Source organism: Rissa tridactyla, chromosome 1 (assembly GCF_028500815.1).
Source record: "Rissa tridactyla isolate bRisTri1 chromosome 1, bRisTri1.patW.cur.20221130, whole genome shotgun sequence".
Taxonomy (NCBI): Eukaryota; Metazoa; Chordata; class Aves; order Charadriiformes; family Laridae; genus Rissa; species Rissa tridactyla.
The window spans coordinates 143,954,084-144,025,659 of NC_071466.1; the positions used below are offsets into that span (position 1 = coordinate 143,954,084).

A 71,576-nucleotide genomic window follows, 5' to 3' on the forward strand; every position below is an offset into this window, starting at 1 on the left:
GAGCCACAGCAGCCGGGGCTTTTGCAGCATTACAAGCTAGAACATAGGAAGTTCCGTTCAAATACACGGAAAAACTTCTTTACAGTGAGGGTGACAGAGCACTGGAACAGGCTGCCCAGGGAGGTTGTAGAGTCCCCTTCTCTGGAGATTTTCAAGACCCGCCTGGATGCAGTCCTGAGGGATGTGCTTTAGGCAATCCTGCTCTAGCAGGGGAGTTGGACTAGATGATCTCTAGAGGTCCCTTCCAACTCTGAAGATTCCGTGATTCCGTGATTACAACCCACGGGAGGGGGATCGAACAGGCCAGGTCCGAAGGTCTGGGACGATCCCCTGCTGATCCCCTCTGCTCCACCTGAGGCCGATGGAGGAGGCAGAATGTCAGCAGAGAAGGACAGAGCCGGAGCTGTTTGCTCCTGCCATTGCCCGCCTCGCCCCCTCCCCTCCCCAGTTGTCTCCCTGAGATAGAAGTCCTGTTTTTGTATGTCTGCTGTGTAAGTGTGTGTGGGCACCAGCTTATACCTGCTGATCAGCATGTGTGCTACTGTTTGGTTTTTGTTGTGTGCAGTGTTGTTAGGTGACTCCACTTGAGCAGGTGTTCTGCCCGGTGTGGTACTGTTCTCGTATGCAACTAGGGCTGACACTCTGTCAAGTGAAGAAGTTTGTATATACACAATGTTTAGACATACGGCGAGCACGCCTCAGGTAGATATACCAGGATGGGCTGTAGAACCGATGGAAGTCCTGAAATATTGGGGGATTTTTCACCAGCTGACACGTTTACGCTCTCGGAAACGGCTCGCCTGTGCAGGGCGTATCGCTGGTTGTTTGTTGTTTGTCTATAAGGTCATGGTTGATTGGGAAAAGGAGTTGAGCCAAAATCTATAGGATGCTCTGTAGGAAAATGAGAAACTTAAGGAAAAATGAGAAACTGAGCTCTTGTTGCAAAGGCAGAATTTTATGTCAGTTGTAAGTGATGGAAAAAAAAAAGAAAAAAGAAAAAAAAAGAAAAAAAAAAAGAAACCAAACAGGAACAGTTAGATGGGAAATGTGCCACATTGTGGAATTTGGACAATGAGGTGAAGTCTCTGTGCTCAAAGAGCAATTAAGACTGGCTTTGCTATCTCTTGTGCAACCCAGGGGAGTGAAGGCTTGTCTGGCTATCACAGGATACATAAATGACGGGGTAGTCTTGGGGAGCCAGGACAACCCTGCTTTTCATCAGCAGAGACAGTAAAATCAAGATAACAGAGACTTTGTGTATCTCTTTGTTTCCTTGAGAGGCTGCCATGTCTGGTAATTGACCTTTGCCTCGTTACCTGTGAAATGCATATTAAAGTTGACACCTCTGTATATGCTAATGAAGATTTCAGAGATCATGCTAAACATATATGACTATAGCACTCGTCTCTCCACCCAAATCATACTACACATCACCTAGGGGAGGGAAGCCTCATAATTTTGGGGATAAAAGGATGGAGAAAATGACAGTTAAATTGGGAGAGAAGAAACTTGATACCTGACGGACCAGTCGACAGGCTGCATTCTCTTCCTCCACCCCAGGCAGGGACGCCTTTCTGGGTAAGCGCTGCGCCTTTCACCCTCTGGTGAATGTTACCCCGGGTTGCTGTACTATCGTTATTTTTGCTAGCAATATTAACCTTAAGTAATTAGCGCTATTGTAGTCAGTGAGTTTATCAACAGCAATCTCGAATCTGCAACTGTCACTCTCAATAAAGTAACTAATTTCGATTATTTGTGAATCTGACTCAGTGAAAGTCCTCTGGTGGGACTCTGATAGTAAATCAGTGAAAGTCCTGGGATTCTGACAGACAAATATCGAAACTACAGTCCTTTGGTCCACTGGCCATGCATGCAGCAACTCTAGCCTGTACTTCTCCACTCAATCCAGTGCAGGATATAGGGGGGCTGTCTCGGGTCAGAGAGGGGGAGAGAGACATGAGCGCACTTTGAAGATACAGGGGATGCCCTGAAGCACTGTGTCTGCCCCCGCCCCCCCCATAAGTTCTATGTTCATTAACCCCAACAGTTCCGAAGGCATTACAGCATGTTGCAAGATAAGATATAGTCTACTACTGCTGCAAGACGCATTGAACACCTTCCTACAAGAATTTCCACTTCATGCCCTGATAAGACAGTGGGATGATGCACTCACAAAGAGCCTGACTGCATTAGAGTGGGTATTTTTGCCGATTGTCAGCAACTGGCTCCTCTGCCATCATTTGCGGGGGTTAACCTGTGAGGGCTTACACCTGATGAACTTCGGCAATCCGATGTTACGCGCATTATGGAATTTGGACATGTTTCAGTTGATTTGTTTACTCAGTTTGTTGTAGCTACTGCTCATACAGGAGAGAAGGCTCGTGATGTTATTCGACATTGGTTGCAATGCATTGCAGTCATGGGAGTACCGAAAACTATAAAAACTGATAATGAACCAGTTTATGTGTCCGCTAAAATACAGGCCTTTTTTTTTTACAGATATGGGGTATTAAACATGTCACCAGTATTCCTCATTCCCCGACTGGGCAAGCAATTGTGGAGCGTATCTATCATACTTTAAAAACCATGCTTGCTAAACAAAAAAGGGGGAATCCCATAGGTATGACACCTCAAGAGTGATTGTATAAAGAAACTCATGTTTTAAATTTTCTAAACATGTCTTCTTTGTCATCCACAGCAGTAGATCGACATTTTGTAAGAACTGTTGAATGGCCTGAACAACCAAAGGTGTATTATAAGCACCTTAAATTGAGGTGCATGCTAACCGCAGATAATACTGCAACAAATAGAAGTTCTGAGCAAGACAATTCTGTAATGATTTGTACTTCTCATCCGTATGTGTGCTTCGGCTCAAAATGCAAGTATACAAGAATGCAATCAATCTTATTGTGTAAATTTAACGTGAGTAAGGTATAAAACAGCAGTAATATGGATAAGGAATCTGCAAAATGCATTAAAAACACATCTTTCTCTGTATTGTGATTGGGAGTTGTCTTCAACAACTCTCGAAGACTTTGTGTTACATCTCTCCCCTGGAATACGTTGCTACATGGCTGAGAAATGGTTAAACACCATCTCCAAGGTGCTTTTGACACGTCGTTGCAAGGAAATATTCGTCCTTTACAGGATCAGCTAAAAGCTCAAATACTAAAGATTCAAGACTTAATGAACCGCAATGTATTTGAAATATTAAAAAAGGATCTCTCGTGGGTAAATCCAAAGAAATTGGCTTTCTGGGCTAAATTTAGGAATCTGGGTATTTATTGCCTTAGCAGGGTTCTTTTTAATTCTGTTTTTAATTGTGTTTAGTATATAACCTGCTAAGAGCGTCACAACGAGTAGAAGCACAAGTCATGGCGACCTTGTTAATAAATGGTCTGGTGTTAAACAAAAAAGGGGGAGATGTGGTAGATCTACAAGCAGAGGCCTGCGTACAGCCAAAGACACAGTGAGCAGGGCACACAGGAAACACAGAGCCAAGAGAACAGTTCATACCTTCACTCCATCCTGTGACGACCATACAACATTTTCAAATCTTGGACAAAGAATAAGGCTAAGTATTCTTCCTTCGCTAGGAAGAGCAACGGCATTAAATATGTTGAATAAGATAGGGTGTTGGGCAAGTAAACAGATAAACCTTACAACTGAAATCATATCTAGCTTGCTTACTGATGTTGATAGCATTTGTTGCAAAATCGAGTGGCTATTGATTTTTTGCTGTTAGCTCAGGGTCATGGATGTGAAGATTTTGAAGGTATGTGTTGTATGAATCTTTCTGACCACTCATCATCCATTCATAAGCAGTTACGGGATCTGAAGGATAACATGTCCAAATTAAAAGTGGTCAAAAATGGTTTCAATGATTGCTTAAGCTCTTGGGGTATACCAGGATGGTTATCAGATTTACTAAAGCAAGGGCTCATGCGATTGTTTGTTATATTATTATTGGTTATGGTAGCCTCGTGTGTTCTCCGCAAAGTGACTGACATGATAGAAAATGCCATACATAAGTTCTGGCTGGCTAAAGAAAAAGGGGGTATGGTAGGAATGTATCTGAGAGAAAATGGCCATGTGAGCCAGCCTCACTACTGTGAGAGATTAGATTAAAAGCAAAACAGGTGGTAGAAGACGGAATTAGTACATGGGAAAAACGGGAACTGAGAAGGTAGAAAACACGTTGTGCTAATGACTAAGCAATTTACTATGCGAATTCTTGTAAACAATCTGATCTGTGAACGACCTGCATGGACAGCGCGTGGACAGTGTAACTAGCTAATCACAAATAAGCGAGCTGCATGTACGACTACAACACAGGCTATAAAAGATGATGATCTGTGCTTAATAAACGGCTTCTGTTGATTCACATTGGATCGTCTGGAGTCCAGTTATCTCTCCTCATAGGACAACCCACAGTTTTCCCTCCCAGCTCTTCGAGCGTGGGAGCAATCTCCAGACATACGGAAATTTTGGAGTCTGGTGCAGTACCAACTGAGAAAGGGTGGTTTTGAGGCTGAAGGCGCCAGGAAAGCCTGGAGCCCCAAGGTCTGTGGGGCCATGCTAGCGGTTCAAAAAGAGCTTTAGAACAAGCCACAATTTTCCCTCCAGGCTCTTTGGGCATGGCAGCAATCTCCAGACATAGAGAAATTTTGAGGCTGGTGCGGCGCAAAGTGGGAAAGGGTGGTTTGGAGGCTGAATGCACCAGGAAAGCCTGGATCCCCAAGGTCTATGGGGCCATGCAAGAGGTTCCCAAAAAGCTTTAGGACAAGCTACAGTTTTCCCTCCTGGCTCTTTGGGCGTGGGAGCAGTCTCCAGACATATGGAAATTTTGAGGGTCGCCCCAGGCACCAAGTGGGAAAGGGTGGTTTTGAGGCTGAAGGCGCCAGGAAAGCCTGCAGCCCCAAGGTGTGTCGGGCCACGCAAGTGGTTCCCAAAGACCTTTAGGACAACTCACAGTTTTCCCTCCTGGCTCTTTGGGCGTGGCAGCAATCTCCACACATAGAGAAGTTTGGGAGGCTGGAGCGGCGCCAAGTGGGAAAGGGTGGTTTTGAGGCTGAAGGCACCAGAACAGCCTCAAACCACAAGGTCTGTGGGGCTAGGCAAACTTTTCACAAAGAGCTTTAGGACAAGCCACAGATTTCCCTACTGGCTCTTTGGCGTGGGAACAATCTCCAGACATAGGCAGATTTTGGAGGCTGGCGCAGCGCAAGGTGGGAAATGGTGGTTTGGAGGCTGAAGGCAGCAGGAAATCCTGGAGCCCCAAGGTCTCTGGAGCCATCCAAGTGGTTGCAAAGAGCTTTAGACCAAGCCACAGCTTTCCCTCGTGGCTGTTTGGGCGTGGCAGCAATCGCCAGACATTGGGAAATTTTGGAAGCTGCTGCAGTACCAACTGAGAAAGAGTGGCTTTGAGGCTGAAGGCACCAGGAAAGCCTGGAGCCCGAAGGTCTGTGGGGCCGGGCAAGGGGTTTCCAAGAAGCTTTAGGACAACACACAGTTTCCCCTACTGGCTTTTTGGGCGTGGCAGCAATCTCCAGACATATATTGAAATTTTGGAGGCTGGTGCAGCACCAAGTGGAAAACAGTGGTTTAAGGCTGAAGGCCCCAGGAAAACCGGGAGCCCCATGGTCTCTGGGGCCATGCAAGCGGTTCCCAAAGAGCCTTAGAACAAGCCACAGTTTTCCCTCCTGGCTCTTTGGGCGTGGCAGCAATCTCCAGACATATGGAAATTTTTGAGGCTGGCACGGCGCCAAGTTGGAAAGGGTGGTTTTGAGGCTGAAGGCGGCAGGAAAGCCTGGAGCCCCAAGGTCTGTGGCGCTAGGCAAGCTTTTCCCAAAGACCTTTAGGACAAGCCACGGTTTTTCCTCCTGGCTCTTTGGGCGTTGGAGAAATCTACAGATATATGGAAATTTTGGAGACCGGCCCTGGCGCCAAGTAGGAAAGGATGGCTTTGAGGCTGAAGGATCCAGGAAAGCCCGCAGCCCCAAGGTCTGTGGGGCATGGAAAGCGGTTCCCAAAGAACTTTAGAACAAGACACAGTCTTCCTTCCTGGCTCTTTGGGCGTGGGAGCAATCTCCAGACATATGGAAAATTTGGAGGCTGGCCCTGGCGCAACTGAGAAAAGTTGGTTTGTAGGCTGAAGGTGCCAGGAAAGCCTGGAGCCCCAAGGTCACTGGGGCCATGCAAGAGGTTCCCAAAGAGCTTTAGAACAAGCCACATTTTTCCCTCCTGGCTCTTTGTCCATGGCAGCAATCTCCAGACATACGGAAATTTTGGAGGCTGGTGCATCGCCAACTGAGAAAAAGTGTTTTTGAGGCTGAAGGAACCAAGAAAGCCTGGAGCCCCAAGGTCTGTGTGGCTAGGCAAACTTTTCCCATAGAGATTTAGGTCAACCCACAGTTTTCCCTCCTGGGTCTTTGGCGTGGGAACAATCTGTAGACATATGGAAATATTGGAGGCTGGTGCGGCGCCAAATGGGAAAGGGTGGTTTGGAGGCTAAAGGCGGCAGGAAAGCCTGGAGCCCCAAGGTCTGTGGGGCTAGGCACGTGATTGCCAAACAGCTTTAGGACAAGTCACAGTTTTCCCTCCTGGCTCTTTGGGCGTGGCAACAATCTCCAGATATAAGGAAATTTTTGAGGCTGCTGCGGCGCCAACTGAGAAAGGTTGGTTCTTGAGGCTGAAGGCACCAGGAAAGCCTGGAGCGCCAAGGTCTCTGGGGCCATGCTAGCGGTTCCCAAAGAGCTTTAGAACAAGCCACAGTTTTCCCTCCTGGCTCCTTGGACGACGAGCAATCTCCAGACATAGGGAAATATTGGAGGCTGGCCCTGGAAGAACTGAGAAACGGTGGTTTTGAGGCTGCAGGCGCCAGGATGGCCTCAAGCCCTAAGGTCTGTTGGCCCATGCTAGCCGTTAACAAACAGCTTTTTGACCAAGCCACAGTCTTCCCTCCTGGCTCTTTCGGCATGGCAGCAATCTCCAGACACATGCAAATATTGGAGTCCGGCCCTGGCAGAACTGAGAAAGGGTGGGTTTGAGGATGAAAGCGCCAGAAAAGCCTGGATCCCCAAGGTCTGTGGGGCCATGCAAGCAGTTCCAAAGATCTTTGGGACAAACCACAGTTTTCCGTCCTGGCTCTTTGGGCGTGGGAGCAATCTCCAGACATAGCGAAATATTGGAGGCTGGCCCTAGCCCAACTGAGAAAGGGTGTTTTTCAGGCTGAAGGTGGCAGGAAAGTCTGCTGCCCCAAGGTCTGTGGGGCCTTGCCAGCAGTTCAAAAAGAGCTTTCGTACAAGGCACAGTTTTCCCTCCTGGCTCTTTGGGCATGGGAGCAATCTCCAGACATCTCGAAATTCTGGAGGCTGGCTCTGGCGCCAAGTGGGAAAGGGTGTTTTTGAGGCTGAAGGCGGCAGGAAAGCCCGCATCCGCAAAGTCTGTGGGGCCATGCAAGCAGTTGCAAAGATCTTTAGACAAGCCACAGTTTTCCCTCCTGGCTCTTTGGGCGTGGCAGTAATCTCCAGACATATGGAAATTTTGGAGGCCGGCCCTGGTGCCAAGTGGGAAAGGGTGGTTTGGAGGCTGAGGGCGGCAGGAAAGACTGGAGCCCCAAGGTCTGTGGGGCCAGGCAAGTGATTGCCAAAGAGCTTTAGGACAAGCCACACTTTTCCCTCCTGGTTCTTTGGGCGTGGCAGAAATCTCCAGGCATAGGGAAATTTTGGAGGGTGCTGCGGCGCCAACTGAGAAAGGGTCGTTTTGAGGCTGAAGGCACCAGGAAAGCCCGCAGCCCCCAGGTCTGAGGGGGCCATGCAAGCAGTTCCCAAAGAGCTTTAGAACAAGCACAGTTTTCCCTTCTGGCTCTTTGGGCGTGGCAGCAATCTGCAGACATATGGAAATTTTGGAGACGGTCCCTGGCGCCAAGTGGGAAAGGGTGTTTTGGGGGCTGAAGGCAGCAGGAAAGCCTGGATCCCCAAGGTCTGTGGGGCCATGCAAGCAGTTGCAAAGATCGTTAGACCAAGCCACAGTTTTCCCTCCTGGCTCTTTGGGCGTGGGAGCAATGTCCAGACATATGGAAATTTTGGAGGCCGGCCCTGTCTCTACTGAGAAAGGGTCGTTTGGAGGCTGAAGGCGGCAGGGAAGCCTGGAGCACCAAGGTCTGTGGGGTCAGGCAAGTGATTGCCAAAGAGCTTTAGAACAAGCCACACTTTTCCATCCTGGCTGTTTGGGCATGGGAGCAATCTCCAGACACTGGGAAATTTTGAAGGCTGCTGCAGCGCCAACTGAGAAATGGTGGTTTTGAGGCTGAAGGCACCAAGAAAGCCCACAGCCCCAAGGTCTGGGGGGCCATCCAAGCGGTTCACAAAGAGCTTTAGGACAACTCACAGTTTTCCCTCCTGGCTCTTTGGGCGTAGGAACAATTTCCAGTCATATGGAAATTTTAGAGGCCAACCCTGGCGCAACCGAGAAAGGGTGGTTTTGAGGCTGACGGTGCCAGGAAATCCTGGAACCCCAAGGTCTGTGGGGCCATGCTAGCATTTGCCAAAGAGCTTTAGACCAAGCCACAGTTTTCCCTCCTGGCTGTTTGGGCGTGGGAGCAATCTCCAGACATAGGGAAATTTTGGAGGCTGGCCCTGGCGCAGCTGAGAAAGGGTGTTTTTGAGGCTGAAGGCGCCAGGAAAGACTGGAGCCCGAAGGTCTGTGGGGCCATGCAAGGAGTTGCAAAGAGCTTTAGACCAAGCCACAGTTTTTCCTCCTGTCTCTTTGGGCTTGGCAGCAATCTCCAGACATAGGGAAATTTTGGAGGTGTGCCCTGGCGCTACTGAGAAAGGGTGGTTTGGAGGCTGAAGGCGGCAGGAAATCCCGCAGCCCCAAGGTCTCTGGGGCCATGCAAGTGATTGCCAAAGAGCTTTAGAAGAAGCCACAGTTTTCCCTCCCGGCTCTTTGGGCTTGGCAGAAATCTCCAGACATATGCAAATTTTGGAGGCTGGTGTGGCGCCAACTGAGAAAGGGTGGATTTGAGGCTGAAGGCGTCAGGAAAGCCTGGACCCCCATGGTCTGTGTGGCCAGGCAAGCAGTTCCCAAAGAGCTTTAGAACAAGCCACAGTTTTCCCTCCTGGCTCTTTCGGCGTGGGAGCAATCTCCAAACATATGGCAATTTTGGAGGCCGGTGTGTTGCGAAATGGGAGAGGTTTGTTTTGGGAGTGAAGGCACTAGGAAAGCCTGGAGCCCCAGGGTCTGTGTGGCCATGCAATCAATTTACAGGGAGCTTTAGAACAAGCCACAGTTTAGAACAAGCTTGTTAGTTTAGAACAAGCCACAGAGCTGCAGAACCGACACACCGCGGCATCGGGTGGTGGAGTCAGGGAGGGACGGGGGGCGGGGCCCGAGGTATATGAACCACAGACTTTGGTCCAGGAGCCTATTGTGCCGCTGGGCTTGTGTCGGGTGAGTGCCCTGCTGGTCCTTCAGTTGACTGCAGCTTTGGGGCTCGCTCAGCTGTTTGGGCTGGTGTGTTTTGGTTTTTAGAGACGCAGATGTAGGAAGTTTGAGGTAAGGCCTTCAGAACCAGGTAAGGTTCAGCAGCCTGTATAGTAGAACATCAACTTGTGTGCTGGGTTTTTTTGTTGTTTTTTTTTTTAGGTCAGTAATGTTTTAATGAGTGTTCAGGGGTGGCAAGGCGGTTTAATAGTATGCTTTTCTTTATTCCAGGAACATTGCATTTTCCTAGAGTCCCCAACTTTATTGAAGATGGAACTGTGGGGTGGTTTTTTCACCAGTATTGCTGTATGCTGTGTAAATTACTGATATAATTTCTCTTAATTGGGCATCTGATGAGATTATCTAGCAGGGGTTAGGGTGAGCATCTTGTATGCATCTGTGTATAGCAATTTAGCATTGCTCAAGAAAGCAGCAGGGATGTAAGGTGTAGTGTCATTCAGGGTATGGGACGGCTCATTGCCTTTCCCCATCACCCACAGAGTACCGCAATGGCCCTAGAGCTTTTGCAGCTTGCGGCAGGCCCCTTGTAGAGTGTGTCAGGGCATCACTTTTTTTTGTGGGTCTGTAGTAGGGCCCAGAGTCTATGGGAAGACAGAGATGGGAGGTGCCTGCAGAATGGAGGGCACAACTTGGAAGAGCAACTCCTGAGGAGCGGCCAATGCAGGGGGTTCAGGGTTGTAGATACAGGGTAGGAGTTGTGGGGAAGAGGTGAGCTTCCTTCCCTGACAGTTGAAGAGAAGAAAAGGGTTTTCTAAAGCTTTGGGACTGAGGGATGGCTAGGAAAGGGAGGCAGGTTCATCTGTCTTTGTCGTATTAGTTTTGCGTTTGGATTTGGGTGTCAATGAGATCTGGTCTGTTCTAGTCCCTTGCATTTGAGGGAAGCCAGGTAGTGTTGAGGAGGAGCATGGGACTGGTGATTTCGCACAAGTGCAATAGTAATTTTGTGTTTGTTGGTATCTTAGGTACCATAAATAATTGTTGCTGCAGCCTCTGACTCTGGAATGGATACGGAGCAGGTGAGTGGCATGTCACGGAGCCTCTAAGGATGAGGGTATTGTGGAAGAGGTTGGCATTTACTGTCATGCTGCTCAGTACTGTAGCTGTGGTTTCTTTTTGTTTTGCAGATGAAGAGGAACCCAGTGATGGCAGGAAGAGCCCATCAGTCCTCCAGAACTTCGTCTCTATGGCATATGACTCCTCCAGGACAGGGGAAGTGCTCCCCAAGTTTTCTGGAAGTTCGTCTCTATTGCATTAGTATCCACCAGGACACTGGAAGTGCCTTTCAGTCCTTCAAATATCAGAAATGCTCATCAGTCTTCTGGACATCTACTTCTCGAGGCTGAGAGATCCCTTGCCTCAACAGATTCTCAGTAAGTGACTAATAGCATGCTAAGCTTTGAAATCTTAGCTAAGTAGTATAAAGGATCTATTGTGCATGTATAAGCCTTTAGACATAATCCGTTGGCCAAGTCTGGGACTAGGATTGGATCCGGCCGCACGTAGACTCCTCTCTGAGAAGGAGTTTGGAAAGCAAGGGGGTCCTTTCTGAGCCTCGTGACTCAACGGGAGGGTCTTCCTGACAGCTTCTCTGACCCTGTCCTCTACGCAGTAAACAACCAAGTGTACCTTTCCATTGAATCTCGTAAACTGCTGTTGCATTCACTGCTAACTTTGTTAAATCACTGGTTTATGTTAATAAACATTTCACTACTTCTCTCTTATGAGTGAAGTTAATTACTCCGCCCGCGACAAAGCAGCAGCCCAAAATCACGGCAGGGCAGGTGGGGAAGCGGCCAAGGTAAAGGAGTGGGAGGCAGGAATCGCTGCAGCAGGCTGAGGCTTCGGCAGTATCTCAGTTTGTGCCTTTTGCTTTGTAGTCTTCAGGTGCAGCACGCAGACTTGGAGGGGCAAGTTGGCATGCCGATGAGTGGGCAGAGAAGGCGGTGGGCTCTGTTGGTGCCTGATAGTGAAGTATTAGATATGGCAACTTGGTTAAGTATTTACGTTCTGGTTTTGCAGGAGCTCTGTGAGCCGCCTTTGGAATTGGATGAGCATTAGAGGTGAGCTGGGGCCATAGCAAGGAGGATGGTGGAGCCACTAACTTCTCACATGTTTTTGAGCCTGGCTCTGGGGAGAGTGAAAAAAGTTCGTTTTGAGGTTGATGTTGCCAGGAAAACGCAGAGCCCTAAGGCTTGTGGTGCAATGAAAGCAGCTCCTAGAGAAAGTGAGAACAAGCAACAGTTTTTCCTCCTGGTACCTTTGGCGTGCAATCTCTGGATGTTTCCTTTTTTTTGAGTGTTGCCCTGGGGAGAGTGAAAAAATGTGGTTTTGAGGATGACGTTGCCATGGAAGTGCAGAGCCCTAAGGTTTGTGGGATGATGAAAGGGGTTCTGAGAGAGAGTGAGAACAAGCAAAGTTTTCCTTCCTGGCATCTTCAGTGTGGGAGTCATCTTTGGGCGTTTGGTATTTTTGAGCCCGGCCTAGGGGAGAGTGAAATAAAGGTGTTTTTTGAGGATGAAGTTGCCAGGAAAACGCAGAGCCCCAAGGCTTGTGTGGCAATGAAAGCAGCTTCTCGAGAGAGTGAGAACAAGCAGTTGTTTTCCTTCCTGGCACCTTTGGTGTGGGAGATATCTCTGGACATTTGGTATTTTTGAGACCGGCCCTGGTAAGCGTAAAAAAAGGTGGTTTTGAGCATGACATCGCCAGGACATACAAATCCAAAAGGTTTGTGGGGTGATGAAAGCAGTTCCTAGAGTGAGGGAGATCAAGCAACAGTTTTCCCTCCTAGCACCTTTTGTGTGAGAACCATCTCTGGATACTTGCTATTTTATATTAAGACTTTTTAAGGGTTTATGAAAGGGAGGTCCTGCCTGACCAACTTGATCTCTTTCTATGACCATGTGACCCGCTTTCTCGATGAGGGGAAGGCTGTGGATGTTGTCTACCTGGACTTTGGTAAGGCCTTCGACACCGTCCCCCACGGCATTCTCCTGGAGAAACTGGAGAATCATGGCATAGACAAGTGTACCCTCCGCTGGATAAAAAACTGGCTGGATGGCCGTGCCCAGAGAGTTGTGATTAATGGAGCAAAATCTGGTTGGCAGCCGGTCACCAGCGGTGTCCCCCAGGGCTCAGTTTTGGGGCCAGTCTTGTTCAATATCTTTATTGATGATCTAGACAAGGGGATTGAATGCACCCTCAGTAAGTTTGCGGATGACACCAAACTAGGTGGGAGTGTTGATCTGCTTGAGGGTCGGAAGGCTTTACAGAGGGATCTAGACAGGTTGGATCAATGGGCCAAGGCCAATGGGATGAGGTTTAATAAGGCCAAGTGCCAGGTCCTGCATTTTGGTCACAACAACCCCGGGCAACGCTACAGGCTTGGGGAAGAGTGGCTCGAAAGCTGCCCGGCAGAAAAGGACCTGGGAGTGTTAGTGGACAGCTGGCTTAACATGAGCCAGCAGTGTGCCCAGGTGGCCAAGAGGGCCAATGGCATCCTGGCTTGTATCAGGAATAGTGTGGCCAGCAGGAGTAGGGAAGTCATCGCGCCTCTGTACTCGGCACTGGTGAGGCCTCACCTCGAGTACTGTGTTCAGTTTTGGGCCCCTCACTACAGGAAAGACATTGAAGTGCTGGAGTGTGTCCAGAGGAGAGCCACCAAGCTGGTGAGGGGTCTGAAGAACAAGTCCTATGAGGAGAGGCTGAGGGAGCTGGGCATGTTTAGTCTGGAGAAGAGGAGGCTGAGGGGAGACCTCATTGCCCTCTACAACTACCTGAAAGGAAACTGTAGAGAGGCAGGGGTTGGCCTCTTCTCCCAAGGGAATAACGACAGGACCAGAGGAAATGGTATGAATCTGCGGCAAGGGAGATTTAGATTAGATACTAGGAAGAATTACTTTACTGAAAGAGTGGTCAGGCACTGGAACAGCCTGTCCAGGGAGGTGGTGGAGTCACCATCCCTGGAAGTATTTAAGAAACGTGTAGACATGGCTCTTCAGGGCATGCTCTAGTGCCCAAGATTATTGTTTGTGGTGGGGTGTTATGTGTGGGGTTATGGGTGTGGAGTTTAGTAGGTGGGGTGTGGTTTTTTGTGGGTTTTGTTTTTTTTTTTTTTTTTGTGGTTGGACTCAATGATCTCAGAGGTCCCTTCCAACCACTAAGATTCTGTGATTCTGTGATTTTTGAGGCCGGCCCCAGGGAGAGTGAAAAAAGGTCACTTTCATTATGAGATCACCAGGAAAGTGCATATCTGCAAGGTTTGTTGGGTGATGAAAGCATTTCCCAGAGAGAGTAAGAACAAGCAACAAGTTTCCCTCCTGGCACCTTCGGTGCATGAGCTGTCTCCAGGCATTTGGTAATTTTGAGCCCAGCCTTGGGAAGAGTGAAAAAATGTGGTTTTGAGGATGACGTCACCAGGAAAGTGCCCAGTGCCAAGGTTTGTGGGGCCATGAAAGGGGTCCCAAGAGAGAGTAAGAACAAGCAACACTTTTCCCTCCCGGCACCTTTGGTGTGGGAGCAATCTTTGGACATCTGGTATTTTTGAGCCCGGCCCTGGGAAGGAGTGAAAAAGCGTGGCTTTGAGTGATGTCGCCAGGAAAGCACAGAGCCCCAAGGTCTGTGTGGTGATGAATATTCGAGCCCTTCCCTGGTGTTGTGGTTTAGCCTCAAACGGCAACAAAGAACCATGTGGCCACTCTCTCAAACTCCGCCCCCCCCTCCCCCCACCAGGGAAGAATCATAAGAAAAAGGCAAAACTCGTGGCTTGAGACAAAGGCAGTTTAACAGAACAGCAAAGGGAACTAGAAAAAAAAAATAATAACATGGATAGAGGAACGTACAAACACGATTACAGTACCACCGCTTACTGACTGGACCGGAATGCTCATGCACGCTCCCAAGCGGCGACATCCTGCCCTCTTACCCCGCAGCTCCTGGCTACAGACTGGGCATGACTCACATGGCATGGAAGACCAGTGTCCCTGTCAGAGCCTTGGGGGAATTAACCCTTATCCCCACTGGAACCAGGACACCTGGGAGAGTGAATATTTCTTATGTTAAGGACAAAGTTGCCAGGAAAGCGTGGAGCCCCAAGGATTGTGGGGTGATGAAAGTGCTTCCCAGAGACAGGGATAACATGCAACGCTTTTCCCTCCAGGTAGGGAATTGTGGGAGCAATTGCTGGATGTTTTATGATTTTTGAGCCTGGCCATGGGGAGAGTGAAAAAAAGGTCTTTTGGAGGATGAAGCCGCCAGGAGAGCATGCTTCCCAAAGGTTTGTGTGTCGATGAAAGTGCTTCCCAGGGACAGTCAAAACAAGCAATAACGTTCCTTCCTGGCACCTTTGGTGTGGAAGCAATTGCTGGTCATTTGCAGTTTTTGAGCCCAGTCATGGGGAGTGTGAAAATAGTCTTTTTGAGGATAAAGTTGCCAGGAAAGAGCGGAGATGCAAGGTTTGTGGGGTGATGAAAATGCTTCCCGGGGACAGTCAGAACGAGCAACACTATTTACTTCTGGCACTTTTGGTGTAGGAGCAATTGGTGGATCTCTGCAATTTTTGAGCCTATCCCTGGGGAGAGTAAAAATTGCTTGTGTTGAGGATGAAGTCGCCAGGAAAGCGTGGAGCCCAAGGTTTGTGGGGCAACGAAAATGCTTCCCAGGGACAGTAAGAAGAAGCAACAGTTTTCCCTCCTGGCACCTTAGTGTGGGACCGATCATTGGTTGTTTCAAATTTTTGAGCCTGGCCCTGGGGAGAGTGCAAAAAAAAGTTGTTTTGAGAATGAAGTCAGTAGGAAAGCATGCAGTTGCAAGGTTTTTTGGGCAATGAAAGTGTTTTCCAGAGACAGTCAGAAGAAGCAAGAGCTTTCCCTTTGGTGTGTGAGCAATAGCTGGTTGTTTACAACTTTTGGAGGACAGCCATGGGGAGACTGGAAAAAAGGCTTTTCTTCTGAGGACAAAGTTGTCAGGAAAGCACAGAGCACCAAGGCTTGTGAGGCAATGAAAGCATTTTCCAGAGACAGTCAGAACAAGCAACAGCTTTTACTTTTCATGTCTGAGCAATCTCTGGTCTTTTGCAGTTTTTAGCCCAGCCCTGGATAGAGTGAAAAAAGGCTTTTTTTTGAGGAGTAAGCTGCCAGGAAAGCGTGCAGACCTAAGGTTTGAGGGGCAATGAAAGCACCCACCAGGGACAGTGAGAAGCAAGAGCTTGCCCTCCTGGCACCTTTGGTGTGGGAGCAATCGCTGGATGTTTGCAAGTTTTTAGCCCAGCCTTTGGGAGGGTGAAAATTGCTTGTGTTGTGGATGAAGGTGCCAGTAAAGCACAGAGCCCCAAGGTTTGTAGGGTGATGAAAGTGCTTCCCAGGGACAGGGATAACATGCAACACTTTTCCCTCCAGGTACCTTTAATGTGGGAGCAATTGCTGGATGTCTGCAATTTTTAAGCCCGGCCACATGCTCAGTGAATAAAAGGTTGTTTTGCCTATGAAGTTGCCAGGAAAGCACAGAAACCCAAAGATTGTGTGGTGATGAAAGCGCTTCCCAGGGACAGTGAGAAGAAGCAATACTTTTTCCTCCTGGCATGTTTAGCATTGAAGCAATTGCTGATCATTTGCAATTTTTGAGCATGGCCCTGGTGAAAATAAGTCTTCTGGAGGTCGAAGACTGTAGGAAAGCACAGAACCCCAAAGGTTTGTGTGTCAATGAAAGTGCTTCACAGGGACAGTGAAAACAAGCAAGAGCTTTTCCTTTGTTGTGGGAACACTTGCTGGATGTTTGCAATTTTTGTGTCAAACCCTGGTGACGGTGAAAATAGTCTTCTTTGAGGATGAAGTCGCCAGGAAAGTGCAATGGGGAAGTACTTCCCAGCGAGAGTGAGAACAAGAAACAATTCTTCCTCCTGGCACGTTTAGTGTGGGAGCAATTGCTAGTCATTTGCAATTTTTGATCCCGGCCTTAGGGAGAGTGAAAATAGGTCTTTTGGAGAATGAAGTCGCCAGGAAATCATAGAGCCCCAAGGTTTGTGGGGTGATGAAACCGCTTCCCAGGGAGAGTCAGAACAAGAAAAACTTTTTTCTTCTGGCATGTTTAGTATGAGAGAAATTGCTGGATCTCTGCAATTTTTGAGCCCAGCAATGGGGACAGTGAATATTGCTTGTTTTGAGGATGAAGTCACCAGGAACACACAAAGCTCCAAGGTTTCTGGGTCAATGAAGGCACTTCCCCAGAATAAGCAATTGCTTTCCCTCTTGGTACCTTTGGTGTAGAAGCACTTGCTGGACGTTTGCAACTTTTGAGTCCAGCCCTGGGGAGACAGAAAAAACGTGGTGTTGAGGATGAAGTTGCCAGGAAAGTGAGTAGCCGAAAGGTTTTGTTGGATGATGAAAGGGTTTCCCAGGGACAGTCAGAACAAGAAACACTTGTTTCCTCCTGGCATCTTTAGTGTGGGAGCAATTGCTGGACATAGTCAGTTTTTGAGCCCGGCTCTGGGAAGAATGAAAAAAGGCTGCTCTTTGAGGATGAAGTCGCCAGGAAAGTGCACACCCAAGGCTTGTGGGGTGATAAAAGCACTTCCCAGTGACAGTGATAACAAGCAATAACTTTCCCTCCTGACACCTTTGGTGTGGGAGCGTCGGGGCGGCTAGCGGAAAAGTACAAGTATGCAAGAAACTCGAGGGCATACCAACCTTGCAGATCTGGGACAAATAACTCTGAGGAGTCAGGGAACAGCTGGCCTTGCAGGTCCGCGATAAATAACCTTGAGGAAGTAGGGAGTAAGCAACAAGTTATAACTGTAGCTTCTAGCACATAGCAAAACCGTAGCTTCTAGCATGTAGCGAAACCGCAAGTAGGAGGGATTATTGTAATGAAATATTTAGAGCTAAGCCAATCAGAAATGATAGAATTTGTGTAATTTGTGTAACTGTTAAGTAGCTGTATAAAAGGCTTTCCGACGTGTCTAATAAACTGACATCTTGCTTGCATCAAGCAGCGTCCCGTCTCTCAATCGCGGCATGGGAGCTCTTGCTGGTCATTTGATATTTTGGAGCCTGGCCCTAGGGAGGTTAAAGAAAGGTTATTTTGAGAATGAAGTCACCAGGAAATCGCATAGCTCCAAGGTTTGTGGCATGATGAAACTGCTTCCCAGAGAAAGTGAGAAGAAGCAACTGCTTTCCCTCCTGGCACCTTCAGTGTGGGAGTAATCGCCAGACATCTGACATTTTTAGGGCCTAGCCTGGGATGATTAAAAAAATGTTGTTTTGAAGATGAAGTCGCCAACCCCAAGCTTTGTGGGGTGATGAAAGGCCTTCCCAGAGACACTGAGAAGACGCAACAGCTTTCCCTCCTGGCACCATCAGTGTGGGAGTAATTGCTCGACATTTGCAATTTTTGATCCCAGCCGTGGTGAGAGCGATATATGTTAAGAGGTTTAAGTCATTAGTCATGTGCAGAACACAAAGGTTTATGTTGATATGAAAGTGCTGACAAGGGACTGTAAAGAAGAGCAACAGCTTTCCCACCCAGCATCTTTAGTAGAGGAGTAGTCAGTATACGTTTGCAATTTTTGATCGGTTGTCTGGTGAGAGCGAAAAAAATTTTGTTTTGAGGATGAAGTTGTTAGACAAACACAGAGCCCCATGGTTTGTGGTACTATGAAAGCATTGACAGGGGCAGAGGGGTGTCTGTAAATTACAGTATAGCAACTTTTGGGCTTCGTACTGGGCCATGTTGTTTAGATGTAAACTACTTCTGAGAGTGGAAAGTTCCAAGAAACATCACCTTTTTGAAGTGGTTACGCTTCTTGATGTTATCAGTATAAACAGTACAGTACTACTAAATTAAATGTGTTACTGATGTGTTTCAACTGGTTTTTAATGTAGTTACTAAACTTCATTTCCATATTGTGGGAGTAGGCATTTGGATGCTTGATTTTTCTGTTCTAGAGAAGAGAGTTTCGGTACAGATTATTTGTACTTGAAGGCAACATATTTTCATTATGCACAATATACCTGTGAGCAGTGACAAATTTTGCTCAGTGTGACCAAGTTTTCCAAAGGACATCAAGCACAATTCATACATATTCTCTGGCTCTAAGGGAACCTTTGGCACTGGGAGTGTAATGAAGACCTAGCTAGCGTGACCTGGGACTATGCCTATATTCTGTCCTTTTACAGCAGCAATATGAGGAGAAAGCAAACAACGGGAGGTTTGATAATAACTGGACAACAGCACTAATAGAATTTTATAGAACTAAAAGCTTTGAAGGTTGGGAATGACAGTAAATATTTTAGAGCTGTGAGAGAGTAGGTGGCCACTAAACCTGTCATTCCACATAACTCCATGCAGATGCAAGTGCCTCAAATCAGCCAAAGACCTAGAGAACAGACAGTTCTTGAGATCACACTGAATGGTTATCCTTCTTGTATTCATATGTCCTGGGGGGACTGTCTGGCAAGATCCAGAAGCCTGAGACTTTGTTGCGGCATATAGATAGATGTGAGTAGGAGAATGCATTTTACCAGGTTGCTTTGCCTATGCCACATCAGCTCAGAGAGTATCTCTGGCACCCAAAAACTGGGTGCCAACAAAGTATTACAGGGACAACCCATCTGTTTTAGGCCCAGCCTGAATATGCACAGAAGGGGGTATTCACTCAGGGAGGCAAGGCCTCAAGACATCTCCAGTCCAACCTCCTGCTGAAAGTGGAGTCAACACTGAACTAGAAGCAGTTCAATGCCTAAGGGCTTTGTCTGGTTTGGTCCTGAAAACCTCCAAGGAGAGACATTTCAGTTGCTCCGGGAAAACTGTTCCAATGTTTGATTCTCCTCGTCATGAAATCTTCTTTTCTTCCTATCAAATTGGAACTGTATTCTGGGTTGTTATTAAGAATAGGAGTCCTTAGGTTTTGATTTGTGAAACAGCAATACCCAGTGTCATACTCTGGTATGCTGTCAGCGAATAGCTCTGCATTTGCACCTGAATACAGGGCTTGTAATACACACAGCCCTTCTAGGGAATGCTGTGCTTACCAGACATTTGTTTCTGAGGGTACCTGTAGAGCAATTCTTCCTCCATGTATATCTTTGTGAGACGAGCTGGCATGCAAGCAATTTTTAAAAAGTTCTGTGTGCACTGGCAATAGAAATGTGTCTATTTTGGACATTCTTGGAAACCACTAGCAAGACATGACATTACTACACTGCGGCATAACTTGCAAAGCAACAGTTATGGTCCACTTTCCCACCGCTGCTGCTATTCTTTCTCCACGCATTCTCTCTTTCTGCAACCCACTCAAATTACAGATGTGCTGAAGAACAAGAGGCTGACCTCTATTCCCTGGAAACATTCATCAACTTTCAGGGCTTATTCTGATGGTTTCTGGTATTTAGACTCTAGTTTGCTTCTCCCCTGGGACTAGGCAAGGTCACCATTGGGGGAGAAGGGGACATGGAGGCTATTTCCAAAATATCTTGAAGAAACCGGCATTCTTTCTCACAAATTAAATGACAGCACAACATGGTGTGGATAATGGGACCAGGGAAGAAATCTGTCCTCCTTGGACAGTTTTTTGTCAAGATGAAAATCTGCTGGGGATTCACGACATAAGCAATGTGAGACCAGGGGAGTCAGTCTTACTTGCAGTGCTGATCTGCTACTGGGTCTGGGTAAGGACCTGCATTGCACATAACGGCTGCTCGCTGAAGCAGAGGACACTCCAGTGCCCAATCTACAGGCGCCCTTTAAGGTAAGTTAGTTTCTTTTGTTTTGTTCTGGGGTTTTTTTGGTTATTTTTACTTACTCAATGTGCAGAGCAGCCAGTGAATTACAAACACGACCTTTTCCCTGATGGTAATGGACCAGCTCATGCCTTCCTTCTGCTGTTACCTCTATTTGCTATATTAGCTTTCTCTCGCAACCTAGGGGCTGCTCTAACATTGCCTCCAGGACCTGCTTACCTCCCTCAGGTTCGTAAGTGTATGCTAAATGCTTTTCTTTGATCTTGTCTAGAACTCATCTCCTAGCAATCATCTGAGCTTGCATTCTGCAACAGGAATCTGTCTAGCGTGCACATCTACATAGTTGAATTGCAAAGTATGGCCTTAGGATAGAGGTACTGTGTGTTTCTGAACACTATCACGGGCTGATAAAGTTCACCCCCTATGGTGTTACTGGCCTGTGCTTCCCAAAGATACACTTTTGGTATCCCAGGTTGCTGCAGTGGCAGGAGCTAGCTGCCTTTGTGTGCCATTGCCTGGGGAGGCAGCAGTGCAGCTGGGGAAAGTATGGGATGATAAATAAGACTATCCTTTCCTAAGATCATGCTAGACACATCGATCTTCAGAATGACCTTGTTTTTCTGTTAATTGTTCCAATCAACTGGCAAGATTGTACCCCTCCTGCTTTTTTTTTTTTTTTTTTTAATAGTAATAAAGCTGATGTAATGGACTCTTTTTCTTTTGTGGAAATTTGGCAACTTTTTCCCTGTGAGGCCAGCAACTGTAAGCTGGGATGACAGTCTCCTGCAGTCAGATGGGATTTGGCAAGTATCTCTGGAGGGGAGTGCACTGTAGGGAGCACCTAGGACTATATGGGCAGTGTCTTCCTGAAATGTAGACTTCACTTGTAATGATTCACTTCTTGCTAGACATTCTTGACCCCAAGTGATAGTTACAGGGGGTGATTATATTTGTTGGTATGAAATAGGCAACAATTTATGCCTCTACAGGCTCAGATATTTTAAGTCTACTCCCCATGTTACTTGGCTTTATGCCTAACGATGGATTTTTGGACAGTTATTCTATACTTTGATCAGGTCCTCTACCTGTAATAGTGCCAGACTGAACAGAGTTAATCTGGAAGTAAAGAGGTTGCTGGCTGGCTGGCTGCCAGCAAATGTACACAGTAAAACGTTCATGCGTTCAGCTGCCTGTCAGGATAACTAGTGACTGGCTCCTGCTGATCAGAGTGTGTCTCAGTTGCAGTGCTGAGGGCCCAATGCAGGACAGCAGGCAGCGCGTGCTCCAGCAGAAATCACTGAACCAGCACTCAAAACTCTGCTCACTGTGTGCTTGCCTCACACAGCATGGCCAGAACTGAGGCAGTAATAGGTCTTGTCACTCTGCGTGAGTTTCACACCGACCCGTAAGAACTGGGGGTTGTTAGCTTCTATGGGAGATGGTGAATCTCTTAAGGCGCTGAAGGTGATGCAGGTTTGAGGCCAAGGGGCTGAAGCTTGATTTTCATGCAAAGCTAGCTATTTAGACAGCTAGATAACTCCATCTATGGCCCTATTTTTAACAGAAGATTAGAGCAGACAATCTCCAGAGGTCCCTTCCAACCTAGACTTTCCTGAAAGAAAATGACAGAATTATACAAATTTTGTCTAAACTGATTTTTTTTTCCATATATGGATAATATGCAGTCTTACCTGCCTATGTCAGAAGAGTAAGGGGATACGGCTTTGTGAGCCTCAGTGGTTTCTGATGAGGAGTGCTAAGATGCCATGCCCTGAAGATCCTACCATGGATCACCTTAAGCCTGCTGGTCTGAATTCTGTAGAGCCACAAAGCTGTCATTGTGCTGTTTTGCAAGGGCCACCCTTAAGGACTTTGTACCTTTAGTCCAGTGCCGGCCAGAAGGGACCTGGAGTGGCTCCTGCAGGACCTCTGCAGCATCCTGGCTAGTGTTCCAGCAAAGGGTTCATTGGCCTGGCATCTCTGCCTTTGCTGAGCTTCATGCTCCAGGTAATCTTCCTGTAACGTTAACTGTGAGGGAGAGAACTGTGACGAAGGTCTCTGCATGCAATCAAATTTAGTGCAATCTGGTTCAGGCACTCAAGGTTTTTGAAGTTGGGGTACCAGTAAGTTACACAGTTCCTGGTTATATTTCTATTATTCTGCTTCCTGTTCTGAGAGGCTGTATCATTTCAGATTTATGATCTGAACATGCTGCTTTGGAAAGCAATTTTAACCTGTCGTATTTTTGTTCTGCTGGTTTGGCACTGACTCATTTGTCCCTGGCAGTGTACTTTAATGCTAGTGAAGAGAGAGGGAAAATGGTTTTAAGTAAAACTTTTACAGAGTGCTTGCAAACTACTTGTTGAGTCCAAGAGTAGAAACGAGTCTGTTCACCAGCATAATAATGTGCTTTATCACCTGTCTTGAGGGAACACTGCTGGAACCTTTACTACATCAAACGGAGCAGGTGCTGGTCTCCTTCCGCCGGATTCTTGTCCGGGCCCCACGCTTCCACGTCGCTGCTGCCCCGGGCCCGGAGGAAGCGAGGCCAGCGTGGCGTGCCCGCCCCTCCACCTCCCCGTGCCTCAGCCCTCTCACGGCCAAACACCCTCCGCCTCACACCCTTGTCCCGCTACCCCCGGCAAGACGGTTAACGTGCCCAACGGAAAGCGCTGACGCAGCAGAGCAGCTCGTCTCCAGGGTAACGGGGAGGCGGCGGACGGGCCAGGACGCGAGCATAATCCCGCCTCGCGCCACGCCAGCAACCGCAGGCCGCGCCCTGCCGGGTTCGAGGGGGCGCGCGCTGCCTGGCCGCCTCCGGGGCGGGGCGGAACCTGCGGCAGCGGCGTGAGGCGTCCCGCTGGCGCGGGCCGGTGGTAACGGCAGCGACCGCCGTCCTTCGTAGCCCTCCCGCCTCGCTCCCACCGCCTGCCGTCCGGCACCATGTGCGAGCCCAGCAAGCAGGACATTGCCGCCATCTTCAAGCGGCTCCGTTCCGTCCCCACCAACAAGGTAAGGGTTCCGGGGCCGAGGGAGGCGACAGCGGCTGCGCTCCGCCGTTGTGACACGTCGCACTGCCGGCGGGGCGGGGGAGTACCCGCCGACCGTCACGCCCCGCCGAGCCACCGGCGCCCCGGTCCGGCTGCCCACTGCTGGGGGTCGGCGCTGTGAGAGGCGGGAAGGGCCGGGCGGGCGGGGGCGGCTTGTCCCGGTGGTGGGGGAAGCCCTTCTCGGCCTTGGCTCGGGCAGCCCGCTGGGCTGCGCTGGGCGTTCTGGGCTCAGCCCTTAATTCATAATGTCATAGAGTGGTTTAGAGTTGGAAGGGACCTTAAAGATCATCTAGTTCCAGTCACCCTGCGATGGACAGGGACACCTCCCACTAGACTAATTAGGGGGGTGCAGCTCCTTTTGGGTACCTGGTGTGTAAGAATTGCTGGAAGGAGGGTCAGCTCGGCTAAAAATAAAAATCAGGTTCCAAAACAGTGACAAACTAGAATACTGAATGTGCTTCAATGTGTTTCAGTGCCGACTTTAGTTTTTCAGTGGTGTGGAGCCCTGTTAGTTTTTTAGTATCCGTTATGTGTGAAGGTGTGCAGTGGCTAGCTGTGAACTGGGAAAGGTGCCTCAGACCACAAGGTGACACAGCAGGAGCTATGTGCTCCTGTGCTGCTTTTTAGTGCCGTCTGCTCCATTGTATTGGCTTTATGACATACACTGGGAATGTGTCTGAAAAACACTAGGAAACTTCGGATTAGCATTGTGAAGAAACGCCTTGGTTTTGTTTTATGGGAGTATGAATCTGGAGGTCTGTCTTTAGTCGAAAACTGACTTCCACACTTTGAGCGCAGATCGTTTAGATTGTACGGGTAATGGACACACATCTGGCTTCTGAAAAAGCAGAGCTCAAAGATAAGCACACACCCATTGGTTTCTAACACAAGTATTCCTAAAAACTTCCTTTGCAATGGGGTAAAAAGTTAATCAAGGAAAGATCCTGGTCCCAACAGGGAGGGTGAAGAGAGATCTTTTACAAGCTCCTAAAATTCACTGGCACTGTGTCTAAGAGATTGATTAGTTCTCTAATGCTATTGTGATGCTTTTTCCTGTACTGGGATCACAAGAGAATCAGAAAATATTGGCCACAGGTGGCAAGGGTTGAAAGCCTGAAGATGGAGTGCCTCAAACAGTTCCCCTGTACTGAACTCATCGTTACCATGTTAATAATTACCATGTTAATAAGTTGGATGTGGTACCCGCGGTTGCTCAGGCATATCTGTCTGTCCTTGCTGTCATGTCAGGTGCTACGTAGAAATTTAGTGCCAATGTTGACAAAGCAATACTGGCACAATGTGTGCTGCCATTCAGACTAGGTCAGTTTGAAAGAAATAGTTTAGGCGCAGAGATCTCATTAGCACTGCAGTGAAGCACATTCTTGTTGATCTGTAAAGACAGAGAGGGAGGAGAGCATGGAACATCAACAGCTTAGATCTCGCAATTCTCCTGTGGTCTTGTATCTGCCCAGTCTTCTTAAGTAGAAGTTGTTGCTGACATCAGTCTATCCTCTTGTGTTTGATTACATCTTGTTTTGTTTCCTTTCTCTTGTGTTCCTCTTATTCAGTCTGCCCCTTTTATTTGTAGGGCTTTCCTGCTTGGAAAGAAAGACATGTGAAAGTGCAAATATTGGAAAGGTTCTGCATTAAAAGCTTAGTAATATGCTTTAACTGTTTTGTTTAGATGCACAGTTGGGGAAGAACTGGTATCTCTTCTGTGCAGCATCTGGGATTAATGACTGCCTACTATAAGCAGGGACGTTCATTTACACTGTGCTAGGTGCTCCACAGTAGTTCTTAGTACAAATGATCTTAGGAAAATAATTCTCATTTAAGTAAATGTGTGGTGTAATTTGTGGATTATAGTGTTTAAGATGATATTTGAGTAATTGTCTTGAAATTTACATATCTGTAATTTGGTCTTAGTTTCCTTTATGAGAAATAGGTTTTTTTGCTTTCTTGGTGTGTCTTTGGGTATTTTGTAATATACAGCTGCCTGACGACATTTAACAAACATATCACAATTATTAAATAGGATGTATTTTGTACATATAAAAATGTTCATAGTCCTTAAGCTACTTGATTTTGTTAACTTGAGCATTTGTAAAGCTCACCTGTTTTGAAGACTTGCACCCTTAGGCTGTGCTATATAGTCCTTTTTTAATCTGGCATTGATCTTTTCCTCTGAACCTGTTAGTTTTTCATTCTCTTCTCTCTGGTTCTTTCTTTTCATTTGTTGATGGTAGTATTCAAGTCCCTGCTTGGACACCCAGATCAGGGATATGTGTGTTGTGGTGGTTTATCAGTTGTTCAGTGTGTGTTGTGGGTGTGGTATTTTGTCCCAGAGCAGAGTGTAGTATATCATGTCTCACCTAAATCATTTTAGGACAGTGTCAGTTCCAAAATGGGTAGTCCCGTCTTCTTCCTGTGGCAAACACTCCTGTTCCCTCCCTTACATTGGCATTTCTGGTCATGTGGCTGTGATGTGAGTTGGACCTACCTTTGCTCTGAGTCAAAGCGGTGCAGTGCTGTTTTCGAGTAGGATCAAGAAGTGTGATTATTATTACTGATGCAAGAGAAGAAGGAAAGTATATCTGGATACGGTGGCTGGGAACTAAGAGAGTAGCTGCTTGGATTTACATCAGCTTCGACCAAGTGTGAAACTGCCTCCTGAGTTTTAGCTGGTTTAGTGTTCAGGCAGCTAGCTGTATGGTAGCTTTGCATGCTAGGAATGGCAAGCACAAGGAGATGCGGAGCTACCCTGTGGCAGTACCCCCACTAGATGGGAAGTTGAAAGCATCTATGTAACTGTGACCTCAGGGATAAGCTTGCTGAACCTGCTCACCTCTTCTGAAGTGACAAAACTGTTTCTGTAGGCTGTATGTTATTACATTTCCATATCCAATAACGATATATATTATGTATGTATTTATTAGCATAGGTATCTTGTGCAAGGTGGATGTTGTATGATTTAATGACTGCTTGCTGTGGATTATAGCCAAATCTTTGTGTTTGCTCTGGTACAAACATCTCAAGTAGGGCTTTTGCTCTTTTTTTTTTTTTTTTTTTTTCAAAGTGACTGTTACTGAATCTAGGCTGTCCTGAAATGCTTTAACACAAAATAAGCAACAAGAATGCAAGTGTATTTTAAAAGCAATAGATTACTTAAACATATCCTTTAAATTTATTTTCTATAATTACTTTGATATATTAATTGTACCTAAATCAGTACAGAAAATATACTGTATCTGCTTTTAAGATAGAAGCAATTTCATAGGGTGGCTGTGAAATTGGTTTTATTTCTTTCCTAATTCTTGTTAAATTTTCTGTGGTGGGAAGCACCACAATTGAGAAAACTAAACAAAATTAGTCTAAATGTTAATGAAATATGCTTGTATTTTTGTTGTTCTTATATTACTTTCACAAGAAAATTAGATGTTCCTGCTTGCATCACAATCCTAAAAGCTATAGTTTTAAAGCATATGAGTAATTTTCACAGGTGTCTGGTAAATAGCTGATAGAGATGCCTGCATAAGTGAAGATACTGAGCTATACTGCTATGTGGCAGCTAGCTTTCTAGGTGATGTAATTGACTTTCAAGGTGTTGAAATTAAGAAGTGCTTATAATTGTATCGGTGAGGAGGATCTTTAGGGATGTTTATAACTGAAATTTTGTAAACATGGGTTTTTTTTAACCACCTGCTGATGCTCAAGATTCTTGTTTTCTGTTTTTACTCCAGGGAATTTCCACAGGACTTAACAACTGTAAGTCTGCTTCGCACTCCTTCATTAGAAGTGAGACCAGGGCTGTTCTGCTAGCTTTGGTTTCAAGCAGAATCTTCTCTTGTTTTGTTTTCCCCATCCTCCTTTTGCCTTTTTAAGAAAAAGCCTGAAAATAGACAAATTAAAATGAAGACGAGGCTCATGTTGGTTTTTAAGCAACCACTTCAAAGAATGGAGAGAATTAGAAAAAAGATAATGAGTTCTGACTTCTCAGGCTGTGTGTCTTCTTAGCATATGGCATACATGAAGAGTTACTCATTCATCTTTTTCCTCACTCCCTGTATTTTGTTCTTGCACCTGTGCTTGTTTCAGGGGCTCCCTCTAATCCTTCCTTTTGTCACTCATTCTGTGTAGCTTTTATCTTATTTCTTCTTGCTGCTATATGTCAGTATACTTCTACATACAACAGTGGGATACATAAATGACTTAGCATTAATAAATATTAAGTCTCTGTTGAGAGAAAAAGAGGCGACTTGCACATGCAGGAACTGTGACCTCCGTGCTTTCTGTTTGTGTTGCTAGTCATTAGCCTAACTTAAGCTCAGACTTAAAACATTCTTATGTTGGAAGAGCTAATGCTGGGTCTGCTGGTAAACTTTGCTTGTGCTTGGTAAATTTGGACTGTACAAATTTAAATAGACCTGCATTAAAATGAGGAGTTAGCCTCAAACTGCTCCTGGGCTTGTAATTGAAATTAATTTGATTGAATGATAGGTGAGCTGACCTGAGTGCAAACTCAGGTCTTGTTTGACTGGGTACGTACAAAAAAATAGAGACAAAAGTCTCTATTTTAGTTATGTGAATGGGGTTTCTAGCAAGGAGACTTCTTTTTATTTTTCCAGCCTGATGAGGAGGTGCTGGAAGCATTATGGCCTGCTTGTGGGGTGTACCATATGTCCCCAGCTGACTCAAAAAAACCTTTTTTTCTTTTTTTCTTTCTGCATATAGCTAGAACTTCCCTTGCTATCTGAGAATGCATTAAATTTATAGGAGGATGTTAAATGATAAAGTTGCAGATTGGAACTCTATCAATTTTTGTGTAAAACTTGTCTCTCTGTGGAGTTATTTCTTAATAGATGCTACTGACTGTACCCCTAGATGCTTTTACTGTAGAAGTACTTCTTTGCAGCCCATATAAATACCACTGAAAAAGCATCAATCAGATAATGAAGTGCTTTCATATAGGAATAGGAGCATGCACATAGCATTAACTAGGAATAGCTATTTCTCTTTAAATTGGTGTTCTTCCTTGCATTTGAAAATTGGTTTGCATCAGATAAATTTTTGTTCTTGCTTTCCTTGTCCAAAGAAGTACAAAATTCGAAATAACCAAAACAGGACTTGAAAGTTGTGATCTGCAGACCTGTAAAGTTTATGAGATGTATACACAGATACCTCTTGTAGTTTTGGCTGAATGTTAGGAGTCTAACGTGGTGGCAGAGGATAAGAAAAATTTGCATTTGTCTATGCACTAATTATGGGCTTATTTGCTTTTTAACCAGTCTATGTTATGAACATATTGCTGATGCAGCAATACATGTGTGGTACATCATACAGTCTTGTCTGCCAGAGGGTGCTTGCTTGGCTAGGCAGTACACAGCATGGACACTTTCTTCACACAGCTGGATTTCGGTGGCTTGCTCTAAGGGTCAAGGATTCTATATAGGAAACTAGGTAATGGTATCATTAGTGCTGCTGATAACTTCAGTGACATGTACATTCTCAGGAAAGAGTAGACGCAGTGGTACATCATGAAGAGAGACAGCCCTTGGGAAGATATTTCTTAAACGCTTCCATATTTCAGTAGTGCTGGAAGTACTGCGTTAAATGCGTATTTGAACTAGGCTGAGGTGGGTTATCTGACCCACGGTTTCTCAAACTGTGGCCCCTGTGTACGCTGGTTATAGTTGGAAACTGAGAAGGCACGTAGTCCTGTCTAGTTAGGGCAAAGATACACAAGTGTGGACAGACTGTGTAACTCCTCTTTATAGTTATAATACTAGGATAATATGAAGTTGTCATGTCAACAGATGCCGTAAGGATGAGTTAATTAAGTTTGATCACTGCCAGGGTGTTGGTGTGACCTATAACATGTCTATAAGACATGGTTATGCTCAAGTCCTGTTACTGATCTTTATTTTCTTTAAGATATGTTTTGACTGTGGAGCAAAGAACCCTAGCTGGGCAAGCATAACATATGGAGTTTTCCTCTGTATTGATTGTTCAGGGACCCATCGATCACTTGGTGTTCATTTGAGTTTCATTAGGTAAGTAATTTGTGTATTTTTATAGTAAAAATGGCATCTTTTAATGTTTTTGTTTGTTCAGACACCTGCTCAAAGAGGAAAATCCATTCTTCTCTCAACCACTGATTCAGATCTTTTTAATGTTTGTATTGGCTTTGATGTATCTCATAGCTGCTGGGGAGTTAGGTAAATAGGTAGAGTTCAGCAGAATTTGTACCATGCATCCATTCCCATTACCTGCTTGTTGTGTTAGTAATGCGCATTTGTTGGCAGGTCTGTTTCTACACTGAAGATGATGAAAATGAAGAATAGAGTAAACATATTGAAGTGTTTTATCATTCCTCCAAATTAAGACTGAGACAAATACTAGTTATCTTCAACATGTTGTTATTATCTTCAGCAGTGGTAACGCAGTGGTAACATATACAGTGATATAGTCAGACCCCCATCGAGCCAGTTCAGACAGCTAAATAGCATTTTGCCAGCTTTGCTCCCTGAAGTAGTTCATTATGGTATCACCTGAGTGCTAGTACTGGGGTAGTGTAAAGAGCTATCCTTTTGGCAGCTGTTTATCTCAATCAGTCAGTTGGTGCAGTAAATCTGCACCCTGAGCTTGTCACGTTTCAGGTTAGTATCCTAACCGATGGCCTGGGGGCCTTTTTGGCCAAATAATTAATTACATATTTGAAATGTAAGGTTCTGCTTGGAGTGAGTGCATTCAAAAATGAATTGCAGATAAAAATAGCTGTTTTCCATCAACTAAAATTCTTCCTCTGCTGCCTTTTCATTGTATACAAGAGTGTTAGAAGAGGCCTCTCAAGAATCCATTCCTAATGATCACAGTATTAATTTTCTTCATACTCACTGAGCCCAAAATTTTTGTGGTGATATGACATTCAAATTGTCAGTTTGTCCATGACACATATGTGATTGTCACTGCTGTTGACAGAGTTCAAATGTGATTCCTGAAAATGTATCTTATTAGTGCTTTTTAAAAGGGAGAACTTGCACTCTTTTCAAGCTTTTACAGTTTGAAAAACTGTGGCAGTTTTATGTGACTTCATTGATTTGTTTTGCACACTGTGTATTGTTGAAGATTTTTTTTCCATAGCTGCATGCTTTTCACTTTAGAAGAGGGGGGGAGAAACACTTTACAAAAAAAAAAAGGTGGAGAGATTTTAAATTGCTTTGGAGATAACATTAAAAATGTTTCCTTCTGTTTAGATCCACAGAACTGGATTCCAATTGGTCTTGGTTTCAGCTGAGATGCATGCAAGTTGGAGGAAATGCAAATGCTGTATGTACTCCTAAGAATTTGCTTTGCACATTGAAGCTTGTTAGTCTTGGAAGCTATTGTCTGTACTTATTGTCTCTTTTTCTTTTTTTTCCCCCCCTTGTTTTTAAGAATTCCTTTGAACGTTGACTTCATCCACCATACTTCTTGCAACTTTTCAATCTTGGTATAATCTGCAAATGTTTTATTTTTTCTTACAAGTCATTAATAAAAATCACTGAAAACGCCAGACTAGATTCCTTGTCAATACATGTCTAATTTAACAGGGAAACATTAACAACTGCTGAAAGTTGGCTTTCCAACAGCCCATAAACCTAGTTTATGGGCATCTTCCTGTGACATGTTTCCTTACGTTTCCTTACATTATGAAAATATCATGCTGAAAATTTATGAAGTTTTGTCTTTCTACTTGGATGTCACTGTTCTCTATCACACATTGTACCAAGAGGTGTAATATACCCGCAGCCACCCCTCAAATACCTCACATTCACAATGGCCTGTTTTGGATTGCCTAGGAAGATTATTTAAAGACCAGTTTAGTAAACTGTCCGGACCTCTTAAAAAATAAAATTAAAGTGGTTTTTTTAATGCAATTAAAAGAAAAATTCCCTTTTTGCTCCAACTAAAGGCCAAATTCTGTTTTTACTAACTACTGTTTAGAAGCACTATCAGATTAAAATTAATCATTTGTATTCTATAATTTATATTCTATTTGGAGTTTCTGTTGTTTTATTTATACATAAAGAGGTTACCAGAATGGAGTTTTCTTTTTTTATTTTGGAGATCTACATAGACTTCATAATTTAAAAAGATTAGATTTAGGTAGAGGAGCAGAGTATTTTGCTGCATTGTGATATATTTTTATGTTAAATGGGATTAGTTTTTAAACATGTTTCTCATAGCATCTCAGCCTGACAATGCTGCATCTTGGGTAACAGCAGTCCTGAGCTTCATAGCTATGTATCAGATTGCTAGAAAATCTGAAGTGTTCTTAGTTCCCTTTGTTTTCAGAATAAAAAAAATGAAAAAAGCTCTGAATGTCAGTTCATAGGTGTGTATATATTTAAATGCAAAAATGCATTTTGGCATCTGTGATGTTTATAACTGTTTCTGTCGTAATCACAGAAGTTGACTGTCATTATCTCTCTCCTGCATGGCTGTTGCCTAATCTTTATATGCAGTCTGGTACTTGTATACTAGATTTATGCTTTGCAATTGCAGCATATGAGGTCATAACCTTAGCTTATCTAGACTTACTGATCCTATCAGAAACTTGTTTCTTATGTTTTACTGTAATAGTCTGACATGTTCTTCTGTGCAAGAATGTATGGTATGATTTGCTAGTGAATTCTAGATACTGCAAAATTTTTTTTTTGATCTTTCAAATAACTTGTGGAACTCTGATACAAATGTATTGATTTGCTTTTGTTTCAAGATCCTAAATCGGAATAAAATTTTTTGTTTATATGAATACACAAGCATACAAATATATATGACTACATATGTATGTGCATACACACACTTTTCTTTTGAAGGAAGACCATTTTTATAAAGTCATTTTAATGCTATTGAATGTACGTTGTTCTCTCTAGCATGCTAGAGATGAAGCCAAGCAATGCCTTTTAGAATATCAGGAATGTCCTTTGAAGCACAGGTATTAGCAATCAATTTTACCTCTTCCTTTCTACAGTTAATTTCAGAACTAGGATTCTTTGTATATGATTGCAGGTTTGCATTTGTATATGCCTTTAAAACATCCCACTAATGTATTTGGGTTTTCTATTGTTTTATTTATACATAAAGAGGTTGCCAGAACAGAGTTTTCTTTTTATTTTGGAGATCTACATAGACGTCATAATTTAAAAGATTAGATTTAGGTAGAGAAGCAGGGTATTTTTCTGCATTGTGATATATTTTATGTTAAATGGGATTAGTTCTTAAACCTGTTTCTCATAGCATTTTCTGTCTTCTTCATAGTCTGCTTTTTTCCATCAACATGGATGCACAACAAATGATACTAATGCAAAGTATAACAGTCGTGGTGCTCAGCTTTACAAGGAGAAGATTAAATCTCTTGCAACACAGGCAACAAGAAAGCATGGTACTGATGTGAGTAGTGTGTGTCCTGTGTCATTAAGATTTCTGAAAAACTTTATCTTCTTTCCCCCTAGAGTAATTTTAAGTTTCTAATTAGTAATGCAGAAGATTATCTGTCTTCGAAAGGTACTGATACACATTGCAGTGAAAAGGCAAGCTGGGGAGTAGGCTATTTGTAACTTACCTTTTTTGTTGGGAAAAATAATATTGAGAGAGCTCAACTGGATACTTCAGGATCATTTCTGGGTTATTCAAAACATTAATTTTAACATTTGCAGTAACTTGTAGGAGTTGTAGGCAGAAACTTAAGGTATTCTTCAAAATGGAAACTTCTTTGTTTGCGGGTATGCTGCAAAATTATACTTGTGGTATTGCGTAACAAAAATGTCAGCACTCCTCCACGAACTATATAGTGTTTTTATTTTTGCTTATCTGGAACAGAATTATTATTAAGAAGTATAGCATGTAAAAATGTAAACGTGCTATAAAGAATTAGCTACAAAATATTTGTGATTTAAGTGGGATTTGTTTTGAACAGGTAAACGTGTGTTTTTGCTTCTTTCCCTACAAAAATAATATTTGAAAAATTAGCAAGTTATGTATGTCATGAATTTTCTGTTCACCATTAAAAATGCTGAAATGGTTCATGCATGCTGTCAAAACATTGTTAGATTGTTGACAAGAAGACGTTATTAGCAAAGTATGCAGAATTACTTTGCTGAGGTATTAAATAAGTTTGACAACAGTTCTTTTCCGCGAACACAGAAAGCATGTTTTGATTGTTTAATTCAGCTTGTTAAAGTCTGTGACTGACTCATTTGAAGTTGATCAGATGCTTAAAAGAAAAGCGAGAAAGCTTTGGGGTTTTTTCTAATCTATGCATCAAAGCATGAAATTAAATGGATTATAATAATTCTATATTATAAATGTTACAGACAATATAGTTCACATCCCTAACTTCAGAGAATCATAGAATTTCCTAGGTTGGAAGGGACCTTTCAGATCATCTAGTCCAACCATCAACCTAAATCTGCCAAAACCCATCACTAAACTATATCTCTAACCACTATATCTACCTGTCTTTTAAATACCTACAGGGATGGTGCCTCAACCACTTCCCTTGGCAGCCTGTTCCAATGCTTAATAACCCTTTCAGTGTAAAAATTTTTCCTAATATCCAGTCTAAACCTCCCCTTGCACAGCTTGAGGCTGTTTCCTCTTGTCCTATCACCTGTTACTTGGGAGAAGAGACCGACCTCACCTCTCTACAACTTCCTTTCAGGTAGTTGTAAAGACTGATAAGGTCTCCCCTCAGTCTCCTTTTCTCTAGGCTAAACAACCCCATCTCCCTCAGCCACTCCTCATACAACTTGTGTATTTCTGGAATATTTGTTTTGACTTACTAAACAGCTTTAGATATAAAATGTGTTCAAGTAAATATACTATACCATGTGCATTTAAGTTGACACTTTGAAGAACTGTAATTATTTTGCTCCAATTACAGATTCCATCCAATTGAATTGTTTGATATTAATTATTTTAAAATTTTAGTAAATATATTTTTTAATGATGTACTGCAAGCTTAAGTGATTATGTGCTGTATAAATTGAAGTAAATTACTCAGATAATTAGATTTAGTACTAACCATCCCCCCCTCTGTCACATTTTAAAAAATTTCTTCTCCGTCTTACTGATAGTGTCAACTGTTAAATGATGAGGTAAGCTTGTTGCACATTCAGTAATCTTTTTGACAGAGGTCATTATTTTTGGTCATGTATCTTTTGCACATAGTAGAAAGAACCATGAGAAATTATTTGCCTGTGAGTAACCTTGGAGTACAGATCACAGGTTACAGTCCTGTCCTGCACAATGCTAAGAATAACCTGTGGCACTGTGGGCCCTCCAGCCCACCCTGAGATCAGGCATTGCTCAAACCTGTTAGCATCTTGCAAAACTCTGCTTTAACTGTAGCAGAGGTTTTGGGACTCTGCAACTAGATGTGAAAATTGATCTGAGTACCAAACCACACTGATGCAATTCTGAAAACTGTTTCCAATGACTATTAGTGTTATGTTTCAATTTTTTTTGCTTTGGGCAAAATAAGAATATTAGAGAGAAAATACCTCATATGAGAATATGAAAAAACCTAATTATAAAGCTCTAGTGATACTAAATATTGACAGTATTGCTGCAGCAGAGTTTATACGGAGCATTTTGTTAGGAAGGAAATGGTTAATCTGAAGGAACACATCAAAGATGTATGAAATAAGAAAACAAACAAACAAAACAGGAGTGGCATATATTGAAGCTCGAATAAATTCATAAGGAAAAATCATGTACCATGAAAAAAAAATCAATAAATTTTTAACCTGAAAAAAAGAGCGTAGTTTTAAGATTAGTGCATTTGAAAAAAATATATTTATGCAATTGTCCTGTAAAATTCTCTCTCTCTCTTAATTCTAGCTGTGGACAGATGGATGTGGAATGCCACCTGTGTCACCTCAAAACAAAGAGGAAGACTTTTTTGCATCCCATGTTTCTCCCAAGGTATAGATTACATGTATTTACTTCTTGTTAGCTTTCTAAACGCTTAGGTTAACTGTGATCTATGTTGAAGATTAAACCGTGAAAGAAAACGTTATTGAGAAAGGGTAGGTCAGTGAGTTAACATTTATCTGCTTTCCTTTCTGTGGGTCTCAAAATTCTTCCTGGATGTGAACCATTTTCTAAGGTGATAATTTAGAACGACCCAAATAATAGCTAAATGTGGAATGAAAATATATTTTTTTGTAGGCTTACAATTTCCCTTGGGCTCCTGATTCCTTGCTTGGGAGTGCTCTGATTTAAATATACTATGGGATAACTTTGGTTTTTTTATCAGTAAAGCTTAACAGATCTTAAAACTCTTGTTAAGCAGAAGCTTTTTTTTCTTCCTCCAAAACACTTACAGCCTCTTTGAAAATGTTAAAGGCACTTTCATAGAATCACAGAATGTGTTGGGTTGGAAGGGACCTTTAAAGGTCATCTAGTCCAACCCCCCTGCAGTAAGCAGGGACATCTTTAACTAGATCAGGTTGCTCAGAGCCTCATCAAGCCTGGCCTTGAATGTCTCCAGGGATGGGGCCTCCACCACCTCTCTGGGCAGCCTGTGCCAGTGTCTTACCACCCTCATTGTAAAGAACTTCACCCTAATGTCTAATCTAAACCTACCCTGCTCTAGTTTAAAACCATTACCCCTTGTCCTATCGCTACCTGCCCTTGCAAACAGCCCCTCCCCAGCTTTCCTGTGGGCCCCATTCAGGTACTGGAAGGCCACTATAAGGTCTCCCCAGAGCCTTCTCTTCTCCAGGCTGAACAACCCCAACTCTCTCAGCCTGTCTTCATAGCAGAGGTGCTCCAGCCCTCGGACCATCTTCATGGCCCTCTGCTGGACCTGCTCCAACAGGTCCATGTTGTTCTTGTGCTGAGGGTTCCAGAGCTGGACACGGTACTCCAGGTGGGGTCTGACGAGAGCAGAGTAGAGGGGGAGAATCACCTCTCTTGATCTGTTGGCCACGCTTCTTTTGATGCAGCCCAGGATGCGATTGGCCTTCTGGGCTGCAAGCGCACATTGTTGGCTCTTGTCCAGCTTTTCATCCACCAGTACCCCCAGGTCCTTTTCTGCAGGGCTGCTCTCTATCGCGTCATCCCCCAGCCTGTATTGATAACGAGGATTGTCCCAACCCAAGTGCAGGACCTTGCACTTGGCCTTGTTGAACTTCATAAGGTTTGCTCGGGCCCACCTCTCTAGCTCGTCCAGGTCCCTCTGAATGACATCCCGTCCCTCCGGTCTATCAACCGCTATTGCTAATGCTGGTTTTCTTTTATTTGTTCCTACCTCCTTAAGGTGATAGATGGTGTGTTTATTGCCCAGATTAATATTTCAGAGACTCTCGAGTCTGGTATTTTAAAAATACCAGTGAAAACAACTTCAGCAATTGTGATCTTCAACTTAGAGTAGTATTCCTAAATATTACAATAATATTAAGTGTTCTACTATAATTGCTTTCTAGTACAGTTGCAGTCTATGAACACCTAAAACACAAGTATGATTATGAGGCATATTTTTGGGTAGAGAAGAATTCAAAGAGCCTGGGTATATCAGATTAGCCCTTGCGAAAAATCTTCACCAGTTAATATGCATGTTAATTCCCCTGTCATGATGTTATGGTTGTGCATGTGCATAAGCAGCAAGTAATAAAAACCTACGCAAGTTGCTCGTATGTACACCGGGGTAAAGAACACAGCAAAGATGACGTAACTTTTTAGTGACTTTCTAATGTATATGGGATACTTAAGAAAAAAATTGTAATTTAAATGAAAAGTGGTGTGTTTTTTCCTTTTGGTTATTCAGTTGTGACCTTTCAAAATGTAACTTTTTTGTTCTATTTGTGAGGTTTTGAAAATGGTGCATTTTAAAGGGAAATTCAGCCTTTTTGCTATTGATTGGTTTTATTTTAGGAACTTTTACTACAGCCAATATTTGAATGTCATTGAAAAAGTGAAATAGTATTTATATTTTTACAGACTGGGGAGGTTGCTGTATTAGTCAGAAATGCTCATTGCAAAGACCAAAAAAAAACAGTTATTGTGAATTCTAGTCAAGTGTCTTTACCAGAAAATCATCTGTCCTGATAATAGAAAAATAAATGGAGTATTTCTGTTTGCAAAAGGCAACTTGGAAGAATACTTGCAGTTGAGTGGGAAGAGCATAAACTGAGGCAAGATAAAGAACTTTAAGCAGAAAAGTGTTGTAAATATTTCTGTGGTTAAGGACGAGAAATAGGAACTTCATACAAACCCTCTTAAGAGAATGTATGGGTAGGATAAAGTAAATTTTCACAGCAAACTTTTTGGGTAGCTGCAAAGGCAGGAGGGTAGAGACAAGCAGCCTCAGGGCAAGAGATTATTGGGGTATGCATGTTTTGAGAGAGATGTCAGGAAGTTTTGAGATTGAGGTTTTAGGGAATAAATAAGCATGAATTGGCAGTGGCACAGCACTGGTGGAAAAGGTAATAATAAGCTGATATTGTTGTGACCAGGTCACAAACCTGCCAGTTGAAGAGGATGTGTCTGAGGAAAGTGGGAGGACTCATCAGGAAGACTTTGGGAAGACTGCTCACAATCACAAATTAGGTGTTGAAAAATTGGAAGTGCAAGAGCTTAATGTGGGGAGAAAACTTGGTGATTGTATGTAAATAAATGATACAGATTTTCTGTACTGTATTACTGAGTAAAGACAATAGCCAGCATACAATAAATAAATCTAAAGCACAGTTAAAATAGCTGTTATTTTTTTTGATGGTAAACATACTGAAATTCCTGAGAGGGAAACACAGGTGCTCAGGAGTGGTTTGAAACCAGCTTGCTTTTAATAAAGATAGGCATTTCTTCTAACTTTAATAACTGCCCTTCTGAGAACAGGTTTTAAACCTAGAAGCTGTAATCATAAGAATCCAATATTAACTAATCAGTGATGCTTAGGCAGTCTTTGAGCTCAGTGCTCATATTTATTTGCTGTATTCTATTTTGTGTGCACTTTTGAATTTGTGATCTTTTTCAAGGCAAAGAATACACAGTGGGTGGTATCAGAGCCAGTTTCCGTACAGCAGAATACTTCAGAAAATATTCCAGAATGCTATGAAGGTATGACTGATTCTTTGTTAACAATAAGCTGCAGTTTTCTGTTAGTCTCTTTGTTTAGGCTCTTTTTGCACTGCTTTAATAGTTAAATAACCTAACCATGCTAGTAACGCAAGAATTTTGGAGAGGAAGGACCTTTTAGACAGATTATGCTAGAATGTGAGCCACTGTATGTTCCTTTAATAGAGTTTAATAGAGATACAAATTAAAATTTGAATCAAAAGACTTCAGATCAATCTTTGGGTGCCTGTTGCTCTTTTAGTAACTGGTAAAGCTGTGATAGAAGTAATGTATTACACTAGGTGTATCAAACAGTACAGTGAGTTGAGTTTTGGTATTTTAAGCATTCTAAAGAGCCTTCTAATATTCTTACCCTTGTTATTCATTATCTTTTAGGACCAGTACATGGACCAAGTCTTGATTGCCTTAGCACATCACCAAAAGCTGCATTAGGTAATGAGTGTAAGCAGAAGATAGCAACTGGTATAGTGTACTTAAATACTCATTTGTACAGAGAACATGTGACTGGAAAGAGATGTGGAATACTTACTTTAATATCAGTCTGCATGAGTTAGTTGAAACATCTGAATTTGTGTTACAGCTTCTTCTGTTAAACAGTGTACTCCTTCTAAGAAATTAATTTTAGTCAGTGTTGTTCTGGTTTTATCTCTCTTATCTTAGCTGACCTGATGAATTTAAAAGCAACAGGTATCACACCTAGTAAAGTTGACCATTAATGTTTTGCACCTCCTGTTAGACTGCTTTAAGTTCTGCCTTTAAAGCACATAGGTGGAATAGAGCATTGTGTTGTGATTAATGGCCTGTTATTTATGCTAGGTAAACACATCTTGTACTAATAGGTCAGTCTTTCTATCTAGATGTAGGTTTTGCTCCCTTTTCAGAAAATTGAACATAAATATTCAGACTGGAATAATGTCCAGAGTCTTAGTTTACTTAACACTGAAGAGTGTATCATACCATAAGCAAGTTTAAAAAAAAAAGTTGAGGAAAACAGAATAGAATAGAATAAAATACACCAGTGATTTATCATTTTGAGGATCATCGTGCAGGCCTGCAGGAGCACATTTCTGAGAATACATATTGATTCTCAGCAGCACAGGGGTAGTAAAGAAGTGGCGAATGGGACTAACTCAGTACTTCAGGAAGGTATGGTCTTTGTCACTGTTCTTATATTCACTTGGTTGTGTTTGCTTTTGGTCATTTGGGCTTTTCTGTTGTTTGTTTGTTAGGTTGGGTTTTTTTGCAAGCTGGATACTAGGAAAAATAGTTAACTGCATACACTTACAGGTTTTCTCATTTGTATTTTTAACACATGTTCTCATAAAACAAGTGCTTTTCTTGTTTGTTTTGAGCATCACAAGCTCTATCTTACATGAAGAATTTCTGTTCTGTATATGCCTGTGTCACTCTCCACTCAGAAGAGAGGGGCATGACAGATTTGCAAGTCCCCAGCATGACTAAGATGACACAACTCTCAAGGTCCATATGAATATTTATTAGATTTCTGCAGTGATTAATACGGCTCTTAACTAGGTCCACGATAATTGATTAGGTATATAACAAAAATGTGGCAGTGGTAAGGTACGCCTTGTGTTACTTAGTAACAGATGTACAACAAATTATGGTTAGCGGTACTTAGCAACAGATGTACAGTGAATTATGGCGAGTGGTAAGGTATGCCTTGCATTACTTAACAACTTTAAAAGGAAAGAGAAAAGAAAAAGAAACAGAGGGATAGGAAAGGAGAGACAGAAGGAGAGAGGGAGAGATGAAGAGATCACTGGTCCTGGTTCCAGTCTTGGTCTGGCCTACGGGGGGTGGGGCAGGGAGCGGGGGTGTGTGCATTGGTCCCACCAACGGGGTGTGGGAGGGTGTGTGTGCATAGGGGCGCTACGACCAGTCCCACTGCGACGGGGCAGTTTGGGGCAGTTTCTTCTCGGGTTCCCCACACCCCCCTGGTGGCATGTAGCATGATTTGGGTGGACAGACGAGGGCTATTGTCATATATGTTTAGCATGATCTCAGCAATCTTCATTAGCATATACAGGGGTGTCAACTTTAGTATGTATTTTGCGGATAATGAGGCAAATATCATTCATCTGGCACAGCAGCCTTTCGAAGAAACAAAAAACTACGCAGGTTCCTGTTCTCTTGTCCTTGCCAATGAAAATCAGCGCTGTCCTGTCTCCATAGGACTTCCTCCTCCAGACACCTCCGGGCGCATCCTGTGCTCCTCAGGCCTCCTACATGAGTCACACAACAGATAAGCAGATGTTAGCCTCATCAGTTCTTTGAGCAGAAGGCCTGGTACTTGCAAGTGTTTGGGACATTCCTCAGAAGGCCTCTTTCCCCTCCCCTTCATCTCTCACCATTGTTGCATGCTTCCCTCAGGCTGCTCTGAGAGAGTCGTTGTTTAGGGGAAATTACAGGTTGTCTCTTACAGCCTGTTTCCAACTATATTTCAGCTCAAACTAGTTTTTCTGTATGTACAAGCATTCAGTAGGAGATGTTGATTGAAAACTTTTGCTTGTAGGAGATTTACCCTAGTTAAGGGTAGCTGTCAAGAAGGCACAATATAGTGCCTTACAGAATGTAGTGAGTCCTATTAGGGTCTCATGAAAAATACCGAGGTTAGGAGTTGTGTCAGACTTCATGCAGAGCAGAATGTAGGTTTGTTTTTTCTATGTTTCAATATTTAATACAAAGCATCAGGGCTGGAACTTCCAAACTTTATACATAAAGTTAGACTCCCACTTCTGTACTTAGGCAATTGAGCAAATCTATTCAATCTAGAGAGTATGTTGTCACCTCTGTCAATGTTTGTGATTTCATTTATGATGATACAGGTATGTTTTATCTGTATCATTGGTGGTTTCAAACATAGCCAATACCTTTCTATCCAGGAAACAATTTATCTTGGAAATAACGCATGATCAGGTGGACCTCTAGTCTGGTTCAGAATAGCGAGTACCATATTCTTGTTCTGTTTAAAAGCAGGTATCTACAACTGAAAACTGAGCTGTATTTTTATTACTATTGTGTATTTGCGAGAGATACCGTATCCTCAATCAGAGACGGTTTCCCACATTTTCTTGGAGATATTCACAGCTTTGTTCCCTGTAAGTCAGTTTAGTATCTCAGTCTCTTAGTGTAGAAACTGTAATACTTCAAGGCATTAAAAAAAATTCCAAAAACTGTATTGAGGCTGATATTGTGGAAATGATCTTCTGCAGTTCTGGAATTAATAAAATTGTATGTCAAGTAATGCACCTTCAATCCTTGCAGAGAGCACCACCTTCATAAAAAAGAAGCCAAATCAAGCTAAGAAGGGGGTAAGTGTTATATAAATAATGCATATTTTTATCTGTATTGTATGTCTGTCTTATCACTTGCTGATACTGGGTTGCAGGGTTTCTTCAGTCTTTCACCTAAGTTAGTTGGCATTGAGATCTTTTTGTAGCAAATCCTGAAAACAGAGGGAGTTCCAATAGCACTTTTGAGTGCTATTATGCCACACATGCTAAATATGCATGTGTGGCATAGTCTGTCAATATAAGGTGAGTTTGAGACATTCAATATGTGTTTCTGGAACACTCCTCATCTCATACCACATAGCAGTATGTGGTATTTGGCTGTATTTATAGATAACCTGCAGCTGCATTCAATTCAAGATAGTTTCAAGATAGTTTACAGACCTGTTTCTACATGGGGTCTTAGCACTTTCTTAGGCATCTGGTCTGTGTAAAGAAGGCATGAGGAGAGTTGAGTATGCTGGTTCAAGGAACCTGAAATCTGAGTAAGACAGCTCAAGTTAGCTAAAAAAAAAAAACCTAAGTTTTGAATGTATGGCTCCTGAGGCCAAAGAAAATAGCCCTAATATTAGGCTAGAGGAAGGTGTCCCTGCCCATGGCCGGGGGGTTGGAACTACATGATCTTTAAGGTCCCTTCTAACCCTAACAATTCTGTGATTCTATTAGGGTGACAATATGTTACAGGGAGTAACTTCTTTTCAGTCTGGGCTATTCTATGGCAAAAGATTTTGAAGATTTATTGGAGCAGGTTAATTTAGATTGAAGCCTATTATTTCTTGTTCCCACTAGAGGGCCCTAACATGCAAGAGGAATTTCTTATTCTATATGGTTTATGAAGATAGTAAGTAAGACGTAAGAAGAGTTCTTACAGTAAGAAGAATATAACTAGGTTCACAGGGGTGTGTACAGTTTGTGAACTGTAGCTTCAGAGCCTAAAACCATATGTATGTAGGCCAGAACTTTTACATGAAGACTTTAAAGCATTAAAAGGGTAAGATATGAGTACTGTGAAAATTAATATTGCTGCAGTGTTGCAGATAAGGAATTAAACACACGGGACACTGAGAACAGCAGTTTGAGTTCTGTTGCCCCCATCTGAATTGGCGTCATTTTATCTATTCATATTTGTAGTATTAAGTGTTTTTAAAATCTTTGATGAATGAAAGAATATGTATCCCTCTACTGAAGTAATATGAACTAGAAATAGAATTATTTTAAAAGAATGAGTGCAAAACTGGAACCTCTCAGCTGATGTGTTTATCCAAAAAAAGTTTACAATGCTTTGTCACATGCGAAGGCTAATCGTGCATACACATATATAGAAAACTTCTATATTGCTCTTCTACCATGAATCAGTAAATATCTATGTACGCATTTATTGAAAATATGAATAAATCAATACATAATCTTAAGATAACACACTAACACTTGCCTGTGAAAACGAATTGAAGAATCTTTGCCACTTCTAAATACAAATTTTGATTGAAGTGAATGAGCACCAAATGGTTTCATTGCAACCAATTTTATTATGTTATTCCTATGCAACAAAATGATTATTGGGAAACTAAAGTTGTGCTACATATTACAACACTTACTTGAGCGTGCCAAGCTCCGAACAATTAAAACTATAATAGTTTCATTACCCTGGGATGTTTGACTGCAGAACTAACTAAATTTGTAAGAGTTAGCAGAAGAAGTATGTAGAAGGTCAAAACACGAAAAAATATTTTCTCTGCTCCAAATTTTCATTGCTGTTTGCATATACTCCTGAACAGAGTATAGTGTTTGCTGTTGCTTTGAGTTGACTGTAAATTACAGTGTTGGGTCTTTTGCTTTTTTGTTGTTTAATAAATCAAGCTTGGTGCCAAAAAAGGTGGATTGGGGGCACAAAAAGTGAGCAGCCAAAGCTTTAATGAGATAGAAAAACAAGCGCAAGCTGTAGATAAAATGAAGGAACAAGAGGAACATCATAGCAGTAAGACAACGGAGAAGGAAGAGCCACTGTAAGTATGAATTATATATACAACAGTAAAACATGAAGCCTAATTTCATGTTAATGAAGTAATTGTCAACATTTTAAATACTACCAGAGACTAGCTCATGCAAATAAAACTTTGATTATTGCTTTAAAAAAAAAAAACACCAAATGTACATGAGGTGGGCCAAACAGTAATTCCCCCATTGCCCTTTTTTTTTTTTTTGGCCATTAAATATATATTTCTACAGTTGATGATTTACTATAGAAATAGCCCAATGCTATCTTTAAAACTAACCTTAGTGTTATTCTCATTTAGCACAGAAAATAAGAGACATTCTATTGATGCATGTGAATAAAACGTGAAATAAATCTAAAATATGTTAAATTTAAGTATTGCAACAGAAGACTCTTGCCTCTTGAACTTTCTTTACCCTGTGGCAGTTACCTAGTTTATTTTGTTTTGGTGAACTGAATACTATTTAAAACAATCTTTCTAAGAGCATAGGCAATATACAGATATTCGGCTTTATTTGTACTTATTGGGTAAGAGGCAGGGGGTATTTTAGGTATCCCATCCGTATAGTTGGAATTTAATCCAATTAATAATGAATATTTTCAGTGAACATGGAACATACAGCACTACAATATATATTGTTAATTTTCTACCAGTATTGGGTTAGGCACTCGGTGTAGCATTTTTACAGCTGTATGTTAACTGTATGTTTTGTTCTAGTGTATCATCTTTACGGTTGGCCTACAGAGATCTTGATATTAAAACAAAAGAAGAGAAGTTTAATCTATCTGGTAAGAAGAAAAGTGAATTGGAGAGACTTGGCATGGGGTTTAGCAGCACCCGAAGGTATGTGAAGTTCTATAAACTGTATTTAAAATACTCCGTGGCTTTATGTAGTTATTCTTCATTTTACTTAGGAAACGAAAAAATATACTGCAGTGTGTCATGGAAACTTAAACAATATCATCAAAGAATCTAGTATCTGTCAGAGGGAAGGGGCAGGATTGCTTCTGATAGAGTTAAGTTCTGACCTGCCAGACAGGAGTTACCCTACAATTTAGGTTATCTGTAGGGTATTTGCCCCCATTATCTGACTGTGAGGGAAGTAGCCATGATGTTCTCACTAAATAGTACCAACCTTAAGTATAGTCTATCTTCTACAAGCCAAAACTCTGAAGAAGTCACACTGCTGTGTTTTCCAATTTTTGGAATGGTATGTGTGTTCAGAAGTCCTGTCACTACTTCAGAAAACTACTGTTCAGCTTTCCACAGCTTTTTTTTTTTTTTTTTTTGCTCCTCCTTTTTTCTTAAATGTTTGTATAGCTTGGGCTTTATCAGCAAGCTTCAGAAACTGGATTTGGGCTTTCATTTCTTTCCTTTTTAAGGTGTTAGCTTTGTCATCTCTTTACATACTTATTTTCTTCCTGTTGACAGTGGCATTTCTCACTCAATCACCTCAGATATGCAAACAATAGAGCAGGAAACACCTTCAATTGCAAAGCAGAAGAAAAAGTACACCGACGATGTAGAAGACTCATATTTCTCTTCTAGTTCACGGTAACATATAAGCTTTTTATTTTGAGTGGGCACAGAAGTATATAACGCATGTTACTTATATTTAAATATATACAATATGTTTGAACTTAAAGATCAAAACAGAAGACAATTGAACATGTTTACACACCTAGCATATTTTCAGGGCATATCTGAAGCAGAAAAGTTGTGAAACAGTTGACCTTACATCAATGACAGATGTATTTACAAAGAAGAGAGGTTATTATGTGTTTACAGGCTTTGTCTTGTTCAGCGTGTAGTCTCTACTTGAACAGACAATTGCCATATAAGCTTTTATTTGCTCTATATTGAATCCAGTGGGTTTTTTGTTGGAATGACTTGTGTTCATTCTTGTGGTTCTGTCCTCAACTTTCAATTTAAAATTAAACAAATATTGGAGTCTGATACTAGGTATACTATAGTTGCATCAGTCTTTTAACTGGACGCATGCTAAATGCAAAAAACAAATCTTTTTGAGGTATTGTGTGTTAAGTGTGTTGTGTAGACATCTGCTGTCTTATTTTTTTGCTTATATTTTATGTTCAAATACATAAAAGTCTATAAAATAATTGATGAATCTTTGATCAGAGCATGAATGCAAAACAAACTATAAAATGCTGCTGTTGGGAGGGAGAAGAAGAAGAATTAGTCCTACAGGCACTAGTTGCAATGAAACAGGTGTTTCTGGACTGATAGATAGAAACAGGTGTTGCTTTTATAAACTGCCTTTGTTGGATTGGTACCACAGAAACATAAAAAATTGTACCTAATTACTTGTAGACAGGCAAATAAAACCAGCAAGGCTTTTGTGTCATTACTTGGTATTGCAATCACTGGTGGCAGAAATGCAAATATGGTACCAAGTAAACTGGCAGCAGTCTTCTAAAATAAAACTATCATTTCAGTGCTTCTCTATTTGTTCCTTGAAAAGAACTGTTACTGCTCTCAAATTATTCATAACCCTACTAGCATGCAAAGGATTAATGGAAGAGGCATTTAAATCTGTTTTGGTTCAATAATTAGAAGATAATTGTAACCTAGCTGTTCACAGCTCTTGCTCTTCTAGTTATAGCAATAGTAGAATCTAATTGGAGATGGTGCACAAATTCATTCTCTTTAAAGAAAGTATAAAGTCATTTTTTTTGGACGTGGTAAGGTGGTTGTTATCCTTTATTCCAAAATGTGACTTCGAAATAGAGGTTAAGTAATTTAAATATCATCTTAATATATGCCCAAAAGCAAAATAATCATGCTGGATATTAGAACCACACAGTCCAATAAACTCTGTTATCCCTTTCCTCCTCGTGGCTGGAGGCAGGGCACCTCTAATGCTGAGGACACCATCTATGATTAGCAGATGAGCTCCTATTGGACTGGAGAACTGCTTACGATGGGTTGGAACAGCCACCCTCCTGCTGGAAGAATTCTTTCTTCCATCTCCTTTACCTTGCAACTCAAGGACTCATGGTTGTAGGACCAGTGTAGTTTTGGGTTTTTTTTTTTTTAAATCTCATTTACTCATATCCTCTCCATAATTGCAGACACAAAGCCACAGGAAATCTCTAAGCGGGTCCTGTTTCTCTTGAATCTGTTTTGTAGGAGGGTGTTTTTTCTTAATGACCGAGACATGGGTCTGTTGAGGGGAAGAGTGGGATTCTTTCCCCTTCTCAGACAGTTTTTCAAGCAGTTCATGAGAAAGTTTATCAGTTTTCTTGTTTTGCTTGGCTATTTTCTTACTCATTGTCTCAGCCATTTTTTCCACAGCTGCTACAGTGAGGGGACGAGAGCGGCTGTCTTCATACTGGCATACCCTATTACCTACTTCATTTACAGTTGGTGCATCAATATTGGATCCTTCCCAAACCATTGTTGACAATGCATGGGAATACATTGATGTTGCACTCCGCACAAATTTTCTTAGCAAAGATTGTTTGCATGGCATTTCATCAGGGTCTACATTCACTTACCAGTCACCATAAATCACCTCTCGCACAGCCAGTTCCCTCAAGTACTTGATACCTTTTTCCATGCTTGTCCGCTTACTTGGATGGCATTTGATATCATCCTTGAAGGGATACCTGCCCTTTACAGCTGATAGCAGTCACCTCCAGAGACTGAGAGTGTTTGATTTTTCTCCCAATCACTTTAGCAATACCTCCATCTCTGGTCAGGTTTCCCAATTGCTTGGCTTCTAAGTCTATGGAAGCAGCTCCATTATCCCAGCATTGGAGCAACCAGGAGATAAGTGTCTCCCCTTCTTGAGGACTAAAGTCCTTCCTCGTGTTTCTCAAATCCTTTATAGAGAAGGATTTAACAGTTATCTCTACATCTGAGTCCTCCTGCATTGATGCTGCCTTAGCAGGACCCTTTCCTTCATCTTCGCCAGAAGAACTCTCTCCCATGCTACCTGGCTTCTGCTGGCCTTTATGGTAAGGGGCAGGGGAACAAGTTGATCTTGTTTTATGCTTCCTGGTAAACAGGGCAACTTGTACTGCTTCTGTTGGAGTTTGAGTACCAGCAGTACTCATTGTTGAAGCAGCTGAAGTAGTGACAGCAGCAGCTGGTGCTGATGGGGGGGTAGCTTGGGCAGTGGTTTGTATCTGTGCCAGCTCTGAATTGGCCTGTGGGATATGAGTAGCAGCAACACATGTAACACAATGCCCACTCCTGCAACATATTCAGGAGAACAAGCAACAAAATTACGATCTTTTGAAAGTAACATTCGTTTTCTAAGCAGCCCAAAAGGTTTCCATCCCCTAGCTCTTTGACATAAGCATTGAAGGGCAAGATTAAACCTTTCCCAGGTGAAACCAAAAGTGTAATTAGTAATAAAATCCATCATGTGATGCCTGAAATATACAGGTATAGCCATTATCCAAGTAACCATATTATACATCTGAATGACAAACCATACAAAAATAGCACATTTAAACCATTGCATACAAATACAAAGAGCAAGTAAACCATGCAACTTATTTAGCACGTTCAGCAGCATTGTATCTGTTAACTTCAAACAATGTTCTCTAAAGGCACAATATAACATTTTGCTTAGGAATGACATTCCCTGAGAAAACTGGAAGCTCATGCCCCACATTGGGCATCAATAAATCTGTCATGGTGTGGGCCAGATTGGCCAATGACAAGACAACAGATACTCTCCCCCAACTCTCACTCTAAGGAGAGGAAGAAGAGAGATAAAGAGATTTGTGAGTTTAGAAAAAACTAAACTAATGAAAAATTAATAATAAAATGAAAAAGTATGTAATGAAATAGATATAATATAAATAAACATATACAAAACCAGATCAAGTTCCTAGGAAGATGTCACTGGCAGGCACTGGGAAAGTTCCCGACTGGACTCAGTGACAAACAGGAACTGGAACACGGTGACCGGGATCAAAAGGCAGATGAGCTGACAGGGTCCTCCTCAGACGTCAGTCATTGAAGAATAACCCACTAGAGAAAATCCAAAGAAGAAAAGCCCTTGGAGGGGAGCCAGCCTGACCCTTTTGATCCCTCAGCTTTTATACTGAGCATGGCAGATGGGTTGGAATACCCTATTAGTCAGTTGGGGTTACCTGACCTGTCCACAGGTGTAACCTTTCCACAGGGCAAACAACAAGTCAGCTGACCCTGATTGCCACAGCAACAAGCAAGAGCCTCTGTCACTGAAAAGAAAGATGGCTCTGCTCCAACCCAATACAGAACAACTGTGCTTCTACACTCTGCTACCATAAGAACATATGATATAGAAACTCGAAAGTTAGGCGAAAACAAAATGACTCTGGCTGTAGGAAAGCATGTAGTGCCTTGCCATATTTCTAAGCTGGTGTAAGGGAGAGAGGCAGCTGAATGAAGAAATTTGGAATACCAGCTACTCTCTGGTGGTGTTCCATTCTTGTTTGGGAGTTTCTGCTTTCCTTTTATTTATTTTACGCTTGATGTTGCACTGAAAACAACCTGAACTCACAGGAACAGTGAAAGATTGAATTAGTGTAGTGATCTGCCCCAAAAAGTAGATACTGTGTTTTTCCTTTCTTTTCAGCTTTCATCTATGACTCTTACTTTGGATTTCTCACCTGTATCTAAAAGGTGGAGGGGGTAAAAAGCCTCATTCATCAGTAAATCTACTGGGTGTAACATCTGCTCTGTGGGTTGATACTGTGAAGATGAAGATTGCATTGCAGTGAGTCTCCTTTGCTCAGAGCACTAAACGCACTTCCCTTTGTCTGTCAGAAGAAAGGGGGAGAGATTCCTGCTTTTTATAGAAGTTAATTCCGGATCTGTCCATGCTATCTTATATACGCAGAGGTGGGAGACTTTGCTGCTGAAGGTGTCACATTTCTCATAAACTGCAAAAACAGTGTCCTGACTATTCATAACACAAACATGGAGAGTGTTTTTCTTAAAGGTACTTTTCACAAAATACAGGTGCGGACGTTAATATCCTGTGCTTGTTCTTTTGAATGATTCCGTTCTGCTACGTTCCTGTCGTTTTGATCATCTTACACCCTATCCTGGTCATATCCAAACTTTAAGAAAATTTACTTAACCACAAAGGGAAATTTTTAATCTTTGGCATTTTAATAGTTGGGGTCTATTTCCAGTATTTTCCGTATAAGTTTAGGTATGTGTAGATAATCAAAGGGGAAAAGGTCAAGATAACATGCTGCTTTTTTTTTTTGCTTTTTTTTTTTGTTTTCTCTGTAGTTTTAGTATGCCAGAGAAGATTGTCTTATTAAATTAAGGCACCCTTTTAAGAGATATGTTATTTAGCATTGTTTTAATAAAAGATGTTACAAAGGTCAGAGGTATTTAATACTAATATTTGTATTAAAAAATACATCCAAAACCGGAGACAAAAGCTTTCCTTACTGCTCTGAACTATGTTTGTTGATGCCTTGGAAAATAGGAGCAGATTCTCTGGTTGTGTAGCTTATAGATTGACTCATATGGAACTGTGAGATTAGCCTCTGTCAGCCCGTTAGTTCAAAAATTTGCCCTGTGTGAAACCACAGCACAATTGGATACCATGGGTTAGGTGCTCATGGCACTCTGGAGTGTTCAAAGTGGCTTGAAAGTCGTGGTGGCTTTTTTCATAGCTGGTTTCTTAGGACCAAGCCTTTACAAGCAGGCCACCGTACCTTGTAGGATCATAGAATGGTTAGAGTTGGAAGGGACCTTGAAGATCATGTAGTTCCAACCCCACTGCCATGGACAGGGACACCTCCCACTACACCAGGTTGCTCAAAGCCCCTGTCCAGCCTGGCCTCGAACACTTCAAGGGGTGGGGCATAATCATCATGATGCCTTGCTCACAGGGTCCATCCTGAAGTTTTCTTAGCTCCTGAAGCTCTTAAACCAGCCAGGTATCTTGACAGTGTTCTTTCCAACACTTTGTCTGACACTGAAGAAATAATACTTTGAAGTAATGAGAACTTTGCTCTGCTGTTTTTGATGTGACACGATCTTTCAGGCAGTCCACTGCATTCATGACCATATCCAGCCTAAAGAAAGGCAAAACTTTTCATTTGGTTAAATATGTGTGCAAAAAAACAAAAATCCATTGGATTCAACTGCAGAAAGCTTCTAACCAATATCATGAAATCCAAGTTATTCACTGACAGATACTGTTGTGCTCAAAACTTAGTTGCTAGTGAACAATTATTAAAGTAATATTTATTTAACAATATAAAGTTCCTGCTTTTTCAATACTTTTTTTTCTTCTTTTATTTTAGGTACTATGATTCTTCAGATTTGAGGAGCAGTACTTTCTCTAAATGGGATGACACTACGGATTCTTTTAGGAAGAAAGAAAATAACAGTAGAGATGTTGATGTAATGTTAACTTCAAAAAGTACAGGATTTTCAGACAGGTATACAAAGAAAACCTGACTGATTTTTTTGTATAGCAGGCCCAAGCTTGTTAATATGATTTGAGTCCTGGTCATAGTAGTGGGATTTTTTTCAGTCTAGAGAGAAAATTTGGCCATAACTTTCATCAGTAGTCAAGAGACTTCCTTGCTGAATTTCTTTTGCAAGCTGAATTTCCTGTTTAGTTATTTACATATTAAGCACTGTTTTGCTTAGTGCTGTTGAGTATATGTGTTGGAGGTAATTTCCAAAGCATTTCAGCAAAAAAATAGATAAAAGACATGGCGAGAAAAACAAATACTTACACTGTTCTGAGAGCATATTTGCTTTACTTGCTTTGTTTATTGTGTAATGAACCCAGTTACCAAATGAATGAAACTGTAGGGTACTCAGCTTTTGGGTGAAGGTATTGAAGATACTTGCAAAAACAACAGGTCTAATTGTTGTGATGTTGAAAAAAAATGAATATATTTCTTCTCTAACAAGTGTGTTTTTGTCTTTGTAATCAAGTGCAAAATGTAAGAACATGGGGTTTTGTGTGCTTGGTTGTTGTTTTCTGCTTCAGTTATTATTATCCGTTTACCTGCACAGTACAGTTTGTGCACTTAAGTACCACTTCTTTCTTTTTCTGAACACAAGCATGTTCTCTTGTTTCCTGAAGACTGGACCAGTGATTCATATTACAAAAAATAGGAGTTCATGTCCATAACGCAATTACTTCCTTATTTGAGTACATTTATTTTTTTTTTAAAAAAAGGGAGAAAAAAGGCAAGTGTTGAATATGTACATTTGAGGTAGAAGGCAGTTACAGTTCAAAAGATGGTGAACCTTTTTGTACTATTAGTTTAAATCTGAATTTAACTGACATTGTGTTTTGGTTTTTTTGAGGTTTTATAGAAATATTCTATCCTTGTTGACATAATTTTGTCTTGCTTTTTAAATGAACTCTGAAAATAAAGATACAGGATTAATGAATTTGAAATACTATATATTCACCATCTTGTAAAACTGTCACTGGAATTTTATTTGCTGCTATTATCCACTTAGTTATCTGAATTTCTTTATCCTGGGTTCATAGTGATTTAATTTTTATTAAAAACAATAAATCACAATTATAATTTTAGGCTTCACAAAACAAAGATGATAGTGCTTGTTGTTTGATTTATTTCATTCTACCATGATATAAATAAAAATTACGCTCACTAATGCAGTTTGTTTGTCTTTTAGGCCTACATCTCGTCGTAAGCCTGAATATGAACCTTCTTTAAACACAGATGAGGCACAAAAAAAATTTGGCAACGTAAAAGCAATTTCATCAGACATGTATTTTGGAAGGCAAGATCATGCTGATGTAAGTAGAAAGCAGTGATAAATATTTTTGAGCGTTAAAATATTCTTTGACTATAAATATGATGTTCTTGTATAAAGAGAAGGCAATAAATAGTTGAAATTGGTAGAATTAATAAGTTTATAGAATTACGTCCTCTTGAATATTTGTTTGATAGAAACGTACAAGTTGCAGGTGCACATAGGAACTTACTTCCAACATCATTCCTCTCTGATAGAATTGGTAGGCTATTATTCAGGAGTCTTTATTTTTGAAAGAATCAGACTGATGCTGTGTGAAGGCTTACTTCTTTTGTAGTAACATTATTACTATTGTAAGACTAAGCAAGCAGATAAATGGTTCAACAAATGACATGTAATTGAATCAGCATAGGAATAAAAAACAGATTAATATTATGTTGCATTTTGGAGGTGAGGGATCATTTTAAAAACCCTATTTTTAATGAAAATTAACAATGTAAACAGTAATGAAAAAAAAATATAATCAATGCATTACTGTTCCCGAAGAACTCAGAAAAAGCTGAATTAAGAGCATCATGTGATTAGAAGGGTTAACATAATGTTAACTGCCGTGCTTTTTCCTTACCGTACCCAACCACTGCATTTCACACTTTTCAGTAGTTGTTTTTAATGGTCGTGTAGTTCGTTTTCTTCTGCCTATTCAGCAATCCCCTTTTTTTAGGGTATCTAGCAGTGAGTAGGCCTGTTGGTTGTGCAGTGGTGAATTTCCCTCTTTGATCAACTCAGAAATGGGTTGAGATGAGGACAAACTCACACCGTCTAAGTCATGTGAAAAATACAAAATGGGAACAGCTTTCAGAACGGTCAACTTAAGCTGGATTTTTATGTTCTGAAACTGTACCTGTAATCTCATGAATTATTTGACATGACCTTGAAAGATGACAGCATACTATTACAATACTTTTCAATTCTTTTCTAGTATGAAGCAAGGGCTCGACTAGAAAGATTTTCTGGAAGCACATCTATAAGTTCAGCTGACTTGTTTGAAGATCAGAAAAAACAACCAACAGGTACATATTGAACAGAGTGAGAAATTGTATTATGCGGTGAATACGCTCCCATACTCTGCTTCTAGTTACACTGTCGGCGGTATTCTGCAAGAAGTGTGCAAAGTACAGTATGTTCTAGTATTGCTAATAGGTCAAACAAGCATAACAAGTGTAGTCATTATTTAAAAAAAAAAATCTTAAATTTCAAGTTCTCTGTTTTCATTTCAGTAAGTTCAGTATTTTATACTGGTTTTTATGTGACTTGTTGCAAATAATAGACTAACTATATTGTGAATAATTTTTATCGAAGGAGAACTGTAATATTTTTTTATAAAAACAAATGAGGTAACACCTAAATTGACTATCTGGCAGGTTTTTTTATAAGTTACCTTAAATAACCTATGTATTCATAGACGTGAAAATAGCTGTCATAATAATAATAACGCATCTAAGAGGAATCTTTAATAAAATGTTAGTGGCCTTGATATTCCCATGTAATCTGTTGCGTGGCATATCCATTCATCACGATATCTGCTTCTAACACTGATCTTGCTAAACAATTAAGGAAATTTTACAATTGGTTTGTCTGTTTAAAATATTTGTTGGAACACCTTACAGTGGGGAGTATAGTTCATCAAATCAGAAAGGAGGAAGCATTAGGTACTCAAAAGTAGCCCCTTAGGCCACTGAAAATCTCACAGGTTTTTTTTCCAACACCCTTTTTGGATAGTGCAATAACGTGAAATAGAAAAGGTAAGAAATACTAGAAAATTTTATTGACTTGGTCAGCTGGATTTCATTCAATGGAGTTTTATTCCCTTTCATTCAAGAAATGGAAAAATGTATTACTGAAGAACTTGAAATCTGTGAGTAATTATATAAATAGGCTAGAAAAGCAAGCAGTATGTAGCATCTGATTTTACTTTGGAAAAGTTGAAGGGGGGAAAAAAAGTGACTGTTCAGTTTTGATTCCCTGAAAGCAAGTTTTGAATACACTGGCTAGTATAGGAATAACTCCTGTTACAGTTACTTAAGCTGGATTTTAGTCAATTGAAATGTAAAAAAAAAAAGTTAAAAATTAAAAAATGAAAAGATGTGTAAAATATTTGCATGGTGTCATACTTGTGATTAAAAGATGTGGGGAACACACACACGCAGGGAAATGGTATTTCTTTCTGAATTTGTAAACTATGTTTTCAAGTATACATGGGATTGTGATAAATATTATTTTGTTGTCTATCTGTAGTACTTTCTTTGTGTGTTTCCTTTTAATTTTCTTACATAGAAATTATTGTATATGGAATTAATCATTTTTTCCTTTAATTTGTGTAATATGTGTGGGGCTTTTACACAGTAATGAATAAGAGAATGAACAAGGAAAAGGTAAATGTAAGTTAAAGATGGGGCAAATTGTATGATGTCATATCTCTCTGTGTGTGTGTATATATATATATATATATATGAAAGTGCCTCTCTATGTACACGCATGTGATCAAATTCTCACTGTATTCTGAATAAGGGTACTTACAGGCAACTATATAATGTTTACTATGTGTACACGAGTTGTGCACACATGATTATTCATCATTGACCACTTGGAAAGGTTCTTGGGGCTTGTGGGGGAACGCAGAGATTCCTCATAATGGGATGAAAAATACCTGCCTGTGACTCGAGGTTAGTTACTCTCTGTGACTGGCATGTAACCAAACAAGTAAATTTAAAGACTAAACTTCTGATAAATTTTGTGGGTTGTTAACTCCTCTAAAATAATAGTGAGGAAAAAATAAACTAGGAATTATTGGTTTGTGTATTATAAATTCACATTATATTCAGTCTACAGAATCTTGCCTGCATGTTATTCTGTTACACCCCCCACCCCATTATCTTTTGACAGTGGCCCTTCTTGGACTGCACTGACAGCTTGTCTGGTGTTGAATTGTTGCCAAGGCCATTATTAGGTCCATAAAATAAAGGCAAGCAGGAGACCAGAGGCTGGCAACAAAAACACTGCTCTAATTCTGGGATCCTTGCGAGAATAAAATGTCCTTTGAATCTGAAGTTGTTTTTATGAGCACTGCTGAGATTTTAGGGTAGAACAGTTTTGGGATGCTTGCTTTTGTATAGAATGCTGTAGGAGCTATTTACCAAAAAGAGGGGGCTGCAAGAAAACGCTTTTACTTTGCGTTATTTCATACCTGTTGCTTACAAAAGATGCCATGTCAGATGGCTGACTTGTAGTTGCTGATTTTTTGAAGGAAATCACAAGAAAAGGAGTGGCTTTCCTGTTTCATTGACAAGAAGTTTTTCAGATGGCCACACATAACCAGAAAAACACGAAAAACTTCATGTGGCTAGAAGTGCTTAGAGCTTTTCTCAGGTTATTTATATCTGCAAGTTTTATTTCCGTGACCCTACTTTAATAACAAAAATGCTGAAGCATTTGATAAGTTGAACAAATTGTAAGGAAGTCAAAATTACAGTTCAGAAATAGGGCTGCCTCAGTGACAGTGAATTTTTGAAAATAATCTATAAACAAGTGTGCTCATGCATTGTAGAAACAGCTGCTAGGTGGCTTTAAAGAATGGAGTGGGAAGCTCTCTTAATGTGACTATGTACCTCTCACAATGAGTCAGCCACTTAACTTAGGTAAATCAAATTGTCTAAGGTCATGGCTGTCTCGGCATGCTAATGAGGGAGATGCCTTTAATTTCCCATGAAAAGAGGAGCTGCAGGTTCTCTTTCTCTTCCTCCTCCACACCTGTTCAAAAAGAAAAAAGAAAAAAAAAAAAAAAAGAAAAGAAGGAAGGGCTGCCAGTTTGTAGAAATGTCCTGTGTGCAGCCGCTGTCAAAAGGGCGTTACAGTTGTGCAGCTTGTGGAGTCTGCGGCTGGATGAGTTTGTCCGAGGTTCAGTAACTGCTCGCAAGTTGTGTCCCGACTGGCCATGACTATCAGTTGGTTACGTGCCTAAATTAAGGCTACAGATTGCAGTCCCTGTTTTGAAAATGGTCTGTTTTGGAATGCTTCCTCTCAGGAGCCCCATTTATTCCCAAGATCATAGTTCTGTGATGCTGTTTTACTGCCATTTGTGCCTTTTACAGTATCAGGTATTTAATATAAAGGCATGCCAGTAATTGTTTTTGCAAATGAGTGGGTGATTGTAATTGTTAGCATGTTAATGCTAAAAACTTGCTTATCATGCAGTGAGTTTTGAAACATCTTTTAATTCCTGTTTCCTTTAGGCCTATACTTTTCATAATAGCAGTAGAGCTAACACTTACTGGCTGAACTGTATTGACTTCAAGTAAGAGTGGATTGCCAGCTTAGTTTTGGAGTTTTAAAACTTTTACTATAATTTCTATAGAATTTTACAAGCCTCAGGTGTAGTAATGCAAAATATGTGTGTATATACAGCATGCAAAGCATACCTATGCACGCGCACAAATAGGGTTCATCACTTCAGCCACCGCTGAGGTGCATTCGTCTTTAAACTGCAAGGTAATAACAGCTGTTTATGATACAAGACAAATAACATTGCAACAGATTGAAAGTGCAGAATAAATCATCTCTTATTCAAACATTTATTGCTCAGCTGGGGATACAAAGTGTAGAAGATGACACTGTGTGGAATTATGAACATCTGAAAAAAATTTAAAACGAAGATGCATTCAAGAAATTTGAGATCTGTCTAGTGTTTTTTACAGTGTTAATCAGACATTAGTCTTTTATGCTTCTAGTAGTATATTGTATTTCAGGGGGAAAAAAGTCTACTTTTAATATAAAATTCTGTTGTCTTCTTTTGTGTGTGTGTGTTCTTTTAGGCAGCTACAATATTACAAATGTCTTGCCTTCAGCTCCTGATGTAGCTCAGTTTAAACAAGGAGTGAAATCTGTGGCTGGAAAACTTTCCGTACTTGCTAATGGAGTCATGACAACTATACAGGTTAGTGAAAATATTAGAGGCTATTAAGCATCAGCTTAAGTCCTTTTGTAGAAATTTAGTATATGGATCTTGCCATTGAATCATCTTTAGGGAGAAAAGAATGAATTTGGTTTTGAGCTTTGTAGGCCTCTCATGGTAGACAGTAGGTCTTTTATCTTTTTAAAAATAAACCTGTAGCTGATAGCTCACCTTCCTTAGAATATCTTTTTCATCTTTTTCCTTTTATAGTTTATATCTTGTCTTACAACTGAAACAAAAAATCCATCATGGAAGTTATTTGTTGTCACTTTATTTTTAAAGTAGTAATAGTTCATAACTCAGAATAGAATAGTTCAGTTGGAAGGGACCTATAGAAATCGTCTAGCCCCGCTCTTGTATTGGCTCTTTAATTGACTTGACAGTAATACCTTTGATCCATGTTTGTGCACAAAATTAAGACATCTTGGTCTCAACAGTGTGAAACATGCGTCCTACTCCAGTTAGTTTGCATTTCCTGTATGAGGTAGTGAGAGGTGCCAGATGTTTGAAAATCAGCCTAATTATCCTGGAGTTTAACCATAAACTTCAGTTCTTGGAAATGCTGGTCAATTTTCTTTAAGTCTTTATGAATTAAACTACTATTTATTTTATAAATGTAAGTAAAATTAATTTCTTTCAATGAAAAACAAACTCTGTCTTTTTTTTTTTTTTTACTTTTCTAGGATCGGTATGGTTCATAATGTCTTTTGTATCGACATAATTAAGTACCTTAAAGAAGGATTTTTCTTCAGATATACAAGTAATCATATTGCTGATTCGAATGAAGGTTGCCTTAAGACTGTTGATGTTTTTAAATGTCCCAGCATATTTGTTTACTTGTGCAGCTTTCTGGCTCAGCCTCTTCTTACTGCTCTTTATCTTTAGAGAGCGGAAATCTTGTAGCAACTTGTTACATTGCATATGCTTTTCTTTTTTTTACTCCCCTTTACAGTCTCCTGTTTCTTAGCGACCTTAATTTTAGATGTTGGAAGTTTATTTTATTACTGGTTTTGGCTGTGAGGCATGAAGGAGAAAGAAGGATGAACCATACATTGGAAATGAGGCTTCCTAATAGAAACCTGTGTGCAGTTGCATCCTTACTCACCAGACATAACTTGTCTTATGACAGTTTTACGAGCTATGGAGAAGATTTAAATTAAGCATTTACTGAGGTGGTATTTAGTGGACTGTAGCCACATATAGAACTAAGTTAAACCTGCTCTTATCAGGAAGTAGAAGCTCTTGCAGTCATAAATTGATGTGCATTAAAATGATGGGGAATTGGTATTTTAAAACAGTGTTCCTGCTAGAAAATTGTGTGTTTAGATGTGAGGTATGGAGAAGACAAGACGCATGGTATATTGAATAGTGGATTTCATCTTGTCATGGGAACAATCTATTTATTCCTAATTTTGAAAATTAAAAAAAAATTGCAATATAGAATCCTTAAGTGCTTTTTAAAAATCTGTATTGTGTACAAATTGAAAAAAAACTAAAATATATAAAGGGCCTAATAGTGCAGTTAATTAAATACTTGTTAAAAATGTTTAGAACAATCGTAGTTTTTTGATAACTTATGCAATGTTGAATGAAGAAATATAGTGTGGCTGTGTTTTAGACAGTCTAGAATTGATTGTTCATGATATCCTGTATAAAAACAATTATGAGTGAAGAAAAAACCCTCACAACCAAGAATGAGCTCAAGTTAATTCTGTTCTGTAACTTTATTTCTTAATTCAAATTTGTAAACTGCTGATATCTAATAAAAACAGTTGATATAAACTCATATTTTAATTAAATTTCTATGTGCAGACACTAGTCTCCAGCTTTCTAAATACTGCCGTCTGTATTCTGTCTGTACAATGACCTGGTAAAATTAGCCTTTCATTTCAATTAGTGAAACTAGCTTTCTCATTAAATTGCTACAGTGATTTAAAAATCAAAACAGGCTGGGATAGAAAAATAGGCTACTGTATTAAAATACTGTGGTGAAATACAGTTAATATAGTATAGCTGTATTTGTTTTTTAATTTCTAGCTGCCTTTTGCATCTAACTCTTACTTCTGGTAATTTTCTCTCATGGCTGTTGTGTTTAAATTTATTAATCCAAAAATGATCTTTCATTTTTGAGAGTAGATGAGCATTTTTCCTGCTTAACTGTAGAGCTTTACGATAGAAGACTTGCTTTGTTTTTTCCTTTTTTTCTTTCCCACCCTACAGAGAGGATTTTGCTCATATAACAAGAAAATGTTACTGATCAGGGCTTGCTTTGGTTTTCTGTAATTTCAGGTAACGATTCTCAGTTTTCAAACTAGTCTTTCAGTTCAGTCTACACACAGTAGTAAATTTATTACAAGTAATAAGTGGTCTGATTTTCAGAGTTGCAATAGACCTTGCAGAAGACCTGCTCCTCTGATAACTAGGCTGCGTATTTAGACATTTATGTATGGATGCAGTTGCTTAAATTAAGGCAGTGGAGTATAACAAAAGGTAGTTCTGTCCCTTCTTGTGATTTCTCATAAATAACAATGTAAGTGAGATCGCCTACACTGAAATAATTGTGTGTAATTTTTGTGCATCACTGTAATACAGCAAACCACTCACAGATGGAAAAATATGAAAAAAATGATATTTTTAGTACAAAATAAGAAGAAATTCTTGGAGGGAAAACAACTATGGGGTTATCTTAAATACCATAAAATACGTGCAACTCTCTAGCAGATGTATAAGCTTTTTCCTCTTTGCTGCAGTCTGAAGATTACACCACAAAGTTCTTTTACGGGTGAACAACAATGCAATATTTTCAGGAATATTGTGCAGTTCAACATAAATTGGATTTGTTGTTGCAGATTCTCTGTGGCAACCTGTGTACCACTAATACATTGTCTTGAAGATCTCTTGCTGTAATGGCTGGATGAATAACTCTTGACCTTCAATTTGCCTGTTTGTGTCTTCGATAAAGATACATGAGGTGTCACTATGTTTCATCAAGTAGAGGTGGGGAGAGGTTGCCATGTACACTGGAAGAGGCAGCTTTAACTCCTCTAGTCTTCTGGAAATTTAGGATGCTATGGCACCTCTGATCCTGCAGGATATGATTGGACTGGATCACAGTAAGAAAAAGTCTAAACCTAAAATGAGGTTTGCATTCCCGCTTTCTTGTGTGTCCTTTTCCTTTCTCTCATCTTTTGCCTTCAAATGCGTTTGTCAGCCTCTGGTAAGAGGGGCAAATGACTGATGCTTCTGCAAGCATCACAGGTTTTAGAATGCGTGATAAAACCACATGTTAGATCTGGTTTTGCAACAAGTTTCCAAGTGAAACTTGGCATTGGTCACTAGTTGCATTTTGTTGCAGTTCTTCCTTTACTTTACCTCTCTTACTACAGATACACATCTTGCTTTTTCAAAGCTGGAACTGAAGGGCGGCAGCAGCAACTGTGAACCATTCAAGTTAAATTTTTCTCTTCTTAAAGTCAAGTAAGGATACTGTATCTAAGGGATGGGGAAAGGGGATTATTTACATTTCAGAGAGTTAATTTTTGTGGGTTAAAATGAGTTAGAAAAATGTTTAAAATTAGTTGTTACAACACCAGAACCAGCATTAATTCAATGCAGACACCTGTACTTTTTGATGCAGAGACTGTGCTCTCCTTCCCTGAGTAAACAGTGGAGGGGGGAATCTTGTTACTGTCTGTCTGTTTCTCTTGCTTTCTGCAAAATGGGAAATGCTCAATGCTGTCATTCTGGTTTGCTTCACGTCATTTGTTCCACTGCTGGGAGAAGCAATTCCAGAGCCACTTTGATGCCGATTTAAGCTTTTTGTTTTAGAAGGATTTTGTAGTGCAAGAGTGGGCTGAGTGACTCCATAGCACAGGAGTCTGTAAGTGTTACTTCACCTGTGTGTATTTTAACACTGCTCTTGTCCTGCTCTTGCATGAAAAAAGTCTAGCTGTTGCTGTAAATAAAGGGTGAAGCTGAAGACCACATAGAATGGTGTGTACTTGATTTGGTTTTGAGGGGCTTCTACACTAATTGCTTTTTTGCATACCCATGCATATGAGACTGGATTCTCTTCAATCAATAGTGGTCAAACTGGTGTCCTATAGACCTGGAGGTCGCTGAAGTTGTACAAAGCAGAAAAATTGCAGTCATCCTTTGTTTTGCTGCTCACAACTTCAAAGACAGATGGTAGCACTGCCTTTGTCTTCTTGCAAGATCAGGTGCAACTGTCAGAATATGTTACTTTTAATTTTAGTGCTTTCAGTTTAAATTTGCTCTTGGTGTTTACTATTTAAAACCTTCCAAGGGAGTCTAGCCATGTGGTCTCCAACACAAAGCAGTATGATCTCATGGTTTTTTTTCAACTTTGATTTCTGTGAGACATTTCCTTCCCTTTACATGGTGAGCAACATTGCTTTCTTCCCAAGAGGATGTGAAAATAGAGTATAGCCCTGTTGAAGTAATCCAAAGAGCCTTGTGGTGCTTGGAGGTTAAGTCAGGGGTTGTGTCCATCCTGTTTGCAAACTATGGAAGAACAGTTTGGCCTCTGGTTTGCAAGCCTCTACAGGTGTACCTTCTTCAACAACCTCCCTGTTTTCAGAGAGAAAAGAAGGAAAGGAGTATAGAGGACTTGCAACTTCCACCTCCAGCTTGGCTCGCAGCTACACACTGAAGCTCTGCAATACTTATTTCTTCTTTTGTAGCTTTGGATTTTGTGGGTAGTCTGACCTTTCTGTTCTCTTCAGTTGTCTCTAAGTGCAGGTTTTGATCTTAAAGGTAGATATTTCGGTATCCTAGCTAACTGGAGTTCAAATCAGTTGCCTAATTATGGGCATCTGCTGCCACAAGAGAATTCTTAGCATACCTTGCCTGGTTGCTGGCTGTGACATCAGAAGGTGTGGGTCTCCTGTAGTGCTGCATCATCAGTCACAAACACAAGGGCATCTGTGGAGCTGCTGCACATTGAGCAATATGGATATCTACACCCCACCATTTGTACTGATGCTCTGTATGTTTACAGCAAGGACTCCTACATTTTCTCTTAACTGGGAGATTGTTATGGAAGAGCTGTGGCTTTCCTTGGTGAAGGGTGGAGAAAATAATTATGCTGTTGACAGGCTGGTTTGAGAAAGCATACAGCAGAAGCATCCATGAGACAATGTGCAGATTTGGGTATGCAGGAGGCAGGTTTGATAATGTTCCCATGTTCCCATCCCAACACTGCAGGATTCAGTAGCGTGAGAACAGAGGATCATGCAGTCTGAAGTTTGTAAGTCAAATGCTTTATTAGTTCATCAACTCATGAACCAATCAGTACAAACCAGCGTTTATATCTGTGTTTATAAATTGATGTGGTTTTCTCTTAGTTTCTGTTTCTGTAATGATTAAGGGGACAAAATCCTTAGGGATATGAACAAGGTGCAGTGCTTTGTGGATGTGAAGATTGCTAGCAAAACAGCTCGATCAGAAATTATATATATTCCAGAATTAAATTATACTGATGAATGTGCTGCCATCCATTACTTAACCTCTGCCCAGTGCTTCAGAGGTTTGGCACGTAGAGAGGAAAGGTGCTGATGCAGTTACCTTGCTGAGAGAAGCTCCTTTGTCTGCAAAGACCAGTTGTGTGACAAAACATGCGCCCACAGCAGGGAAAAATCTAGTACGTATTACTGAAAATGATAAAAGGGGAAGGAAATGGACATTGCCAGTGTTTCTTCAGAGAAAGATTTAATTTGTTATCGAAACATACTCAACTCCCACACTCTGTTCCATCTCTGAGCTCCATCGAAAGGCAGCCTGTGAAGCTCGGAGTGCTTGGGCATGAGGTAACTCTGCATAGGAATCCCTTTTAAAAGCTGATGTAGAGCTGGATTTCTGAATTATAGCAGCCAGTCATTGAAAAGGCACCCACTTTCTTTTTCAGTTTTCTTATTATATTGATATGAATTTCTGCATTCCTTTCTGGTAATGCATAATGTGCTCATCATGTCTCCTATTTGTCCTACAGTTCTTTCCTGTTTGTATCAAAATTACTTGGCCCGGTAATAATTCATGATTAATGCAATTACAAATGTGAGCAATGCTGGAAGCATTAATAGGATGCTTTGGAGACACACAGCTTACAAGAAGCTTGACCAATTGGAAGTGAATGGGCTGTATTGTTTTTGTAATGGGCTGGATTGCATGTATTTTCCAATCCACATTTTCAGCTCCTTGTTTTCAATATTTGAAGGTGACTGTTATATTGTATAATACTAAATACCACCCTTTTCTGTCTTGGCCTTGAGAACATCAGAAAAGAAAGGAAACACAAAGTGAATTTTCTAGCTAGCATCTTAACACCAATCATCCACCAAAGAGGAATGCATTTTTAATATCTGGTTGCAACAGGGAATAACTTGTGTCGAACTGAGAGCCTTACTAAGATAAAGGAGATGCTGCTGCTCGTGTAATAGTAATCTAACGATGGATATAAGTGATTATTTTTTTTTTTGGTACGTGCTCCTTTCCTGCTCCTGAGCTATCACTTGTCACCCCCTTTCCCTGCCCTCCTGTTCAAGGTTAGAACAAGCTGGGTAAGAAAAACTAAACTGAGAGGCAGCAGAGCTTCAGGGATGGGTTTGGTTCCAGTGCTTTGGTCATTTGGGTGAACCCATTTTTCAGAACCATGTAGCTACAGTGGAGGGTGGTGAACTGAGGGGGCAACTGCCGGAGTGGGCTTTCCCAGCCAGATAAAGTGTTATGGTGATGTTCAGTGGGAGGTTTTTTCCAGATTTTGGGAGTCACAAAGGAAATTAAGGTGATCGCAGCAATCTCGCTTCAGCCCCAGCCGAATGCTCATTGAGGCTGGGTTTTTCTTAGGGAAAAGATCTCTTCTTCTCTTCCCCAGTTTGGCTGAATTGAGAAATAAACATTTTCCTTTTGTCTGATTCTGATTAACAAAAAGTTGTCTTAGTTTTAAAAATAAGCCAATGTTTGTCTCCATAATTTTTGCTGTCTGAAACCCTTTGCTAAATTCAGTGAGGAGGAAGCGAGGCCACTGACACCCCCTCAGCTATTCTTCAGAAGCTCAGGATAGCTTTGCTCTGAGATGTATTTTAAGAGTGCCCCACAGACCGACCTGGCAGTTGCCATGAACATGGAGACAAATGCTGCCATCATGTCTGAGGGAAGTTTTCTGGTGCCCCAGTCTGCTGGATCTACTCTTTCTTAGGGATGACTAAAATGTGGGTACTAAAGCAGCAACATCCAGTTTCCAGTGGATCTAAGGAACGTGCACATTGCTGTCCTGCGTCTATAAATCCAACTGAAAATAGGATTTCTCTGCACTAAGAGATGTCTCTCCTGAGACAAGACAAGAGCTCCAGTTCATCTCTGAAGACTAATGCTGCAGGTAAGCACCACCACCATTATCTGGTTTCTGAAAGACAGATGAAGGACTTACACAGGCCATTGTAGTGTTCCCAAATCCTTAAATGCTTTCAACTGTCCTTGAAATGCAATGGAAATCTGTGATTGTGGATGTGAAGGCGCAGAATTAAGGCACATAGAAATGATAAAGTGAACCCAAACATCCTGCTCTTGGGGAAAAGTGTATCTATTAGTTTATACTGAAAATGCTGCTTTTCTGCAAAATAAGTTGTATCCACAGGGAAAATGTAGGGCAAGAAAAGAGGATTTGGGTACTTCTGGGTAGAATAATGTTGAAATTATTTTTCTTTTTATTGAGTCCAAGGTATGAATCCTTCAGACCCATCTAGCCAGTTCCTCACTGGAAGCAGAGACATGTTATGTGCTTCTGGGGGTGGGAGGAGTGCTCATTTAGGGGAGCAAAGGGCCACCGTGCACTAGATGGTTCTGCTTTGCGTGGCCGCTGGAGTTTGGTGGTGGTGTTTGCGTTTATTCTTACAGCTAAGAAGTTTATTAAAAGGTTTTCAGGAAATTTTGAGCTTAGATAATCTTGCCTGTGTTGTAGGTTAGAGGTATGAACTGCTGTGGTCATTTTAAGTGCTAAATCAATTGCCAAAATAGTTATTTAAATCGTAGCATTATTACCTACAGGTATCCAAACACTTAGAAAAATTAAAGGAAGTTTTCTATCGCAAAGTTACTCAGTGGTTATTTTCTGAAATTCACTGTGTGGTATAAAGTTGGTAAAGCCTTACAAAGCTGTTTGCCCTGAGTCTGGGAAATGGGTCGAGTGTTATTCTTTCCTCTTTCCTCTCTCCTTCCTCCCTCCTTTCTTCCTTCCTTCCTTCCGTCCTTTCTTCCTTCCTTCCGTCCTTTCTTCCTTCCTTCCGTCCTTCTTTCTTCCTTTTTTCCGAAGTAGGATTTGAGGCTAAAAACTTGTTAAAAACATTAACTATGCTAATTCATGAAAACTACAAAATGAAACCAGTCTGCTCTGATGAACGAACCGATTGAAAAACAAAGGAGAGAAAATGCTAGGATATTTCTTTTGCTTTATGATTTGTGAGACTTTATCAATGAAATTGGGGAAAATTGATTTAAAATACATTAAGGCAAATCTTGCTTGATTTCCCCCTCCCCCTCCAAGGTGCACCTTATTTGTGTCTTTCATCTAACTGGCACTTCTACCAAATGAATGCCAAGCAGTTCAGCTGGCCAAGATGGGGCAATACTTGATTAAAAGGCGTGCGTAATAGCTTGTCTCCACTTTTGCTTAGTGAACGTCTCATACTATTGTGCAATGTTTGTCTTGCCTGCGGGATTTCTCTGTCACCACGTGGCATTGCCAGCATCTGCCTTGCGTTCCTTTCCTGGGGGGGGAGTGAGCTTTATGAAGCCTCTCTTGTTTTGGTTGGTTTTTTGACATCTGCTTGTTTTCTAAATTCAAGTGCCAGGAAGCCATGGCCATGGCAGGAAGGGGCTGCACTGCTGAGGATGTGTGGGGTTTTTCTGGGCTGCCAGGGCTGAAGGGAAGAAAACCATTCCTATAAGGAGGCACCTTGTCCTCCCTGTGACTGGCTGGGGTGATGCTGGGGGTGTCTGTCATGGGAGCTCCCCAGAGGAGCTTTTAGCTTGGTGCCATGCAATGAGAGGACCTTGAAGGTAAGGACTAAAGACTTTGTGCTCTGGCAGGCATTTGCAGCCTTTCTGCCAGCTCTCGCCTGGCCACCCTGGGCTTGTGTCCTCCTGCCTCCCTTTTTTTGTCACAGCAAGAAAACAGACCATGGCTGGAAACCCAGGACAAGGCATCGAGGCAGGGAAGGACTGACAGCTCACTGTCCTGGCCTGGGAAACACAGAAGACAGGGATTTGAGAGCCTCCAGGCTTAAACTGGTTTCTCACAGAAGTTGCTGGAGGGGTAACCAAGCAGAAACCCGGAAGGTGCAAGGATGGGCAGAAACGAGCAGCGGGCATCAGCCCAGCAAACCAGACCTTCATCTCCAGAAGCAGAAGGTCTGGAAATAGCATCACAGGCAAAAACCGGCTTCCGCAAAATTGCCTGCTCATCCTCTTCACTTTACAACCTCTTCATCCTTCCTAACAGGACAGTATTAACTATATATTGTGTCCCTCAGAAATTTTACCTTCTCTGGTGTGTTTGCTCACACTGCCTTCTCCTCTCCCCTATGTCTTTTTTTTCTGTCTAGAGCTCTCTGTGCTCATCTCTCAGCAATCATTTTTTACAGTTAGGCGATGCTAGCTTTTGTAGCCTCTGACCTCCTGTTCTCAGCACTTGTGTCCCGCATCCTTTTCTGCTTTGTTTCTTTCACCTCAAGTGAAATGCTGTGCAGCTATTTTGAACGTTATGAAGCCAACCCTTTAAGGCACTGTGTGTATTTACAGTGGTTTGGTTTCTCCCATTCTTTAATGACATTAACACTTACTAATACCAATTTCAGTTCTCTGCTCAACTTCTCTTCATTTTCTGAGACCTAGTAGATGACTGCAAAATTTCTTAATGAAAATTTTTGTCTACGAGTTTTCAGAATACCAGGGCTGTTTCCAAGGTGGCAGCAGGCAGCCTGCAGCACATATTAGTCATAGTGACTTCTCTCCCTGTTCCCGGAGTTACGGAGATGTGCTCCTGTCACCCACATGGCCGGTATGGGCTGAGATCCCAGCTGAGGCTGGTGCCTCATCTGGTGGTGTGGATGCAGATGAAACCTGATGTAGAACACCAGCTCCCCCCTCACCAGCTCCTCACCTGTTACTGGTTGTTTTGATGTTACAGTCCTGCTGTCAGCACTAATTAATTCAAATTTATTCTCCCAGATAACCAGTTCCAGCTCCTCCACCCACTGGGAATGTTTGGAGAGCTGAGGCTCTTGGACACTGTGGCTGTAGCTGTCATTCATACTGGTGTGCACCATGAACCAGGCATTGCTGCTGTTGGGATTTGGTTTGAGATCGACACCTCAAGTTGGTGTCTGAGCTCCCTTCGCAGCTGGCAGACACCCAGGCGCTGGGCCCATGGGATCTGCTGTCTGGCAGAGCCTTGGGGCGTTTGCATTTGGTTGGTGTTGCCTCAGTCTCTTCCAGCTGGAGAGGAAGCTGGGATGCTGCTGCTCCAAGCCTCACTCCCCAAAATCCTTAGTTTCTTCCTGCACAGCCAATAACTTATGCTGCTTTGAACCATAAATATTTCCACAAGGAACTAATTATACAATCATATGGGGTGCCTGGTGATGATGTGTTTTAAGCCATGGTGGGACTGAGTGTGGGTCTGGGCACAGCTGAGGCATCCTGCACCCCCCCAGACTGCTGCTTGCTGCACCCAGTGTCCCAAAATCAGCTTACCCCTGCTGCTCCTGCCTTCCTCCTGCCTGTGTTTCTTCTGCCTCACTGGTAATTGCTTTTATGATATGTACACTGATGCTCACTTCTGTCTGAAGCCGTCTGAGCTTTGTTTTATAGCTGCTGCAATATGCAGGAACGAAGCCATGCATCAAGCATGAAAGCTTTCTTGGCCGAGCAGGGCAGGGAAGAAGCCACTCAGCCTTGGTATCTTGTTCCTTTGGCTTTGATGGAAAACAATGGTGGTTTCTGGAAGCTATTACAAACTAGGTCTGCAGGCCAAAAGCAAATAAAATGTGCTCGCTTGAGACAAGATGAGACACTGAACAATGTGATGGGCCAGGAAGGTGGATGAGCACACACCCGAGGCTTGAGAAAATAGGGAGTGGGCGGAAACGTTAGGTAAGGCATTACTTAAGCTTAGAACTGATACGTAACTGCATAACTGAGATAAAACTGCTGTTCTGATCAAATGTGGCTAATGGAAGAGAGCTCAGCCAGCAAATCACTAGCAATTATTTACAGTCACTTTTTTGCCTCATTTCAAACATCATCTGCTCTGGCTTTTTTCACTTTTTTCTAAGTTTTCTAAGCATCTGTGGAAATATGGCTTAATACTTTCTTCTTGCCCTTTCTCTCAGTGAAAGCTGCAGGATCCCACAGTGGGCTGGATCTGTGAACATCTCCCCGGGCTGCAGCAGGTTTCTGCAGCCTGGGAGGTGGATTTGAGCAGCAGTGAAGGCAGCAAGCAGGCAGGAGCATGGAGCTGCTCATCTTTGCCAGGCAAGGCAAGCAGGCCTGGATTGCAGCCTGGTTTTCTTCAGTCTTGGTTCCTCTACCGCTCTAGATTAATGCACTTTTTGTTCCCCTCAAAGGAAAAGGTTGTTGTGAAGTCTGGGCACCTTGGGGAGTGAAAAAACAGCGTCTGCTCTGACTCATCCCTCGATGCACGGGAGTATCCTCATCAATGAGAGAGTACCTCACTGGTTTCAGAGAGTCAGTGAGTTGCCGTGAGTGTGTGGGAGAAGAGACACAGCCCCCATTGCCCTGCCAGCGGCAGGTGAGCAGCATGGAGGGAGGTCACAAGCTATAGGGGAGGTCTCTCCAGTGAGAGGGCACGTACAGGTGGTTTCACTCCAGCTGCAGCCTTTCCTATGGCAGACTTAATACCAGAAATACCAAGGGAGGAGAGGAGGCGTTTTCTGAAACCTCACAGAATTTCAAGCAAAACGGTGCATTGGTTTTGGGAAGCATCAAAATCATTATGTAAATGCTAATAAACATGAGTGAGTACAGGCTCTTGTGGAGACTAGTGGGTCCATCATGCTACAGCGCTACGTGACTAATCAGTTTTGAAAAAACTGTAGAAGAAAAGTTTTGTTCTGACTCAAAGCAATTAAAAAATACCAGGTGAAAAACAAGTAAATAAAATGGCGTGGATCAAACTAAATACCTTGTTCAACCTGAGAGGTGATGCTTTTTTCAAGTCTGAGACCTTTCAGTTGAAGGACGTCTTACATGCACTTAAATGAAAACCAAAAATACTGATCAAAAATGCCAGGAAGAAATTCTCTTTTCTCTGCCTCTTTCCTTTTATTTCCCCATTTGGTTTTTTGGCATGAACAGTCTGGAATCCACAAAATGTTTTGTTGGCATTAAATCTGTACTTTTGTGTTGGAAAAAGCTTCTTCTGAGTTTGGCGTTTTTATTTTTTTGGGGGGTTTTGTTTTTTCTCTTTTTTCCTGGCCTCTCTCTCACTGTGTGCACAGGGTAAGTTACAGCCCATTTCCCAGATTGCTTCCAGTCTTCCTCCTCCACTGGTAGAGGACGGGAGAGATGCCCTCACTGGGGCTGCATTGGGTGAAAAGGGAGGCTGTAACACCAGTGCACAGCACGGAGAAAGCCCAATATCCCCACATAGAAACATGGAGTCGTAGCTAAGACTAAGCTCCCACACTCGATTCCTGCCCGCTTGGGTCAGGATGGAAATATGCACTCTGCTCCAAAAAATCTTTAACTTAATTAAAAAGGAGCCTCAGAGATGTGTGGGGGAGAAAAGAAATAATTGGGATGCCTCAGCCATGCACTCAGCATGTGAAAGGAGGGGTCAGCTTTGGTCCCCACGTCTGCAGCAAGGGGGTCGCTGTGGGTGAAGCAGCGGAGTCGAGAGGAGGTGGAAGGGCACGATGCTAGGGCGTGAGTAGCAGGGGGTGCCCAGGTAGGCAGCCCTACAGGCGCACTGGTGAGAGTGGGTCCGGTTTTCCCCGGCCAGAGCAGCTGAGCTAACTGGAGATCCCCTGCCCACGGATGCTTCCCATGGCCCTGAGCCACCAATTTAGCAATTCTCTCGGGAGCAGATAAATAAAATCCCAACTCTCCATCTAGACCCAGGGCTAGTGCTAGGTCGGGTGCCCAAGCAGGTCCACAGCCTCAGAGGTGGCCTTGACAAAAGCTAATGGCATCGTCTCCCTGGGCCAGGTGCAGCTGGTCTGCATGTGCACACCTGTATGCCCCGCCGCATTAAAGCCAGCCTTTGTTTGCACTGGTCAATAGCCTTTGCAGTTTCTGTTTGTTTTCAGCTTGGGACAAATGGTGTCCGCAGTCAGCCCAGGTGAGCTGGTAGTGCTGTGGATGTAAAGAGCTCGCTGGACCCTGACCTGAAACGGCTGCTCCGGCACCAGCAGCTGCAGCACAAGCAACTTTTCCATGCGTTGCCCAGGGCTGGCCCCTAAGGCTTTATTGTTTGTGTTATATTTTAATTTCCGTGAAATTCAGAAGGGTATTTGGAAAGTGGGGAGTAATAAAAAACTAACTTAAACCAGTATGCTAGCTGGCAAAAGAGATAGTGTCACATCCTAAATGTTTTTTTCAAGGCATCATTTTTGACAACAAAATTAATGCTTAAGAAATTCAGACTAGAGGAATATAGTGAAGCTACACAACAGAAACACTCAGTAAATTTATTTTTAGGGAGATTCCTGTTTGTATGAGAGTACTCACATTATGCAAAATCTAAGTTTTCACTAAAAATGAATTTAAAAAAATCTCTCACGCTCATAGTTGAGGAAATAACTTCAAATTAACGTATCTTAGTAATTACTTCTGCCTGACCCTCTACAAAACCTGCAGCAGCAAGGTTAATGCCCGGTTCCCCACAGCTCTTCTGCTGTTCAGGTGACATGTTGATTCCCCTTCTGCAGTAGCCACAACAGGAGCACTGCACTGAGGAGCTCAGCCACCCTGAGGGGTCCTAGGTGGAAAAGAGAGGTGAGAGGGGGCAACCGGCCACTGACACAGCAGGTGCTTTGTTGTGTTTCTTCCTTTTTTTTTCCAACAGCAGGGTGGTCAGATGG

The 71,576-nt window shown here is 41.8% G+C and overlaps 1 protein-coding gene across 2 annotated transcripts; it reads left to right on the top strand.

Moving 5' to 3' along the window:
• Positions 1 to 23,021: 23,021 nt before the first annotated feature.
• On the top strand, positions 23,022 to 59,242 carry ARFGAP3 (ADP ribosylation factor GTPase activating protein 3). Of its 2 annotated transcripts, XM_054221475.1 has the most exons (17): positions 23,032 to 23,249; positions 27,028 to 27,052; positions 29,219 to 29,337; positions 30,541 to 30,613; positions 32,588 to 32,719; positions 35,171 to 35,254; positions 38,311 to 38,392; positions 38,786 to 38,842; positions 41,696 to 41,742; positions 43,579 to 43,724; positions 44,433 to 44,558; positions 45,147 to 45,269; positions 51,005 to 51,142; positions 52,368 to 52,491; positions 53,428 to 53,518; positions 57,317 to 57,438; positions 58,140 to 59,242. In XM_054221475.1, the coding sequence occupies exons 4-17, from the start codon at positions 30,587 to 30,589 to the stop codon at positions 58,155 to 58,157; spliced, it is 1,317 nt and encodes a 438-aa protein (XP_054077450.1). In that variant the 5' UTR covers positions 23,032 to 23,249; positions 27,028 to 27,052; positions 29,219 to 29,337; positions 30,541 to 30,586; the 3' UTR covers positions 58,158 to 59,242. The 2 variants fall into 2 exon arrangements, with proteins under 2 accessions (XP_054077440.1, XP_054077450.1); XM_054221465.1 differs by lacking the exon at positions 27,028 to 27,052 and having other exon boundaries at positions 23,022 to 23,249.
• Positions 59,243 to 71,576: the final 12,334 nt, after the last annotated feature.

Excerpts from the sequence above, each read along its gene's own strand:
- ARFGAP3 (XM_054221465.1), top strand. The coding sequence starts at position 23,181 with ATGTGCGAGCCCAGCAAGCAGGACATTGCCGCCATCTTCAAGCGGCTC. Across the intron at positions 41,743-43,578 it reads CAAATCAAGCTAAGAAGGGG|CTTGGTGCCAAAAAAGGTGG; the intron begins GTAAGTGTTATA and ends TAATAAATCAAG. Across the intron at positions 44,559-45,146 it reads GGGTTTAGCAGCACCCGAAG|TGGCATTTCTCACTCAATCA; the intron begins GTATGTGAAGTT and ends TCCTGTTGACAG.